Source organism: Ranitomeya variabilis, chromosome 5, assembly GCF_051348905.1.
Source record: "Ranitomeya variabilis isolate aRanVar5 chromosome 5, aRanVar5.hap1, whole genome shotgun sequence".
Classification (NCBI taxonomy): Eukaryota; Metazoa; Chordata; class Amphibia; order Anura; family Dendrobatidae; genus Ranitomeya; species Ranitomeya variabilis.
The window spans coordinates 487537606-487609694 of NC_135236.1; the positions used below are offsets into that span (position 1 = coordinate 487537606).

The 72089-nt window shown below is 43.6% G+C and overlaps 1 protein-coding gene across 4 annotated transcripts; it reads left to right on the forward strand.

The window, feature by feature from the left end:
- Window positions 1–8448: 8448 nt before the first annotated feature.
- Window positions 8449–49585, forward strand: FAM53C (family with sequence similarity 53 member C). Of its 4 annotated transcripts, none has more exons than XM_077265552.1 (5): window positions 8449–8586; window positions 9458–9649; window positions 26551–26608; window positions 46243–47000; window positions 47097–49585. In XM_077265552.1, the coding sequence occupies exons 2-5, from the start codon at window positions 9572–9574 to the stop codon at window positions 47322–47324; spliced, it is 1122 nt and encodes a 373-aa protein (XP_077121667.1). In that variant the 5' UTR covers window positions 8449–8586; window positions 9458–9571; the 3' UTR covers window positions 47325–49585. The 4 variants fall into 4 exon arrangements, with proteins under 4 accessions (XP_077121667.1, XP_077121669.1, XP_077121666.1 ...); XM_077265554.1 differs by lacking the exon at window positions 8449–8586 and adding an exon at window positions 8867–9248; XM_077265551.1 differs by lacking the exon at window positions 8449–8586 and adding an exon at window positions 8867–9185.
- The last annotated feature ends 22504 nt before the right edge of the window (window positions 49586–72089 follow it).

Consider the following 72089-nt stretch of genomic DNA (forward strand, 5'->3'; position numbering starts at 1 on the left):
ACTCAGCAGTTTGCTAATCGCCGTCGCCGCGTGGGTCCCCGACTTCTTGTTGGGGATTTGGTGTGGTTGTCTTCTCGTTTTGTCCCTATGAAGGTCTCTTCTCCTAAGTTCAAGCCTCGGTTCATCGGTCCTTATAGGATCTCGGAGATTCTTAACCCTGTATCTTTTCGTTTGGATCTCCCAGCATCGTTTGCTATTCATAATGTGTTCCATCGGTCATTGTTGCGGAGGTATGAGGTGCCCGTTGTTCCTTCGGTTGAGCCTCCTGCTCCGGTGCTGGTGGAGGGAGAATTGGAGTATGTTGTTGAGAAGATCTTGGATTCTCGTGTTTCCAGACGCAAACTCCAGTATTTGGTTAAGTGGAAGGGTTATGGTCAGGAGGATAATTCCTGGGTGGTCGCCTCCGATGTTCATGCGACTGATTTGGTCCGCGCCTTCCATAGAGCTCACCCTGATCGCCCTGGGGGTTCTCGTGAGGGTTCGGTGACCCCTCCTCAAGGGGGGGGTACTGTTGTGGATTCTGTTTGTGGGCTCCCTCTGGTGGTTACTGCTGGTACTGGGTGACTTTGGTGGATTGCGGCCTTTGGTTTCCACCTGTCCATCAGTGGCTGGGTGTTTCCTATTTTACCTGGCCTTTCTGTCATTTCCCTTGCCGGCTATCAATGTATTCAGATGTGCTCTGTTTGGTTCCTGCCTACCTGCTCCCAGATCTTTCAGGATAAGCTAAGTGCTGATTTTCAGTTGTTTGGTTTTTTGTCCAGCTTGCTTATTATGTCTCTATGCTAGCTGGTAGCTCTAGTGGACTGAGGTTCTCCCCATGTGCCATGAGTTGGCACATGGGTTCTTGTAATCTCAGGATGGTTTTTTTGATTAGGGTTTTTTGCTGACCGCTCAGTCCCCTTTTGTATCGTTCTGCTTTCTAGTTTACAGCGGGCCTCAATTTGCTAAAACTATATATATCATCTCTATGTGTGTGCCTTCCTCTCATTTCACCGTCAATACATGTGGGGGGCAACTATATCTTTTGGGGTTCATTCCGCTGGAGGCAAGTGAGGTCTTTATTTTCTCTGCAGTGCTAGTTAGCTCTTAGGCTGGTGCGTGGCGTCTAGAACCAACGTAGGCACGCTCCCTGGCTATCTCTAGTTGCGTTTGTCAGGCGTAGGGCAGCGGTCAGCCCAGGTTCCATCACCCTAGAGCTCGTCCGTAATATATTTGTACTTTACTTGTCCTGTGCTATCCCTAGCCATTGGGATTCATGACAGTAGTATACAGCACAGAGCCACGTAGTATATTGCCCAGTGACGTAGTATATTGCCCAGTGACGTAGTATATTGCCCAGTGACGTAGTATATTGCCCAGTTACGTAGTATACAGCACAGAGCCACGTAGTATATTGCCCAGTGACGTAGTATATTGCCCAGTGACGTAGTATATTGCCCAGTGACGTAGTACATTGCCCAGCGACGTAGTATATTGCCCAGCGACGTAGTATATTGCCCAGCGACGTAGTATATTGCCCAGCGACGTAGTATATTGCCCAGCGACGTAGTATATTGCCCAGCGACGTAGTATATTGCTCAGTTACGTAGTATATTGCACAGCCACGTAGTATATTGGCCAGTTACGTAGTATATTGCCCAGCCACGTAGTATATTGCCCAGTTACGTAGTATACAGCACAGAGCCACGTAGTATATTGCCCAGCGACGTAGTATATTGCCCAGTGACGTAGTATATTGCCCAGTGACGTAGTATATTGCCCAGTTACGTAGTATATTGCCCAGCCACGTAGTATATTGCCCAGCCACGTAGTATATTGCCCAGTGACGTAGTATATTGCCCAGCCACGTAGTATATTGCCCAGCCACGTAGTATATTGCCCAGCCACGTAGTATATTGCCCAGTTACGTAGTATATTGCACAGCCACGTAGTATATTGCCCAGCCACGTATGTCACAGGTTAAAAAATAAAAAATAAACATATACTCACCTTCCGAGGGGCCCCTTGTAGTTCTGTCGCCTGTGTTCGGTTCAGGCGGCAGCTTCCGGTCCGAGGGTGTGATGACGTTGCGGTCACATGACCGTGACGTCACGGCAGGTCCTTCTCGCGCAGGCGCGCAGGGTGTTGTGAACTCTGTTTTCGGGCTCCCTCTTGTGGTCACTGGTGGTATTGTGTGACTTTTGCTTTGGGCTCCCCCTGGTGGCTTTGTTTGTTATCCTGCTGGTCTCTGGCTATCAGCTGGTTCGTTATCCTCTGGGAGGTTCCTATATAGCTCTGTTTTACTTCCACTTGTGGCCGGCTGTCGATGTAATCAGTGCTACTCAGATTCCTTCTGACTACCTTGCTCCCAGTCCATCCAGGATAAGCTAAGTTTTGTTTGCTAATTTTTTGATCAGCAGTGTTTATCATGTTTTCTGTTCCAGCTTGCTAATATGTAATTCCCTCGCTTGCTGGTTGCTCTAGTGGGCTGAGTTTCTCCCCACACACCGTTAGTTGGTGTGTGGGTTCTTGAAATCTCAGGATGGATATTTTGTAAGGGTTTTTTATTGATCGCATAGACCCCTGCTCTATTTTCTGCTTTCTAGTACTAGTGGGCCTCCTTTGCTGAATCTGATTTCATCCCTATGTATGTGCCTTCTTCTTACTTCACCGTTAATATTTGTTGGGGGCTTCTATATCTTTGGGGATTATTTCTCTGGAGGCAAGCGAGGTCTTTCTTTCTCTTTAGGGGTAGCTAGTTCCTCAGGCTGGCTCGAGACGTCTAAGAATTTTTTAGGCACGTTCACCGGCTACCTCTAGTTGTTTTGGATAGGTTCAGATTTGCGATCAGTCCAGTTACCATCTCCCTAGAGCTCGTCCTTAGTTTAATCACTTGCTGATCTATTTGTGATCCTCCGCCACTAGGGATCATAACAGCAGGGCCTGTGATGACGTTGCGGTCATATGACCGTGACGTCATGGCAGGTCCTTGTCGCACACCAACCTTAGCACCGGAACCTGCTGCTTGCATGGACCGGTCACCGGAGCGTCGGAAAGGCGGCGGAAGGTGAGTATATAATGATTTTTTTTTTTTTATTATTTTTAACATTAGATGTTTTTACTATTGAGGCTGCATAGGCAGCCTCAATAGTAAAAACTTGGTCACACAGGGTTAATAGCGGCGGTAACTGAGTGAGTTACCCACGGCATAACGCGGTCCGTTACCGCTGGCATTAACCCTGTGTGAGCCGTGACTGCGGGGAGTATGGAGCGGGCGCCGGGCAGTGACTGCAGGGGAGTAGGGAGGGACTAATCGGACTGTGCCCGTCGCTGATTGGTCGCGGCAGCCATGACAGGCAGCTGGCGAGACCAATCAGCGAATGAATATCCGTGACGGAAGTTGCCGACAGAAAGACGGAAGTACCCCTTAGACAATTTTATATATATATATAGATTATTACTGTTTGTATTTACTGTGGGGGGTGTTACTGTGTGTGTTTGGTGAGTGGTATTACTGTGTGTGTATTTACTGTGTGGGGGTATTACTGTATTTACTGTGTGGGGGGTATTACTATGTGTGTGTTTACTGTGTGGGGGGTATTACTGTATTTACTATGTGGGGGGTATTACTGTGTGTGTTTGTGGGGGGTATTACTGTATTTACTGTGTGGAGGGTATTACTGTGTGTGTTTGTGGGGTGGTATTACTGTGTGTGTATTTACTGTGTGGGGGGTATTACTGTATTTACTATGTGGGGGGTATTACTGTGTGTGTTTGTGGGGGGTATTACTGTATTTACTGTGTGGAGGGTATTACTGTGTGTGTTTGTGGGGTGGTATTACTGTGTGTGTATTTACTGTGTGGGGGGTATTACTGTATTTACTATGTGGGGGGTATTACTGTGTGTGTTTGTGGGGGGTATTACTGTATTTACTGTGTGGAGGGTATTACTGTGTGTGTTTGTGGGGGGTATTTACTGCCGTGGGGGAGACTTAAGGCCCCGTCTCACATAGTGAGATCGCTAGCGAGATCGCTGCTGAGTCACAAGTTTTGTGACGCAACAGCGACCTCAGTAGCGATCTCGCTATGTGTGACACGTACCAGCGATCAGGCCCCTGCTGCGAGATCGCTGGTCGTGTCGGAATGGCCTGGACCTTTTTTTGGTCGTTGAGGTCCCGCTGACATCGCTGAATCGGTGTGTGTGACACCGATCCAGCGATGTCTTCACTGGTAACCAGGGTAAACATCGGGTTACTAAGCGCAGGGCCGCGCTTAGTAACCCGATGTTTACCCTGGTTACCAAAAAAAACAAACACTACATACTCACCATCTGTTGCCCGTCAGGTCCCTTGGCGTCTGCTTCCTGCTCTGACTGCCGCCGTAAAGTGAGAGCAGATCACAGCAGTGACGTCACCGCTGCGCTCTGCTCTCACTGTACGGCGGCACTCAGAGCAGGAAGCAGACGGCAAGGGACCTGACGGGCAACAGATGGTGAGTATGTAGTGTTTGTTTTTTTTGGTAACGAGGGTAAACATCGGGTTACTAAGCGCAGCCCTGCGCTTAGTAACCCGATGTTTACCCTGGTTACCCGGGTGCTGCAGGGGGACTTCGGCATCGTTGAAGACAGTTTCAACGATGCCGAAGTCGTTCCCCTGATCGTTGGTTGCTGGAGAGAGCTGTCTGTGTGACAGCTCCCCAGCGACCACACAGCGACAAAACAGCGACGCTGCAGCGATCAGCATCGTTGTCTGTATCGCTGCAGCGTCGCTGTGTGAGACGGGGCCTTTACTGTAATGGGCCTCGGGAAGATTTACTTTGATGGGGGCATTTAGTGTAACAGGCTTGTGGGAGACTTATTGTGATTGGGTTATTTATTGTAAAGTACCTGGGGGACATTTACTGTGATGGGGGTATTTAGTGTAACAGGCCTGTGGGAGACTTATTGTGATTGGGGTATTTATTGTAAGGTACCTGGGGGACATTTACTGTGATGGGGGTATTTAGAGTAACAGGGCTGGAGGACATTTAGTGTGGGGATAATTTGAGGGCACAAGTTTGGGTAGCAAAAAAGAGACATGTGCAGAAACAATATGGGGAGCCAGTGAAATTTGAAGACACAATATGAGGAATGGGGGTATGTATGCGAACACAGTGTGAGGAGTGAGGGAAAAATGTATTCGGACACAGTATGGGGAGCGAGGGTGATGGGATGGGTGCAGACACAGTATGGGGAGTCAGAGGGATGTGAGGAGGCAGTATGGAACTTGAGAGGGTAAATGTATGAGGGAGGGGAAATGTGTGAGGAGACTAGAGAAATAGTGCAAGGAGACAGTATGGGGGAAAAAAGTGAGTGGGCACAGAATATGGACTGAGTAGTGTTTGGGGTGGCATGGGGGATAGTGTTAGGGCACAGCATAACAAGGAGGGGGGAGTGTGGTTAGGGGGCATATTATAGAGACTGAGCTCTATAGGGGGGCCCAGTGTGAAGGAGGCCCAGTATGGAAAGGAGAGGGCAGTGTGGAGGGCATACACCATAAGAGGGACAGTGTGGGGTCATATTTTGTGCAGGGAATATACTGAGGAGCAATTATTGATTCAATGGCTCAGTGTAGGGCAGATATTTTTATTTGGGAGCAATATAATGACACTGCTATCTTTAAGGGCATCATGTGAGGATGTGCTGCAGAAGACCAGAGAAGATGGAAGTCTGCAAAGACGGCTGTTGATGAGAAAACTCATCATGGGGTCTGGACAAGATAAAGAAACCAAGCGACTCCAGAGGCAACATGATCTATCAGGTACCTGGATGTAAATGTCTTTTGTTATACTAATTTTCATATTTTTATTTATGTTAGGCTGCTTTCACACTAGCGTCGTACGACGCACGTCGCAATGCGTCGTTTTGGAGAAAAAACGCATCCTGCAAAGTTGCCCGCAGGATGCGTTTTTTCTCCATAGACTTGCATTAGCGACGCAGTGCGACGGATGCGTCGTGTTTTGGCGGACCGTCGGCACAAAAAACGTTCCATGTAACATTTTTTTTGTGCGTCGTGTCTGCCATTTCCGACCGCGCATGCGCAGCCGGAACTCCGCCCCCTCCTCCCCGGACATTACAATGGGGCAGCGGATGCATTGTAAAACTGCATCCGCTGCCCCCGTTGTGCTTTTTTTTCACAGCATGCGTCGGTACGTCGGCACGACGCTAGTGTGAAAGTAGCCTTAGGAGCATTAAAGGGGTTGTCCAGGTTTGTAATTAGTCTGTAGTCATTCTTTGTGACTGCAGACTTCTGAATTCACACAGTGCGCACTGCCAGGATTATCTTGTGCTGGCGATTTGCATACAGACAGTCAAGTGCCGACTAGACATGTGTGGTCTCACTCAATGAAAATGAATTGAGCAAGGCTGGACACGTCTAGTTGGAATGTTGCCAGAAGTATACAAGTCTCATACTTGTGTAAGGCTACTTTCACACTAGCGTCGGGCCGAGGTTACCGACGCTAGCGTTCTCTGCGCCGCACAACGGGGGCAGCGGATGCATTTTTCCAGCGCATCCGCTGCCCCATTGTGAGGTGCGGGGAAGTGCGGGGAGGTGGGGGCAAAGTTCCGGCCGTGCATGCGCGGTCGGAAAAAGCGGACCGTCGGCAGCAAAAAACGTTACATATAGCGTTTTTTGCAGCCGACGGTCCGCCCCAACACGGCGCAACCGTCGCACGACGGTTGCGACGTGTGTCAATGCGTCGCAAATGCGTCGCTAATGTTAGTCAATGGGAAAAAACCGCATCCTGCAAGCACTTTTGCAGGATGCGTTTTTTTGCCAAAACGACGCATTGCGACGTATTGAAAAAAAACGCTAGTGTGAAAGTAGCCTAAGGGAGAATCTTAAAAGTGTGCAGTGCATGTGCTGTGAGAGATCAGAAGCTGCAGTCACTTATAATGACTGCAGACTTTCATCTCCAACCTGGAGGCACCCTTTAATTATAAAATTAAGCCCTATAGCATGCCAATACTAACAGCATGTAATATCCTCACTGTCAGGATCCAGCTGTGCAAGTTCCAACAGTCATCACATAGCCACGTCACTCATGCAATTTTCATACTTAACGTTCACATGACAACTAACTTGTCTTCCTGCTTCTATTTTTCACTGAATTAGGAAGAGCAGCTCATCAGCATGTGTACACATCCCATATGTGCTGGGGGGGGGTCACCAAAATTAGTTCTTGCCCCGGGTGCCAGAGAACCTAGATCCACCTCTGGTCCCAGGATGGGACATCAGTGTATAGTGACAGATTGCTGATGTGATACTCTCCAATGTTTCTGCAGTGCATTGGATCAGCGTCTGACAGGCAGGGGACGAGGCATGTCAGCTCGTGCTCTTAGCAGGCACTGACAAGCTCTCTCACCTGAAGGACCCGCGGCCATCTTGCAGCCGTGTTCACCATGGAGACCATCGGCACAACTTAATCGCATCACGTTGTCCTGATGGAAATACACAGGGAGCTCACTCCATGTGCAATCTCCTGGATGTCACTATCACTATTGACAGCGGCATCAGAGGGATTGAACGCCAGGACCGATCGTGAGCATTGCTTCAGGGTGTCAGCTATCACACAGAGCAGACACCCGCATCCGATCGCTCAGCGTGAGCCCCTCCCATCGTGGCGCCGTGCATGTACTGAGCTGTGGGAATTCAGTGCCATATATGTACGGCGCATGTCAGGAACAGGTTAAAAATGGGATTCATACAAATCGCTGAGCGCCATAGACTGCAATGATGGCTTCCAGTAAAGAGAGCCTGTCAGTAGGATCGACCCTCCTAAGCCGTCTATATGGCATAGGTCATAGGAAGCTGAATAACCTGATACCTGCGGTAACTCCCCCTATTATAGGAGGCTGATTCTCAGGAAGATCTATGTCCGGCCCATAGATCTTAACAGCTCATTTACATATAAGACAATCAGGATTCTCTGGAATAAAACATCCAGGTCTCATGTTATTCAGCGTCCTGTCACCTACATGCCATATAGACGGCTTAGGGGGGCTGATCCTACTGACAGGTTCCCTTTAAGTGAACCTTTTTTTTGTGAAAGTGTCCGGTCTGTTCAGGTGGGCACACAAATATGGCACACCACACTTCTCTGCCCACCTGAGAAAATAGACTTTCAGAAAATAAAAACCGAGTTCCCTTGAGCTGTGTGTGACTGGGGGCTGCTGCAGGCAGAGCCTCAGTGTGAGCAGCAGGACCTTAGCACATCACTATAGACGCTGCCGGCGGTCACCTCACACCGTGCACCCGGCAGCGGCTCCGGCCTGCAGCAGCGGCTCCGGCCTGCAGCAGCAGCAGCACACACAGTTACTGGCATAACACGGCAGAAGACTACACTTCCCAGCACGTCCTGCTCTCACACGGAGCCAGACGGCCGGTGGGGGAGTGTTCCTGGCCTGTGATGTGAGCGGCCAATCCCAGCATGCCGCACAGCCCGCGCTCCCCGCTACCGATCCCGGGGCCGCTGCGCTGAGCTGTGGTGACATCACCCGCCCGCTAAACGCGGCAGCAGCCAGAGGTGCAGGCTGACCGGAGCCCCGCCGCCCGCCCCGTCTATAGTGTAAGATGGTTTGTTCCGCACTGGGGACCAGGGCAGCCGACTCGTCTGTGGGGGACACGGAGACGGTCACGGCGCGTCTCTCCTGCCGCAGGATCGCCTTTACGCCTCAGACACCTGCCCGGGGCTGAGCAGCCATTAAGCCGAGCCCGCCCGGTACAAGATACTGAGGTTTCTGTTCCCTTTGTACCTTGCTTTGTCGCTCCTTGACCCGGCCGTTCTCCCTATAAAAGTGGTTCGGTCCAGACGGTATTTAAGGGCGCTGCAGGGCCGCGGGTGGCTCAGAGCTGCTCTGGGTCGTAGGGAGGGTCGTTGTCGGGGCAGGTAACGGTAGAGCAGGTGGGGGCGGCGGAGACAAGGTGAAGAGGAGGCGGCCTGAGGTGGGAGGCCTCGGCGGTGGGAGCGCTGTAGGATGCGGCCCGGGGAAGGCGCCGAGCAGGCCATCTCCTGAGGAGGGAGATAAACAAGCCTTTAACTCTTCATGCTCCAGCGCTGCAGTCACTGGGGGCCTGTCACCGCTGCCCTCGGCGCAGCATCCTCTTCATGCGCGGGCAGAAGATGTCGCTGGGCACACAGGCCCGCCCCGCCGGCGCTCGGAGGTGGTGAGAGATGCTCTACCCCTGTCAGCCATCTGGGTGCAATAACCCGAGCCTGGGGCCCATAAGGTCAGCATGCCAGGCTGCCCCATGGTGGTCATTGGTGGGCCCCAATCAGTGAGGTGGTGATTAGGATGCTCTGCAGGCCTTCTCCCACCAAGCGTGTGGGGTGGCGGGTGCGGGGTAGCCACTAGTTGAGCCATCATTGCCATCCAGATCTAATGTGTAGCTGCCATGTCTGATGCCGGGTGCAATGACTGTATGTTTATTTCATGCAGGATGGGGTCCTACTGATACCACCCTTGTTGGGCCCAGTGAAGGCTGGCACCGAGGTTGCCATCATGTCCCATGCTTGTTACTGAGAAGACAAGTGCGACGCTGACCTAAGCATCATGATCTCCATGATTACGGAACAATTACAAAAACAAAGTCTGGAGGACCTGAAATGCAAATCGTTCAGTATAAGTCTGGTAAGGGCTTCCGAGCGTGGCGAGTTGGGTGGTTTTGTTGTGCGGAGTCTGTATGTTGTGGTCCTACCAGCTAGATGTCGTTCCCGTCCGTGCATTGGGAGGACTGAAAAGGGAACGTTCACTGACCTGGTGGTAAGGTGCCATAAACTTGGAATTCTTAGGGTATGTGCACACGCTGCGGATTTGACGCTGCGGATCCGCAGCAGTTTTCCCAAAGTTTACAGTACCATGTAAACCTATGGGGAAAAAAAAACCGCTGTGCACATGCTGCGGGAAAATCCGCGCGGAAACGCAGCGGATTATTTTCCGCAGCATGTCAATTCTTTGTGTGGATTCCGCAGCGGTTTACAACCTGCACCAATAGGAAAGTGCAGTTGAAAACCCGCAGAAGAAACCGCGATAAAATCCGCAGTGAAAACCGCAGTGGTTTTGCACTGCAGATTTTCCAAATCCGCTGCGGAAAAATCCGCAGCAGAATCCGCAACGTGTGCACATACCCTTAAGGAAGCAGTGATCTTCTATGTGAAGGTTATTGATCCATCACGTCTACCCTACTATTTAGTAAGGCCTTTTACATAAACATATTAAAAACTGATGTGGTCTGTCATCCACGTGTCAATAAATAACAAAAAAAACAAAATGTAATCGTTAAGGTAGGCATCCTTCACTGTGCACCATTTAAAGTCTGAAATGATGAGATGAAGGCCTCCTTCGGTGGCTTTTCAAAACTTGCAAAGAAACTTTACAAATGGTTATGGGAACACTAATTTTTTTTCTAATAAAATTATACATTTTTTTCCCTATGCCCTCTGTAAATATTTTTGGGTGCCTCTGTAATTATGGCATATTTTTAGGCTCTCTGTGTCTGGGCATTTCACTATCGGCATCCTGACCGTTCGCTGTTTAAAAGGGCCCCAGCACTTAGCCAAGCGGCATCACTGCTTTTACCTGCGTGCCACACTTGGTAGCCACTGGGCTGGGTATTGTCGGCTCCTTATTCAAATAAAAGGCCTTAAATATATATTGAGCCAGAAAACCAATGTAATAAAAAATAAGAGCCCAAAACATAGAAAATGTAAAAGGGGTGTGTATATCTAATTTATTTATTTTATTTTTTTTTGTAAACGCTCCTGTTTTGTCGTAAATGCAGACTGCTGAGCCATTTGGTGTGCAACACTTGCCGTAGACTCCATTTTGGTTCTTAAATTCCAATGTAACAATCTTTTTATGAACACGTGTGCTGCACATGACCGGGTGTAGGACAGCACATTTTGTGAAACCTTTACTATTGGGTGAAAATGAGGCCCCCAAATCTCACAATGTAAGGCTCCTTCTCTTTCTTTAAAATTTCATTTTCGGCTTTGTTCTTATCTATTCTAATAGCATCCTTTATAAACTGAATCGAAATGCTAATTTACATTAAAAAGAATATAGCAGCACAGCTAGTTCTGATTCTCTCCAGTTATTTTTCAACCCTATTCATTTTTTTTTTTTTTACAAATGTCTGGCAATAGTATAAAAAAAGGAGGAAACATATATTGAAATAATGTGACTTGTCCAAAACACAACCCAGACAGCTTCTCCCCGTCCCACTCCTCTAGATCGATGCGTCGCTCCTTGTGTATGTGTCATACATACATACATACGTACATACAGTGCCTTGTGAAAGTATTCGGCCCCCTGGAACTTTTCAATCTTTTCCCACATATCATGCTTCAAACATAAAAATACCAAATGTAAATTTTTGGTGAGGTGGGGCGTGCAATATTTTTCGTCACCTTTTACTTTCAGTGCAGCAAACTCACTCCAGAAGTTCATTGCGGATCTCTGAATGATCCAATGTTGTCCTAAATGCCTAATGATGATAAATATAATCCACCTGTGTGTCATCAAGTCTCTGTATAAATGCACTCAGTTTCAGGGTTCTGTTTGAAGCACACAGAGCATCATGAAGACCAAGGAACACAACAGGCAGGTCCGTGATACTGTTGTGGAGAAGTTTAAAGCCGGATTTGGATACAAAATGATTTCCAAAACTTTAAACATCCCAATGAGCACTGTGCAAGCGATCATATTGAAATGGAAGGAGTATCATACCACTGCAAATCTACCAAGACCCGGCCGGCCCTCTAAACTTTCATCTCAAACAAGGAGAAGACTGATCAGAGATGCAGCCAAGAGGCCAATGATCACTCTGGATGAACTGCAGAGATCTACAGCTGAGGTGGGACAGTCTGTCCATAGGACAACAATCAGTTGTACACTGCACATATCTGGCCTTTATGGAAGAGTGGCAAGAAGAAAGCCATTTCTCAAAGATGTCCATAAAAAGTGTTGTTTAAAGTTTGCAACAAGCCTCCTGGGAGACACACCAAACATGTGGAAGAAGGTGCTCTGGTCAGATGAAACCAAAATCGAACCTTTTAGCAACAATGCCAAACGATATGTTTCGCGTAAAGGCAACACAGCTCATCACCCTGAACACACCATCCCCACTGCCAATCATGGTGGTGGCAGCAGCATCATGGTTTTGGGCCTGCTTTTCTTCAGCAGGGACAGGGAAGATGGTTAAAATTCATGGGAAGATGGATGGAGCCAAATACAGGACCATTCTTGAAGAAAACCTGTTGGAGTCTGCAAAAGACCTGAGACTGGGACGTAGATTTGTCTTCCAACAGGACAATGATCCCAAACATAAAGCAAAATCTACAATGGAATGGTTCACAAATAAACGTATCCAGGTGTTAGAATGGCCAAGTCAAAGTCCAGACCTCAATCCAGTCGAGAATCTGTGGAAAGAGCTGAAAACTGCTGTTCACAAACGATCTCCATCAAACCTCACTGAGCTCGCGCTGTTAAGGAAGAATGGGCAAGAATTTCAGTCTCTCGATGTACAAAACTGATAGAGACATACCACAAGCGACTTGCAGCTGTAATCGCAGCAAAAGGTGGCGCAACAAAGCATTAAGTGAAAGGGGCCGAATAATATTGCACGTCCCACTTTTTAGTTTTTGAATTTCCACAAAAATGTAAAATAACCAATACATTTTGTTCAACTTCACAATTGTGTTGCTCTTGTTTAATTCTTCACCAAAAATTTACATTTGGTATCTTTATGTTTGAAGCATATGTGGGGAAAAGTTCCAGGGGGCCGAATACTTTCGCAAGGCAATACATACCGTATAAGCCGAAAAAACCCCCCCCCCCCCTCTCCTAATATTGCCACAAAAAACTGGGAAAACTTAATGACTCGAGTATAAGCCTAGGGTGGAAAATGCAGCAGCTACTGGTAAATTTCAAACATAAAAATAGATACCAATAAAAGTAAAATTAATTGAGATATCAGTAGGTTAAGTGTTTTTGAATATCCATATTGAATCAGGAGCCCCATATAATGCTCCATACAGTTCATGATGGGCCCCGTAAGATGCTCCCTATTAAAATATGCCCCATATAATGCTGCACAAAGGTTAATAATGGCCCCATAAGATGCTCCATAGAGATATTTGCCCTATATAATGCTGCACATGGCCCATACAGATATTTGCCCCGTATAATGCTGCACATGGCCCCATACAAATATTTGCCCCGTATAATGCTGCACATGGCCCCATACAGATATTTACCCCAAATAATGCTGCACATGGCCCCATACAGATATTTGCCCCGTATACCCACTGTATTTTCCCGCTTATGGCAGACCGTGGCTTTGTTAGTGTAAATTTGCAGAGCCACGTTGGACTCATACAGGACTGTGGCCCACACCCTTGTCAGACATTGCAGCATATAGACTAGGGGTAGCGGAAGGTACCGGAGACCAACCGCTGCCGCCAGAAGACGAGGCATCGTTGTTTACAGGATACCACTGGAAAAGACACCGTGCCTGCTATTGTTGGCACTATTGTCTTCATAGTCTGAGGAGCTACTGACTTTCTAGCCAGAATTCAACAGAACTGCCATTATCTGAACCGTTGTTCTTCAACTCACAATATCCTTTGCCATTTGAACTGTTTAATATATAAAAAAAAAAAAAAAAACATAATCAGGTTCCTTGCATCGTGTTCTCATACACTTTATGCAGTTAATAGCCCTCTGTGTCTGTACTGCTACATACTTAGGCAGTTAACTGGTTCATGCAGCTTTACATGAACACTCGAGCCTTACACTATGGCTGGTCCAAATAACTAAAGCAATTGTTACCATCCACCTCTCGTGTCTCCCCTTTTCCTCACAGTTTGTAAGCTTGCGAGCAGGGCCCTCATTCCTCCTGGTATCTATTTTGAACTGTGATTTCTTTTATGCTGTAATGTCTATTGTCTGTACAAGTCCCCTCTATAATTTGTAAAGCGCTGCGGAATATGTTGGCGCTATATAAATAAAATTATTATTATTATTATTATTATTATTATTATAATGCTGCACATGGCCCCATACAGATATTTGCCCCGTATAATGCTGCACATGGCCCCATACAGATATTTACCCCAAGTAATGCTGCACATGGCCCCATACAGATATTTGCCCCTTACAATGCTGCACATGGCCCCATACAGACATTTGCCCCATATGCTGTTGCTGCGATTAAAAAAAAAAAATCACATACTCCCCTCTCAGGCCCCGGGCACTTGCTATATTCACCGGTCCGCGTTCCACCGACGGCCGCCGCTGTGTCTTCTGCACTGACGTACAGGCAGGGCGGCGCACACACTAATCGCGTCATCGCGCCCTCTGACCTAAGCATCAATGCAGAGGACGGGGAAGACGCAGCGGCGGCCGTTGGTGGAACAGGGAGCAGATGAATATTGCGCACTGCGTTATATTCACCTGCTCCTGGTGCAGTCCCTGGTTCTCCGGCGCAAGCAGCTTCCTGTATTGAGCGGTCACTGGTACCGTTCATTACAGTAATGAATATGCGGCTCCACCCCTGTGGGAGTCCATATTCATTACTGTAATGAGCGGTACCATGTGACCGCTCATTACAGGAAGAACCTGACGGCACCCGGAGAACCAGGGACCGTGCCAGGAGCAGGTGAGTATTATTAGACAGCTGCTGCTCCCCCTCCCCTGCCGACCCCTGGGTATGACTCGAGTATAAGCCGAGAGGGGCAATTTCAGCCTAAAAAAAATGGGCTGAAATTCTCGGCTTATACTCGAGTGTATATACGGTACATATTTTTCAATATGGGGGGTAGCCGCCTTTTCTCTCTGAAATGATGCAGTGCTTTAAGAGTAAAGCATACATAGCTGCAAAATACTAATGCTATATTAATACAATCGTCAGTAAATATATACACAAACGGCGACTCAAAATCATGTTATTATTACTTGGAGAATATAGAGTCAAAAATAGCCCAAAGAGAATACTATTAATTCATGTTTATTAGAAATTCTATTTAGCATATAAGCACATACATAATACATGTGGAAAAACTTCATATCAAAAAGCAATAATTGTGACTAAATCCTTAAGTGCAACCAGTACATCAGGTATACAGATCAGGGCACAATAGTAATAATAATATAGTTTATATGTTACAGCAAGTAATAGTAGTAACCTCCATCTAGGTATAAAGATGCATGGTAGTCAAAACAAGTGTTGACAGCTAACAATAGCCCCCTGAGGAAGCGGTTATACATACACGCGAAACGCGCGTTGGGGTACACATCCAGGATCCAGACGGGCTCACCAGAACTTTCATGGGTAATTAATCTCTACTTTTTTATATTCTATATGTTGCAAAGCATGCATGGTTAGGCTGTTAGCACTATTGTTAGCTGTCAACACTTGTTTTGACTACCATGCATCTTTATACCTAGATGGAGGTTACTACTATTACTTGCTGTAACATATAAACTATATTATTATTACTATTGTGCCCTGATCTGTATACCTGATGTACTGGTTGCACTTAAGGATTTAGTCACAATTATTGCTTTTTGATATGAAGTTTTTCCACATGTATTATGTATGTGCTTATATGCTAAATAGAATTTCTAATAAACATGAATTAATAGTATTCTCTTTGGGCTATTTTTGACTCTATATTCTCCAAGTAATAATAAAATACTAATGCTGTCATTATTTGGGCACCACTAATTGCATGTCCAGTTCTCTTTAAAAGGAATCTGTCAGCAGGTTTTTGGTGTGTAATCTGAGGGATAAAACCAGATCAGTGAAAAACATGCCAGACACAAATATAAATAAATATATATCCTTTATTTTAGAGATATTTGCCCTATATAATGCTGCACATGGCCCATACAGATATTTGCCCCGTATAATGCTGCACATGGCCCCATACAAATATTTGCCCCGTATAATGCTGCACATGGCCCCATACAGATATTTACCCCAAATAATGCTGCACATGGCCCCATACAGATATTTGCCCCGTATACCCACTGTATTTTCCCGCTTATGGCAGACCGTGGCTTTGTTAGTGTAAATTTGCAGAGCCACGTTGGACTCATACAGGACTGTGGCCCACACCCTTGTCAGACATTGCAGCATATAGACTAGGGGTAGCGGAAGGTACCGGAGACCAACCGCTGCCGCCAGAAGACGAGGCATCGTTGTTTACAGGATACCACTGGAAAAGACACCGTGCCTGCTATTGTTGGCACTATTGTCTTCATAGTCTGAGGAGCTACTGACTTTCTAGCCAGAATTCAACAGAACTGCCATTATCTGAACCGTTGTTCTTCAACTCACAATATCCTTTGCCATTTGAACTGTTTAATATATAAAAAAAAAAAAAAAAACATAATCAGGTTCCTTGCATCGTGTTCTCATACACTTTATGTATGTGCTTATATGCTAAATAGAATTTCTAATAAACATGAATTAATAGTATTCTCTTTGGGCTATTTTTGACTCTATATTCTCCAAGTAATAATAAAATACTAATGCTGTCATTATTTGGGCACCACTAATTGCATGTCCAGTTCTCTTTAAAAGGAATCTGTCAGCAGGTTTTTGGTGTGTAATCTGAGGGATAAAACCAGATCAGTGAAAAACATGCCAGACACAAATATAAATAAATATATATCCTTTATTTTAGAGATATTTGCCCTATATAATGCTGCACATGGCCCATACAGATATTTGCCCCGTATAATGCTGCACATGGCCCCATACAAATATTTGCCCCGTATAATGCTGCACATGGCCCCATACAGATATTTACCCCAAATAATGCTGCACATGGCCCCATACAGATATAAATAAATATATATCCTTTATTGGTGACATTAGGAAAAATTGAAATGGTTAAAAACGGGGGGGGGAACAAACATAGCTGACTTGATAAAAAATACATAAAGTGCATATCTGTATGGAGAGTGTCCATCACGTTGCAAAAATGATACATGGACTGTAACCGCAAACAAACCATAGGGTGAAATCTAAATGGCTAAGTAAACAAAAGTAAAAACTCCCAGTCAGAAAATGTAAATATCAAAGATTAAGCAATTGAACCATGAGGCTATGTGCACACCATGCGGATTTTGCTGCGGATCCGCAGCAGTTTCCCATGAGTTTACAGTACAATGTAAACCTATGGGAAACCAAAAACGCTGTGCCCATGCTGCGGAAAAAAACGCGCGGAAACGCAGCGGTTTACATTCCGCAGCATGTCAATTCTTAGTGCGGAATCCGCAGCGGTTTTACACCTGCTCCACAATAGAAAACTGCAGGTGTAAAACCACAGTGGAATCCGCACAAAAACCGTGGTAAATCCGCAGGAAAAACACTGTTTTTGCCCTGCGGATTTATTAAATCCGCTGCAGAAAAATCCGCAGTGGACCATTCTACGTATGCACATACCCTAAATGTATACATGCTTTTTACTAAGGCTTCGTTTTGGCTCCAGACAAAGCCTTAGCGAAACAGGCTTTGGGCGTGTTTCCCTACAGATGGGTGCACGCATTTATAGCTGAATGGCTTAATCTTTGAGATTTACATTTTCTGACTATGTGTTTTTACTTTGGTTTACTTAGCCATTTAGATTTCACCCTATGATTTGTTTGCAAAAATGATACATGGACTGTAACCACAAAGTAGTGGCCACTCTCCATGAAGATATACACTTTATGTATTTTTTTCCCATGTCAGTTAACCCCTTAACCCCCAAGGGTGGTTTGCATGTTAATGACCGGGCCAATTTTTACAATTCTGACCACTGTCCCTTTATGAGGTAATAACTCTGGAACGCTTGCATGGATCCCGGCGATTCTGACATTGTTTTCTTGTGATATACAGTTATATGAAAAAGTTTGGGCAACCCTATTAATCTTAACCCCTTCACCCCCGGAGCTTTTTCCGTTTTCGTTTTTCGCTCCCCTCCTTCCCAGAGCCATAACTTTTTTATTTTTCCGTCAATTTGGCCATGTGAGGGCTTATTTTTTGCGGGACGAGTTGTACTTTTGAACGACATCATTGGTTTTACCATGTCGTGTACTAGAAAACGGGAAAAAAATTCCAAGTGCAGTGAAATTGCAAAAAAAGTGCAATCCCACACTTGTTTTTTGCTTGCCTATTTTGCTAGGTTCACTAAATGCTAAAACTGACCTGCCATTATGATTCTCCAGGTCAGTACGAGTTCATAGACACCTAACATGACTAGGTTATTTTTCACCTAAAACAAAACAAAATTGCACCATTTTCCGATACTCGTAGCGTCTCCATTTTTCTTGATCTGGGGTCAGGTGAGGGCTTATTTTTTGCGTGCCGAGCTGGCATTTTTAATGATAGCATTTTGGTGCAGATACGTTCTTTTGATCGCCCGTTATTGCATTTTAATGCAATGTCGTGGCGACCAAAAAAACGTAAATCTGGCGTTTCGATTTTTTTTCTCATTACGCCGTTTAGCGATCAGGTTAATGCTTTTTTTTTATTGATAGATCGGGCGATTCTGAACGCGGCGATACCAAATATGTGTAGGTTGGGTTTTTTTTTTATTGATTTATTTTGATTGGGGCGAAAGGGGGGTGATTTAAACTTTTATATTTTTTTTATTTTTTTCACATTTTTAAAAACTTTTTTTTTTTACTTTTGCCATGCTTCTATAGCCTCCATGGGAGGCTAGAAGCAGGCACAGAGCGATCGGCTCTGCTACATAAAAGCGATCATCAGATCGCTGTTATGTAGCTAAAATGCAGGTGTGCTGTGAGCGCCGACCACAGGGGGGCGCTCACAGCCACCGGCAATCAGTAACCATAGAGGTCTCAAGGACCTCTATGGTTACAATGGAGGAGCATCGCCGACCCCCGATCATGTGACGGGGGTCGGCGATGCGCTCATATCCGGCCGCACGGCCGGATGCGGTAGTTAAATGCCGCTGTCTGCGTTTGACAGCGGCATTTAACTAGTTAATAGCGGCGGGTGATCGCGATTTCACCCGCCGCTATTGCGCGCACATGTCAGCTGTAAAAAACAGCTGACATGTCGCGACTTTGATGTGCGCTCACCGCCGGAGCGCACATCAAAGCGGGGGTCCCGACATGTGACGTACTATTCCGTCACATGTCGGGAAGGGGTTAAGCTTAATATTTTACAAAATTTTTTGGTTTTTTTTGCAACAGCTATTTCAGTTTCATATATCTAATAACTGTTGGACACAGTAATGTTTCTGCCTTGAAATTAGGTTTATTGTACTAACAGAAAATGTGCAATCTGCATTCAAACAAAATTTGACAGGTGCATAAGTATGGGCACCTCACCAGAAAAGTGACATTAATATTTAGTAGATCCTCCTTTTGCAAAAAATAACAGCCTCTAGTCGCTTCCTGTAGCTTTTAATGAGTTCCTGGATGAAGGTATTTTTGACCATTCCTCTTTACAAAACAATTCCAGTTCAGTTAAGTTTGATGGTCGCCGAGCATGGACAGCACTCTTCAAATGATCCCACCGATATTCAATGATATTCAGGTCTGGGGACTGGGATGGCCATTCCAGAACAGTGTAATTGTTCCTCTGCATGAATGCCTGAGTAGATTTGGAGCGGTGTTTTGGATCATTGTCTTGCTGAAAGATCCATCCCCTGCGTAACTTCAACTTTGTCACTGATTCATGAACATTATTGTCAAGAATCTGCTGATACTGAGAGGAATCCATGCGTCCCTCAACTTTAACAAGATTCCCGGTGCCGACATTGGCCACACAGCCCCAAAGCATGATGGAACCTCCACCAAATTTTACTGTGGGTAGCAAGTGTTTTTCTTGGAATGCTGTGGTTTTTTTGCCGCCATGCATAACGCCTTTTTGTATGACCAAACAACTCAATCATGGTTTCATCAGTCCACAGGACCTTCTTCCAAAAAGAAATTGGCTTCTCCAAATGTGCTTTTGCATGCCTCAGCCGACTGTTTGTGGCGTGCTTGCAGAAACGGCTTCTTTTCACATCACTCTCCCATACAGCTTCTCCTTGTGCAAAGTGCGTTGTATAGTTGACCGATGCACAGTGACACCATCTGCAGCAAGTTAAATGCTGCAGCTCTCTGGAGGTGGTCTGAGGATTGTCCTTGACTGATCTCACCATTCTTCTTCTCTGCCTTTCTGATGGTTTTTCTTGGCCTGACACTTCTGGCCTTAACAAGAACTATACCTGTGTTCTTCCATTTCCTTACTATGTTCCTCACAGTGGAAATTGACAGGTTAAATCTCTGAGACAGCTTTTTGTATCCTTCCCCTGAACAACTGTGTTGAATAATCTTTGTTTTCAGATCATTTGACAGTTGTTTTGAGGAGCCAATGATGCCACTCTTCAGAGGAGATTCAAACAGGAGAACAACTTGCAAGTGGCCACTTTAAGTAGCTTTTCTCATGATTGCATACACCTGGCTATGAAGTTCAAAGCTCAATGAGGTTACAAAACCAAAAAGTGCTTTAGTAAGTCAGTAAAAAGTAGGTAGGAGTATTTAAAACAAGAAAATAAGGGTGCCCATACTTATGCACCTGTCAAATTTTGTTTGAATGCAGATTGCACATTTTCTGTTAGTACAATAAACCTCATTTCAAGACAGAAACATTACTGTGTCCAACAGTTATTAGATATATGAAACTGAAATAGCTGTTGCAAAAAAAACAATTTTTATAAAACATTAAGCTTAAGATTAATAGGGGTGCCCAAACTTTTTCATATAACTGTATTGTACTTCATGTTGGTGGTAAAATTTCCTTGACATTATTTGCGTTTATTTGTGGAAAAAAAAAAAATGAAAATTTCGCAATTTTCTAACTTTGAATTTTCATGTCCTTAAATCACAGAGATATGTCACACAAAATACTTACCGTATATACTCGAGTATAAGCCGAGATTTTCAGCCCACTTTTTTGGGCTGAAAGTGACCCTCTCGGCTTATACTCGAGTCAGTGTTGGCGTGGGGTCGGCAGGGTGAGGGGGAGCGGCGGCTGTCACATACTCACCTGCTCCTGGCGCGGTCCCTGCATGTCCGATGGTCTCCTGGCAGCTCTTCCTGTGTTCAGCGGTCACGTGGTACCGCTCATTAAAGTAATGAATATGTGACCGCTGAACACAGGAAGATGCCGCCGGCTCCCGGAGACCATCTGACAGTGAGACGTTGCCAGGGACCACGCCGGGAGCAGGTGATTATATCGGGGGAGGTGAGAATTGCGCGATATTCACCTTCCTCGTTCCAACGCTGCGCGCTGCTCTGTCTTCCGTCCTCTGGCTGTGACCGTTCAGGTCAGAGGGCGCGATGACGCGATTAGTGTGCGCGCCGCCCTCTGCCTGAACAGTCAGTGCGGAGGATGGAAGACAGAGCGCGTGGAAGGTGACTATCGCTGGTGCCGGGGGCCTGAGCGAAGAGAGGTGAGTATGTGATTTTTTTTTTTAATTTTAATCGCAGCAACAGCAAATGGGGCAAATGTATGGAGCATCGTATGGGGCCACAATGTGTGGAGCATCTTATGGGGAATAATGTTTTGAGCATCTTTTGGAGCCATAATGTATGGAGCATCTTATTGGGCCATCAACCTTTAAGCAGCATTGTATGGGGCAAATGTTTCTATGGAGCATCTTATGGGACCATTATTAACCTTTGTGCAGCATCATATGGGGCATATTTTAATATGGAGCATTATATGGGCCGGGGCTTATTTTGTATGGAGCATCTTATAGGTCCCATCATGAGCTGTATTGAGCATTATATGGGGCTCCTGATTCAATATGAATATTCAAAAACACTTAACCTACAGATGTCTCAATTAATTTTATTTTTATTGGTATCTATTTTTATTTTGACATTTACCGGTAGCTGCTGCTTTTTCCACCCTAGGCTTATACTGGAGTCAATAAGTTTTCCCAGTTATTTGTAGCAAAATTAGGGGGGTCGGCTTATACTCGGGTCGGCTTATACTCGAGTATATACGGTAACAAGTAACATTTACCACATGTCTACTTTACACCAGCACAATTTTGGAACTAAATTTTTTTTGTTTGTTAGGGAGTTGTAAGGTTTAAAGTCTGACCAGCAATTTCTCATTTTTACAACACTTTTTTTTTTTTTTTCGGTGTGGGGGGGGGGAGGTGTTTAGGGACCACATCACATTTGATGTCACTCCGGGGGGTCTATATGATAGAAAATACCCAAGTGTGACACCATTCTAAAAACTGCACCCCTCAAGGTGCTCAAAATCACATTCAAGAAGTTTATTAACCCTTCAGGTGTTTCACAGGAATTTTTGGAATGGTTTAAAAAAAAAAAATGAACATTTAACTTTTTTTAACAAATTTACTTCAGATCCAATTTGTTATATTTTACCAAGGGTAACAGGTGAAATTGGACCCCAAAAGTTGTTGTCCAATTTGTCCTGAGTACACTGATACCCCATATGTGGGGGGGAACCACCGTTTGGGCGCATGGCAGAGCTCAGAAAGGAAGGAGCACCTTTTTGTAATGCAGACTTTGATGGAATAGGTCTGCGGTGTGTCGCGTTTCGTTTGCAGAGCCCCTGATGTGCCTAAACAGTAGAAATCCCCCACAAGTGACCCCATATTGGAAACTAGACGCCCCAAGGAACTTAACTAGATGTGTTGTGAGAACTTTGAACCCCCAAGTGTTTCACTACCGTTTATAACGCAGAGCCGTGAAAATAAATCATTTTTTCCCACAAAAATTATTTTTTTTTTTAGCCCCCAAATTTTTATTTTCGCAAGGGTAACAAGAGAAATTGGACCCCAAAAGTTGTTGTCCAATTTGTCCTGAGTACGCCGATACCCCATATGTTGGGGTAAACCCCTGTTTGGGTGTATGGCAGAGCTCGTAAGGGAAGGAGCACCGTTTTACTTTTTCAACGCAGAATTGGCTGGAATTGAGATCGGACGCCATGTCGCGTTTGGAGACCCCCTGATGTGCCTAAACAGTGGAAACCCCCAAATCTAACTGCAACCCTAACCCAAACACACCCCCTAACCCTAATCCCAACCACACCCCTAACTCGAACACAACCCTAGTCCCAACCACACTCCTAACCTGAACATGCCACTAACCCTAATCCCAACCATAAATGTAATCCTAACCCTAACTTTAGCCCTAACGGGAAAATAGAAATAAATTTTTTATATTTTTTTATTATTTTTCCATAACTAAGGCTACTTTCACACTAGCGTTAACTGCATTCCGTCACAATGCGTCGTTTTGCCGAAAAAACGCATCCTGCAAAAGTGTTTGCAGGATGCGTTTTTTCACCATTGATTAACATGAAGCGACGCATTGTGACGGATTGCCACACGTCGCACCCGTCGTGCGACGGATGCGTCGTGCAGTGGCGGACCGTCGGGAGCAAAACCCGGCTACATGTAACGTTTTTTGCTCACGACGGTCCGCTCCGCCCCCACCTCCCCGCACTTCCCCGCACCTCACAATGGGGCAGCGGATGCGCTGGAAAAATGCATCCGCTGCCCCTGTTGTGCGGCGGAGAAAACGCTAGCGTTGGGAACGTCGGCCCGACGCACCGCGACGGGCCGAGCCCGACGCTAGTGTGAAAGTAGCCTAAGGCGGTGTTAAAGGGGGGTTTGATTTACTATTTATAGTGGGGGTTTTTTAGCAAATTTTTATGATTGGCAGCTGTCACACACTGAAAGACGCTTTTTATTGCAAAAAATAGTTTTTGCGTTACCACATTTTGAGAGCTATAATTTTTCCATATTTTGGTCCAGAGTCATGTGAGGTCTTGTTTTTTGCGGGACGAGTTGACGTTTTTATTGGTAACATTTTTGGGCACATGACGTTTTTTGATCGCTTTTTATTCCAATTTTTGATAGGCAGAATGAACAAAAACCAGCAATTCATTAATTTCTTTTGGGGGGAGGTGTTTTATACCGTTCCGCGTTTGGTAAAATTGATAAAGCCGTTTTATTCTTCGGGTCAGTACGATTACAGCGATACCTCATTTAAGTCATATATATATTTTTTTTTAATGTTTTGGCGCTTTTATACAATTAAAACTATTTTATAGAAATAATAATAATTTTTGTATCGCTTTATTCTGAGGGCTATAGCTTTTTTTATTTTTTTACTGATGATGCTGTATGGTGGTTTGTTTTTTGCGGGACAAGATGACGTTTTCAGCGGTACCATGGTTATTTATATCCGTCTTTTTGATCGCGTGTTATTCCACTTTTTGGTCGTTGGTATGATGATAAAGCATTGTTTTTTTTTGTTTTTTTTTCTTTTTACGGTGTTCATTGAAGAGGTTAACTAGTGGGTCAGTTATAGGTCGGGTCGTTACGGATACGGCGATACTAAATGTGTACTTTTATTGTTGGTTATTTTGTTTTTTTTATAGAGAAATGAATTTATTGGAACAATATTTTATTTATTTGCACGTTTAATAAAAAAAAAAATAGATATATAGATTTGCATCAGATGTGTTTTATTCTGCTGCTTTTTTTTTTTTTTTTAATTTGGCCTTATTGTGGATGCCTTGAGATAATACCTGGCTGGCTGTCTACTGCCTCTTAGGACTATGTACTAATATAGAATTTTGCATCAAATTATGAAGTGTAGCAAGGAAAACAGCTTACAAATGGAGGGCTGACACTAGCCGGTCATAACAGCTCAGGATCCAGGGGTAGAGGACGCGGCATCCACCGTCTTAAGGTCTGGGCACCTATTTTCATGCACCTCCACCTTGGGCTGTGCTGATCATTTACGCTACTGCACCATTTTGAAGTAGACACGATCTAGTGATCGCCCGTTATAACATTTTATTGCAGTGTAGCAGCGACCAAAAAAAGTAATTCTGCCGTTTTGACATTTTTTCTTATTTTTATTGTTTTATTTTGAATGGTGCAAAAGGGGCGTGATTTGAACTTTTATATTTTTTTAATTGTTTTATATTTTTAAAACTTTTTTTTTACCTTTTGCATGCTTCAATAGTCTCTGATTTCAATAGAAGTGGCAAAATAATGTAGGGACTGCTCCTAATAAGTGACACATCGCTGAAATCCGTGTCTGTGTGCTGTTGTTTCAATACAATGAGTGTGTTTTATCAGCATCAGGAGATTATTACTGACAGATTAGCTCCTGTGTGCCAAGTGGTCCATCTCCACCACCACCACTGATTAGCAGCTTACTGTCTCTATACAATTTACCCAAAAGCTATGTTGTGTACGGGATTAGCTTTCTCCACTCTGTTTCATGCTACATCTAAAAACTCCTATTGTTGAATAGCTGCATCACTTGTGCTGTATTGTTGGAATCAGGGTCTCTTTCCCTACATTATGCTGCTCTCGGATGAGTTCGCAAAACCCTAGTGACAGATTCCCTTTATCCAGTTTATAATGTAGTGGTATTTGTGATCTGACATCACAGTACTGTATTTTGCCTAGTGCAGAAGCTACACTTTCAGGATTGCCAATCATTTGAGCATGCTTTTTGCAGATGTTGTGACTGTAAGGAATGCTGGGTGATCTCCGCTCTGAGGTCTGAAGAATTGTTAATGCAGTTCTGGGCTGTAAGACGGGCTGTAAGCCATGCGGTTCTTCCAAAGTGGAGGGGTTCTTGGAACCTGTCAGGTGAACGTGTGTTTGAGACCGTTTACCTTTTAAATGAGAAGCCATGTGCCCCAGAAAAGGGCCCTCTATATAGAGGTTTCCATTTAGGAGCATTTCCGATTTAGGAGTTCATGAGTTGGTAATGCCCGTGTGTACGATTATTGTCAAATCTTGGTGTCCTATAACAGGGGCTGATTAGTAATTTTCAATTTGTAGACTAGCTGGGCACCAAGCCAAAGGATTTCAAACACTACAGTGGTGGCTTTAGTAAAAGAAATACATATGGTGGAAGGAAAGTGACCTAATCTTACACACCTCTGCTCTTGATGTCATTTCTTTAACTCTTTTATAAAGTGCCATTAATTCCACAGCACTTTGCTGACATCATCACTGTCCCCATTGGGGCTCACAATCTTAATTCCCTATCAGTATGTCTTTGGAGAATGGGAAGAAACCAAAGTACCTGGAGAGAACCCCCACAGTGATAGAGAGAACATACAAACTTCTTGCAGATGGTGTCCTTGGGGGGGATTTGAACTCTGGACCCAAGCGCTGTAAGCCACCGTGCTGCCCACTAAATGGTTCATGTGTAAATAAATACCGTACATATAACTGCTAGGAATATGTCAAACTTGCACATGTCTGCAGGCCTAGAGGGGGAAAGCCTGTTAACACTGTGGATAGTAGTACGTGTCTGATAATGATGTGCCAGCCACGTCATGACCAGATCTTTGCTTTAGAACTGGATGTGATATAGGATGGGGCATGAAAACGATCCTATACCGATCAGTTGTAGGAGAGTCCCTTTTAATACATTGTGGAGACGCGTTTGGATTGTGAAAACTTTGCAACAGCTCTCACTTGTGTTTGTGTCTCTCGTAGCCACTGCCTGATCATCCAGACCCTGAGGGGTGCAGCAGTCCGTACCATTTTGTGACAGGTAAATGAATGTTTGTGACTGTGCAGTGGGCATTCCTTGCATTTGCCACTTTCCATGAATGATTGTACTATCACAGTGGGCAGATGTTTGCATGTGCTCCCCTGAAAAAATGGCTGATCTAATTACTGGGCCTCTAAATGGAAAGATTATTTTGGACTGTATGTAAATATCCCACAAGGTGCAGGCTGCACTCCCCTCACACTGCGTAATATTGGAGATGGGGGGCAAATCCCACTGGAGCTGATCTCCACTGTCCAGGCACTGTATACCGTATGTTTCCAGCACCTTTTTATTTAAACTTTCTTAGTTTTCTTTATCCACGGTTCTCACATTTAGATAGCATACACTTGAGAGCAGTGATATTTTGGGTACTTGACCCTTCATTAGGTAACTTAACGTTATGAGGAATCCAAGGTTAAGGGTTGGGTTTCCCAACTGCAGACCATCCGGTTGGTGTTACCGTTCTGTCAGCCGACACAACGCCAAACTTTTTTTTTTTTTTTTCCCGACTGTCCAATGACTGGTAAAGGGTCAGTTTCCTAAAACGTCACAGTAGTCAAGTGTATGTCATCTAAATGTGGAGGGAACCTGAGGTATGAAAAATCATTGAGAAAACTGAGTGTTTGAAGCACATTAGTGCTAATTAGTGTGCAGTTCCTTTTTGAAAAGTATTGAGTTTTGAATGTCAAGTATGACTTCTAGTCTTTTTTTACATTAGTAAATAGAATCCAAAAATAATAGGGCAAAAATCCTATTAATTGCCATTCCAGGTTATATCAGTCTGCATGTATGTATCCTGATGCACAACGCACCCTTCAGTGTTCCTGTTGATTTTGTGTGTGCCATTTTGCAGCTTTTACTTTAGTGTATGTATGGACATATAATCATATAGATGTGAATTTATGCTATGTGTGACAGAAGGTAGTTACTGTCTGATATGTGGCCATTTCTGAAGCGTTTCATATTAAGTTAGTTATAAATATCAGTGATGCTTTAAACGGAATCTGCCGTGTAATCTGAGGGCAGTATTGCTGCAGTTTTGTTAAAATAACTGTCTCCTATGCTGCAGATCTAGCAGTTCTCTGAATGTTGAGCTCCGTATTGCATGTCCACCCAACTGATTGACAACTTTCTGTGTACACCGTGCATAGGCAGAAAGCCGCAAATCAGTGATGGGAGTGGAGTTATACAGAGTCCATGAATATGGAGAACTGTCTGGCACCAGGTTTACTAGTCCTCTAGTGATGGTCTCCTGCTTGATAACATATGCAAATTGCCTCTTCTGAGAAAGAGGACTTGACTCTATAGCGCCACCTGTTGGAAGTAGCGATCCTACAAGTCACAATCAACCCTTTAACGAGTCGTGCAATATGACTTAGGATAAAAGCCAAATCAGTATCTCAATTGCTGATAACATAGGGATTTTTAGCAAAACTGCAACAGGCAGCTAAGTAAGGCTAGGTTCACATTGCGTTAATGTGTGCACGCTAACGGACAGCGTTGCACGGCGAAAATGTCGCAATTAACGCCGTGCAACGGGTCCGTTAGCACACCCATTGACAGCAATGTGAAGTTTCCCTCTAGCACATCGCAAGCGCGTGCCTTTTTCGGCTCGCGCTAGCGATGTGCCGTTCTTCTGTGGCGCGCCTCGGACGCTGCTTGCAGCGTCCGCGGCGCGCCTGAGGTCCGTTCCCCGCTCTCGCAGATCGGGGATCTGCGAGAGCGGGGACGTTAACGCGACCCCTAGCGCGGCCCCTAAATAAACATTGCGTTAGCGCAATCCGCTAGCGCTAAACGGATTTCCCTAACGCAATGTGAACCTAGCCTAAGTGCTAGAATCTGGGTCTCTGCCTCTACACAATATTCTGCTCTCAGATAAGGTGTCAAAAAACCTGGCAACAGATTTTGCCCTTTAAAAGCTGATTCGATCATGACCGTACACTTGCATACATTTTCCATATACTGCAGTGTTATAAAAACAGACCTGTTTTTAATTCTCCTCTTTTTTTTTTTTCTCAAAAAATAAATAAAAATAAATAAATAAAACCTCGGTTTTCCTGTGTGGAGGAATGAGCATTAATCAAACTGTTACCTTTTGCAGGGAATGAGGGTTTGCTTGTCTCTTTTCCCCACATGTTGTGATGATATTTGCATTTATTTAACTTTTTGCTACATTTCTACAGAACTATGCAGTTTAGCAAAAAATAAGCTGCACCCCCCCCTTCAAAGTGTATAATTAGTATTGCATATATCTGCTATACGAGAGACTTCCTCTCCGTACTAAAGACTGGGAAGAGGATGGGCCAATAAAGATTGGTTGCCAAGATGTAGGAAGTTAAAAAAAAAAAAAAAGTTAAAAGTACTTAAAGGTGGTTGTCAAGGACTTGGCTATTGATGACCCATCTCAAGAATAGGTCATCAATTTCAGATCGCTGGAGTCTAGCCCCTCAGCAGTTTGAAGCTCCCACGAAAGCTGGATGTACACATTTAAAACCTACAGAAAAAGGCAATAATAAATGCTAGAAATAAATTTCATGGCACCAAAGCAGAGATGATTTAGTGAATCCTACATTGAGCAGGGGGTTGGACACGATGACCCTGGAGGTCCCTTCCAATTCTAACATTCTGTGATTCAAACCGATACCATTTAACCTGTACTCGGTAATAAACACAACAGGTAACATATATACACGACTCCTATTTGATGTGATGTCATGTGTCGTGCCACAACATTGACGTTGCACCAATAAAAAGGAATGTTGTGGATGCCAGAAGGTAGGAGTCTCTCCTCAGGACTACTATCCAGCAACCAGTCAGTAGTGACCTGGCCACTGGACTGGATACTGCAAATCCGTTTGCACCAACTCGATCAGTAGTACATTATACCAACCCAGCTTATAGTTTAAACCTCAGAAATGGCATGGGATAAATATATATTGATGATATGTATGAACCAAATCCATCCAATGGATAAAAAATATATGTATCTGGTAGCATATGTCGAATGCAACCAACAGTGTGTGCTGTTAGTATAGAAAAAGCATGGTGCTTGGTAACTAAGGACAGGACTTGGGGACAAGCTGTAAGGCTGGATAGTCAAGAGGCCCAAGGTCAAAAACCAAGATGATGCTTCATAGAGGGGGTGAGATAAAGGTGTAGTCGGGAAACAGTCCGAGGTCAGAATTCCAAGAAGGTCGCAGATCACGACAAAAGGGCCAAGCAATGGTCAAGACAAATTCAAGGTCAAGCAGCAAAGATCAGAATACCAGACAGCTCGCAGAGCAAACACACACCTCTTCAGCAAAGCCACAATTGACAATGACCTAACATTACAAGCCAGATAAATAGCCTTGGAATTTTCTACAAAGGAAAACACCTGGAGGAAACCCGAACACTGCACTGACAGCCTGACATGACCCTGCTAGTCATAGGGTGCCTGAGATGTCGCTCACAGCATCCCTAGGACACCACAAGTGGCGGAATCATGACATCCAGAACATTACTGACCTAGGTTAGTTGTGTCATTAGGAAGTACTCCTGCCGCCCATACTTAGATGCAGATTAGAGCCCATATTGGAAGGGCTTTGTTCGATATACAAATCTCTTATCCCTTATTGGATGAGTTTGATATTATTATTATTATTCATAAATCTTCTGACAACATGTACGAACTAATTTGCTGTAGGATAGATGGAGATCTATATATGTATATATTTTTCCCATTGATGGTCATACATTTTCATATCACATTTCCATTGTTTTGTTTTTTTTTCACTTCGCGTCTTTTGTATGTCTTTAAATGTCTTTGTAACCATTCATATAGATAGAACAATTTATCTATTTTACCAGTGTAATTACTTAGTAAGGATATGTGCACAAGCTATGTATTTGCTGCAGACATTGTGTGCAGACACCCAGCTTCCCTGCGTAACCGGACATGTGGTGCGTCTTTCCAGACTGCTGCATGTCTAATTATCTTGCGAAAAATCTTCGTCTCTGCAAGATAAATAACCCAGTCTATGAATACGATGTGGTGATTCCGGATGTGTTCAATGAACACCTCCGCAAACGGGGCGGAGCGGGGTATCTGCTGTGTCCAAAGTGCAGGGAATCCTGACCGTGGAAACATACCCTTAGGATGGGTGAAAACCGCTGCTAGAACTGACATGCTTCAGGTTTTCAATAAGTCCGGGTTCACATTGCTTTAACAGCAGCCCGTTCAACACATGCGTTAACAGCAGCCCGTTAACGTAAGTGCCAACATTCCATCGCACTAGCGCAGATAGAGCATCTGCTAGCTCTATCTGCGCTAGCAGTGACGGACCCGGAAGCACTGCAGCCCGCATCTCAGGGTCCGTCACTCAATGACGACACATCGCTAGCACACGCCCGTTGTGGGCGTGCGCTAGTGATGCGTCCGACATAGCAATTAATGGCGGCGTTAACACTACGTTACGCCGCGCTATGCCGCGGTGTAATGTAGTCGGTCTAACGGACGCCAGCAACGCAATGTGAACCCGGCCTAATGGGCAACATGTGCGTGAGGTTTCAGAAATCTCATTCACTTTGCTGAGACAGTAAAATGCTGCATCTTTCGCAGCAAAAAAACTGACGTGTGAACATGCCCTAATTGCAGTGTTCCTCAACTCCAGTCCTCAAGAGCCATCAACAGGTCATGTTTTCAGGTTTTCCCTAGTATGGCCCAGGTGATGGAATTATTGCCTGTGCAGATGATGCAATTATCTCACCTATGCAATTATCACCTAAGGAAATCCTGAAAACGTGACCTGTTGGTGGCTCTTGAGGACTGGCGTTGGGGAACACTGCCCAAATGGTAAATTGTGCTCATGCAAATGGATGCCCATGTTCAGGGCTGGAACTGCACAGCTCCATACACTGTAAGGGCTGGTTTTTTGAGAGCTTCCATTCATCTGTCATTGAACTTGGTCAGCTGAGTTCAAGTACCTGAGAATAGCCACTAGTCAGGAGAGCGGTGCACAGATGCTGTACCTGAGAAGGCTATGACAGTGTACACAGCTGTCCTGTCCCAGACCTCCACAATATAAACATCCCTATTCCTTAACAGCTGATGGATGAGACTACCAGGTGTCAGATCCCCATTGATCTGGTATTGATGACCTGGACAACTGTTATAATCTAATGCTTTCCTGCACCTTGTTGGAGGTACTGTAACAGGGTGCTGGTTCATTTCAAATATACTAGGTTATTCTTGTCTGTACTTTAAAAGTTGACTAGCCATAGCAAAATAAAACTTTTCATGAGCTTAAGTGTCTACTGATAGAAAAAATATTCACGTTGGCTGTCACTGCTTTCTTTTTAATTGGAAATGTCAGGTGTTTAACTAGAAAGGGTGCAAAGGTATCATTATCACCTGGACCTGGTGCCTTTTGCATTGGGGATGAGGAGCTTGAAGTTTCCGTTTTATAGTACGTTATTAGCCATAAGGCCCAGACTTGCTCTTTGGTCTCCTGACGTGAACTTACTCTTAAGGTCAGGAGACCCTTCATGAGTTCAAGCATTGCAGTTGGATTGTAAAATGCGTCTGTCTGAACTCCGCCTTATTCCTCTGGTCTTTGTGCTCTTGTTCTTGATTGACAGCTCCAGTGGTCTTCTGTTTCATATCTCATCCTATCCAGCAGGAGTCTCCTGGAGCTGTAAGGGTATGTGCACATGTTCAGGATTTTTCATGATAGGATGCATATGTATGTATTTTTATCATTTAGAATGCATTCTGCAATTTTTGTGCACAGGGTGCGTTTTTTTTCCGCAAAAAAAAGCAGCATATTCATTAATTTTGCGTTTTTTTCGCGTTTTTCCTGCTATTTTAATGCATTGTGAAAAAAACGCAAAAAAAAAGCTTAAACGCATCAAAACCGCGAAAAAAACGCATGCGGATTTCTGGCAGAAATGTCCGGTTTTTGTCAGGAAATGTCTGCAAGAACTCCTGAACACGTGCACATACCCTAAATCAAGAGCAGGTGGATGGGCTGTGAAAGATACGCACCCAAGAATAAAATGGGCGGACTTTAACTTCCAAGGGTATGTTTCCACGTTAAGGATTTGGCCAGGATTTTATGCAGGTAACCAATGGAACTGTGTGACCATGTACAATAAAGCATCAAAGATAGATAATACAAGTGTATAGAAAAAAGTAAGTAAAGGTATAGTTACCAAAAGAATGCTCCTGGGGACCCACCACACCCGACGCGCATTTCGCAATGAAATGCTTCGTCCAGGGGTGGATATATTTAGGTGTTTAAATTGGGTACACCAGTTAAATGCAGGATGTGCTGTAAAAAAAAATTTCACAATTTGGGAAAGCTATGAAATGTCCTATAAATGTTTGTTCTGTTCCTAATCTAATGATCTTTGCTTTTAATTGAGATGAATCTGTGCTGCACTTTATGTACGTGCTCAGTAGTGACCAGTGTTGTGGAGTCTGAGTCAGGGTGTTATGGAAATTTGGTTTGGATAAATTTATCCCTGTGTGTGCTGCGGCCATTCCCAATAAGACTGAGTATTTTGAGCGCTCAAGGAATGAGACTGCACACCATTGTGTCAATAACATTCCATCAATACTGATGATTTATTGTACATACATAGTTTTATAATTGCATATAGAAAGGAGTGGTTAGGGGTGGTTAGTTAATTACCATATTGTCTAGCTCCTCTGTTATTGGTTATCTAAATATATATGGAATATTGTGATTAATTCACATGAATGCTGATTAAGCAACTAAAATGTAGCTCTGCATCTAGGACAAAGTTGAGACATCTGATCAGCACTTAATACATCTGGCGTTGTTCCACTTTTGCCTGGAAAACCCCCATACAGTCTGTCTGGCTTATATCAGTTTATGTCAGCCATTTTAAGCCATTGATTATAATGTATATATTAGCTGTGAGTATAGAGGAGTATACATGCAAGTGAGATCTACATGATATATATATTTCTATCACAAGCCCCCCTTAGATATCACTTGCCCTAATACTAGCCTCCTGTTCCAAAGCGCTGCAACTTTTGTGCTGCCGGTGAACTGACGCAAGCCTAGCGCCTACGCCCCACTCCGTACAGACTTTTCGCAAATGGGCGGTTAGTCTCTTAGTCAACAGCATGTGTAGTGAGCGGTGTGTATTCTTTATCAGGTAGGTCATCTATTCGGTCAGGCAGGGCATCCACAACATCATTCTGGCTTGGGTGTCATCCTCTGGTAGGGGAGCTTTCTTGCAATGCGATGAGTGGATCCAAGTGGGTCTTTCCTCCAGTTTCACAGAGGTTGGTGTCATCAGCAGCACTTGGAAAGGACCATCAAATTTGGGAACGAGTGGTGTTCTCCTTACAAACTATTTTCATCAACACCCAGTCTCCTGGCTTCAAGGAGTGCGTACCGGACACAATCTGGATCTGGCAATGAAGAAAAAAAACTCGAGAATGGATGTTAGCACGTTTCTTGGTGAGTTCAATTACATAAGCAGACAAAGTATCATATTGCATAGTCAGCTGCTGAGGGAAAGGATACCCCTAACCAGGGACTAGACCCAAACAAAATTTCCTATGGTGACAGCTCTTCTGGGCCTCTGGAAGTGTGCCTTACACTAAGTAGTGTGATTGGGAGTGTCTCCTGCCAAGGTTTGCGTGTCTCTTGGGCAACTTTCGACATCCTGTTAAGTGTCCCATTCAGACCTTCTACTTTCTCGCTACTCTGGGGATTGTAAGGAGTGTGTAAGCCTAAGTCTGACCCTACTGCTGACTAGATCTCTCGTGTGAGATTTGCTGTGAATGTGGGTCCCTGGTCACTCTCGATCACTTCTGGGACCCCATAGCTGCATATCTTGTCTCTGAGAGTAGCTTCTTTGCAGTAGTCTTTGCTGGCTGGTTCCTCACTGGGAAAGCTTCTGGCCATCCTGAGAAAACGTCCACGACCACAAGGGCATATTCGAATCCTCCACTTGGCGGCATTTGGATGTGGTCTATCTGGATCCTCTGGAAGGGGTACAGTGGTCTGGCAAGATGTGTGGGAACTTTCTCCATTCTTCCGGGGTTGCATTTGCCGCAGGTCAAACAGCTGCTAGTGAACTTGGTTGTTAGGGTGGAGATCCCTGGAGCGAAACAGTAAGCACCAATCAGATCATTCATCTGTGTCTTTGATCTGTGTGTGGGCCCATGTGCCCACTGGACCACCATAGGGTACATGCTTCGGGGTAAACAGGGTTTGTAGTCCATTGAGTATACCCTTCCTTCTTCATGTGTTGCTCCCTTCCGCATCCAGCATTCCTTCTTGTCCTTTGGGGCTTGCTCTTGCAGCTTTTTGAGCAGATCCCAGGATGTCATCTTGTCAGGTTTCCTGTCTTCAGCCGTCCTGTAGTAGCCGTCCGGCTCTACGACCTCTCCCACTTCTCCATATTGTCTTCCTTTGACTGCTTCTTTGGCTGCCATATCCGCCACGTTGTTGCCTCGTGCCTCTACTGTGTTTAGTTTTCCATGCGCTTTGACTTTTAGTACTGCCACCACTTTTGGAAGTTGAAGTGCGTTTAGCAGGTCCTTAATGGCTCCATGATGCTTCACGGTTGTTCCGCTTGCTGTGATGAAGTCCCTTGCAGCCCAGATGGGTCCAAAGTCGTGTGCTATGCCATGCGAGTACCTCGAATCGGTATACATGTTCGCAGTCTTGTCTTCTGCCATCTGGTAGGCCTTCGTCAGCGCTATCAGTTCTGCTTCCTGGGCTGACAGACTAGGCAGCAGACTTCTGGACCCTGGATTTCTTGATTGCTGGTCACTGCACATCCCGTGTGGAATCTTCCTTCATCATCTGCAAATCTGGAGCCATCCACAGAGAGGATCAACTCTGGGTTTGTCAATGGTTCTTCTGCCACCTTGGGTCGTCCTGCTGTTGCCTCAGCATCATGCAACAGGAAATCATGGTCACCTGTCCGGAGCAAATCCAGATCCCTACGGAAGGTATCATGCAGATTTTGATCAGAATTTTCATCTGAGGGTCCATATCTGTATCCCCCTTGGGAGTGGGAGTAGAGTGGACAGGTTGAGGACTGTGCATCTGGAGATGGTGACATTGTCGGGCAAGAGTAGAGAATCACTGGAGGCGAAGATGCCTGGCGGTGGAGAGATGTTTTGGCTGGGTTTGGTTTAGAGTTGCTGAGATGTCATGCGGAGCCAGGATTTCCAATGATTTTTCCAATGATATCAGCAGTCCTGTCCAGGAGGGCGTGTGCTGCAACTGCTGCTCTCATGCAGGAGGAAGAGGCTCCCCTTGCAACTGGATCCAGGCGAGCTGAAAAGTAGCCTAAAGGTCTCTGCTTTCCCCCTGAAGCTGCGTCAGGACTCCAGTAGCAAGGCCTTCTTTTTCCATCAGGTAGAGACGGAATGGCTTCGTGTAGTCGGGTAGGCCTATTGCTGGCATCAGGTATCCAGGCTCTGCAATACGAAACTAGACCAAGGAAGGCCTGTAGCAACTTTGGAGTTGTTGGAGGAACCATCTTCTCCACTGTGGTCTTCCGGTCATCTGTCAGGTGTTTCGTCTGGTGAGCAATACAGTGTCCCTGGAATGTAACTCGCTTCAGACACCACTGGACTTTGTTCTTTGAGACTTTGCAGTGCTGCTCCGCCAGGTAGAGTAGGAGAGACAAGGAATGGGCTTTACACGTGCACAAAGGAGTAGATTGTCCACGTATTGTAGCAGGGTTGCTTCTGCATGTTCCGTGACCCTGTTGGCGAGGACTGTGGATATTGCTTTAGTGAACTGTGAAGGGCTGTTCAGGGCCCGCTGTGGCATCACTGTCCATATGTGCTTTGCCCCCTGGTGCGTTAAGGCAAACAGGAACTGGTCTTCCGGATGAAGGGGAACACTGGAGAAAGCATTAGCCAGGCCGGTCACTGTGAACACTTTTGCTGTAGAAGGCACATTTGAGAGCAGAGTGTGCGGATTCGGCACAATTGGAGTTTCAAACACCGTGGCGTCATTCACAGCTCTCAGGTCATGTACCATTCTGAACTTGGCTGGCTCTCCTTTTACAGTCTTTTTCTTGACCGGGAAAAGCGGGCTATTGCAGGGCGATGTGCAAGGAACAATGATTCCTATTTCCAGGTAGACCTTCAGTTGGTCAAAGGCAGCTTGACTCTAGGCCTGGCCTGGGCCTTAAGAGGGTACGGGGTACCTGGCTTGAGTGACACCCGTACTGGGGCAACTTGAGGTTTTCTCACGCCCTGGGGTCCCTTAGACCATAGACTTAGGTAGGCGTCATCGGTTGTTTGAGGTTCTTGTAGGGCCGCCAGCACGATTCTTCTTGGGTCAGGGATGAAGAAAGTGTCACGGTCCCATCTTCCTGGAACACTGGTTGCCTTCAGCTTCTGCAGTAGGTTCGCTCCCAGCAGGTTGAGTGGCAGGTCCCTGACACCACAAACTGGGACAGGATAGAGTGTCCTGGCTGAGTGCACACACTCAGAGGCTTTGTAAGCTGAGAATGTCTGACTTGACCATCAATGCCCATGCGAGGCACAGAGGATTCTGATAGGCAGGTGGGATCAGCGAGTTCCACAAGTGTCATCACACTTCTGGCTGCACCAGTGTGCAGAAGAAAAGATCTGACAACGCCATCCACTTTCAGGGTAATTTGAGGTATCGGTCCTGCAGATGGGGTTTTACATGTCAGGAGCGTAGTGTCTTGCGGACCTGGCTTGCTTGCCCTTGTCCTTTGGACGGGGTACTTCACTGCTTTCTGCACTTCTTCCTTGACCTGTTTCTCTGGACCAACTCTTGGGTTGTATGGGTGCTCTGCACTGGTTCCAGAAATGGCCAAACTTGCCACAGATGTAACACTTGACACTTCTTCTGTCTTTGTAGGGTGGTTGCCTCTTCCAGGTCAGTGGTCACCATGAGGGGCTGTCTTCTGCACCCCCTGGTTGGGACTCAGTCCCTTTGGCTACTGTGGACAACGGTATGATGGGCACTGTAGCGGCGGCGGGGTCCGGCCTGCTGATTGAAGCTGCGGTGGTAAGATGGGGCCTGCAGGTGCGTCCGTGGCGAGGCCCGGGGGTGCCATGAGACCGGCGGCTGCATCCAACCCAAGGTCTTGGAGCATTACAGGGGCTGCGGCTGCATCTGCCATCACTTCTTCCCCCTTTGCTAACCTTATTGAGGTCGGTGTCTCCTTTCTGGAGTCTGCAGCGGTTCTTCTGGTGTGTTGCTCGGCACTTTGCAGCGTCTTCACCTCTGGCTCCCCTTCTGGCTTTCTCAGCAGCATGGCACCCATTTCCTTCTTCGCGCTCTTTGTGGCGCTATAATGGCAGTTTTGGCGACAATCGGCAATAAACAGTCTCCTAGGCGCACATAACCCGTTTTGCTTTGTCAGTCCACTGCTATTGACCTGTTCTCAGGCCTAGCCACTAAGTGGTTTCCTGATTGGCTGTCTCAGTCCATGCACAAAGGCCTGTGCCAACATTTGCCTGTGTATCTGGTTATGAATGGTGAAGCCCAAGTCTTGGAATACTTGCATTACTCTGCCATGAAACTTCTTTACAGACTCTGTCTTGTCTTGGCTCGTGTCATGTAAGCTGAGGGCTTGTCCTGCCAATCTGCCTTTGGCCCACTCTCTGAGCTGTTCAATTAGCTGTGGCCCTGACTCCCAAGCGTGTACATCTAATTCTGCTGGAAGTTTGAATTGTTCCTTCATGATTGGCCAGAGTGCATCACCTGCTTTTATTTCCATTTATGGCCCAGAGATCATTCCAGGTGGCTGCATATGTTCGCTGGTTCTGCTACATTCTTCGGTAAAATGGCATGGGATGCATCCCTGGGTCTGGAAGATTCTTGAGAATGCTGGTCACCTGACTTGGGGTGAAGTGCACATAGTGTAATGGTGGTGCCTCTATCTGCCCCTGCATTCTTGGTGCCTGTGGGTTTCCTTTCCTAGTACTGGGCAGCATGTATGATGTTCCCTCTTCATCTTCATCAGAGGAATAGTTGTGATAGCATGTACAGGGGTCATACACAGGCTGATATTGGACTTAGAAGTTGCCTTTTTATGTGAGGATGTCTCCCCCCTTGCTGAAGCTGTGATGGATTAGGCTTCTAGTTCTATGTTGTTGTGAATGTAGGCAGCTCTGACCGGTGCTGAAGTTGTACATTATCTGCAGATGTCAGTCCAGTCCTCCCCCCTCTGCACCCGGGGCTGAGCTGTCTGCTGCCTGATGTGTCTGGAGGTTGCCTACTGCATTGTGTGTAGGGGGATTTTTACCTTCTTTCCCCGATATCACAACTGGCAATGGCTGGACTGTGCCAGTGACATAGAAGGGGTGCCTTGTGCTGTAAGCACCACATTGTTTGAAGAAGAAGTTGATGAAAGGTGTATAGGAGGAGGAGGTGAAGAGTGAGAAAAAGGAACAGAAGGAGGAGAGAAGGAGAGAAAAAGGGTGAGTGAAGAAGGAGGAAAGGGGTGTGGAGAAGGAGAATGAGGAGAGGGAGAGATAGAAAGGTGTGGTGAAGAGAAAGGAGGAGAATCGGGGTGTGCAGAAGGCGGTGGAGAGAGAGCGAAGAAGCAGGAGGATTGGTTGAAGGGAGTGGAGAAGAAACGGGGAGAAGATAGGTGTGGTGGGGGAGTGGAGAAGGAGGAGAGAGAGGGTGAGTGAAAAAGGAGGGGAGAGAGGAGGAGTAGAGAGGTGTGGAGGAGATAGGGAGAGAGAAGAAAAGTGTGGAGAAAGAGGAGAGGGAAGGAGAGTGAGAGAGAAGAAGAGAAAAAGGAGGATGGAGAAGAGAATTCCTCCCCCCTCTGCAGTCCATGAGGGGGAGGAATTCTCATCAGGAAGTAAAAGACCCTCCTGTTGCTTGGCCACCTTATACCCCATGGCAAAAACCAAAATGAAAAACAAACAAAAAAGGAAAAAAAAACAGCAAAAAAACTTCAGAAAGATTGATTATATAAAAACACAAAAAGAAAACCTTTTAAAAAGTTGGTACAAGAAGTTAAAACCAAAAGAAAAGAAAACCATCAAAACCTTGGTACACAACCAAAACCTTAAAATTTTGATACAAAATGAAAAACTTTAAAAAAAGTAGAGACAGAAAGGAAAACTTTGGAAAACTCAATAAAAAAAGGTTAAAATGAAAAAAGACAGAAGGAAAACCTTCAAGAGTAAAAAGTTAAAACGGCTTTTTTTTTTGTATTTTTTCCCCTCTCTGCGCAGACACACACTTCCCCTTTTCTTATGCTGCTGTATCCAATGTCTAAAATCACGTATCTGAAAACATGTATGTCACATCAAAAATGATAGATATCATTTAGTTTCACTTCTTCAAAAATTGCTACACCATAGCCAGCATTGCAGAAACAGGAAACTTAGCAAAAAAATAAAAAAAACAGATGTGACAGTGTGATTTACAATGGATATATCTTTGCCAGCGGCAGAAAGGGAAGTTCAGAAAAAGAGGAAAAAAAAAAACTTTCTTTTACAATTGTATGCACTTAAAGCAGCAATACGTGATACAAACAGAAACAGATACAGACATTCCGGGAGAACCGACGCCCTTTTATTCTGTGGCAGGTGCTAACTGCTCTGGGAAACATTGCCAATCGCACTGGGCACACATATGCCCGGGCCGCCTGAGTGAGGAGCACAACAAGCGGGAATTCTACCACCCTCCAGTCCGGTCGCCCTGACTGGCTCGCCGGCTACGGGAATCTGTGGCAGCCCTCTAAGCTATCACCATCCGAGCCTGGAACATGGGACTACCTGTCCCTCCTGCTGCACGGGAATCTGTGATAGCTTATCGAGCTATTTGACCTCCTGCCGTCTGCTACCCAGCCACCACAAACAATCCAACTGTCTCCCAGATCTACACAAACACAGAACACATACACGGCACACAGCAGACACCTTGACTTATATCCCAGGGTTTGGATACGGGCTCAGACTTTTTACACTACCTGGGAATGCGGTGGTGACCACACCTCACCGGCAAGAGGTATAGACCCGGACTGGGCACAGGGGACTTTCAGGTAAGATGATAACTTTCTTACCTTACTTATGGAACTGCAGTCTCCGTCCCGTGAACCAAGGCCGTGGCCAACACCTCCGTCTCTCCAGTCAGCAGGGTCCCCTGTGTTTCGTCCACGCCCCACGTTGGGCGCCAGTTGTTATGGAAATTTGGTTTGGATAAATTTATCCCTGTGTGTGCTGCGGCCGTTCCCAATAAGACTGAGTATTTTGAGCGCTCAAGGAATGAGACTGCACACCATTGTCTCAATAACATTCCATCAATACTGATGATTTATTGTACATACATAGTTTTTTAATTGCATATAGAAAGGAGTGGTTAGTTAATTACCATATTGTCTAGCTCCTCTGTTATTGGTTATCTAAATATATATGGAATATTGTGATTAATTCACATGAATGCTGATTAAGCAACTAAAATGTAGCTCTGCATCTAGGACAAAGTTGAGACATCTGATCAGCACTTAGTACATCTGGCGTTGTTCCACTTTTGCCTGGAAAACCCCCATACAGTCTGTCTGGCTTATATCCGTTTGTCAGCCACTTTAAGCCATTGATTATAATGTATATATTAGCTGTGAGTATATGAGTATAGAGGAGTATACATGCAAGTGAGATCTACATGATATATATATATATATATATATATTTCTATCACAAGGGAAATTGATGAGTCGGAGGTTTGGCTTACACAGCCCTGGTTACCAACACCTTTGTGCTATCAGTAAGCTTGAGTCTCCCTAGATTTCTATTAACATATGATAGACTTGAGTAGGGACTTGTTTTTGGTGAGTTGAAGCTTTTATTGGTAGCATTTTGGGGTACATAATATTTTGGATGACTTTTAAGATCCTGTTGACATTTATTTTGTTCTCTACGTTGAGCACTTACATTGGGATTACCATATAAAGCTCCAAAACACGTGATTCAGACAGAACTATTCACTATAATGTGGCAGACAGAGTTACTCAGCCTCTGTTCAGCGGTGTCTGTCTTTTCAGTGGCGCATAAGACTGTGATTGACCCCGATTTTTGTGCATGGCTTAAAAGATGGATACCACCAGATAGATTGCGACACTTTTGGCTCTATCTCCTTACAATGAATCTTCCATCGGGGGTTTACTCTCCCCAGCATTCAGAATTGCCAGTGTTAGTTTTATACTGCCTGGTGTGGAATAATGGAATTAGAGGTGTTTGTTGGGAGTGTTGTTCTAAAGCAGGGATTGGGGACCTCAGGACCATTTCCGGCCCTTGATGGCCTTTGCAGGCCCCAAACAGATTCTTAAGGACCGCATTCTTGGGCAGGGAGCTTTATTTTGATTACAACCAGCTCATTAATTTCTTCTTGCTCTGTTAGCACACACAGTGTCTTCTACTGAACACTGAAGGGCATGCAATGAAAGATTACATCCTGAAACCAGTGCCAGAGTCAGGATGTACTTTGTGGGCGGAGTTTGTACGGCCCCCGAAGGATGGAATAAATATCCAAATGGCCCTTGGCAGAAAATGATTCTCCACCCCTGTTCTAAAGACTGTTGCTTGGTGACTCTGTGTGCATATCCTCATCTATTTGTGTGTTCCTTCCTTTTTAGTTCCTGGTGTTCCACTCTGCTGTTTGTGAGTGTATGTTTGTGTGATTGGTATTTTCATTTATCCCTGTATGTCTTCCCTTGTTAGTCTGTCTGCTTGTGTATTCTTAAATACAGTAACTCTCCACTTCCCGGGGTGAGGGAGGTTACAGATGAGGGATGATTCAGGAGCTCAACAAGGTACTGAGCCCAGGCATCTTCATCATTAGAAGTATTTCAGGGAGCAGGGATAGCTAGAGTGCCTCTAGATTTAAGGATCGAGAAGGAGCTCTTTGCATGATGAGATGATGTTTTCAAGGATGGGACTTTTTTCCAGGGAACTAGTCTAATTGCTGTATTTGATGTCATCAATGAATTTTCCCCCTAGTATATGGCAATAGGCATTTGCCTCATGGGGTTTTTGCCTTCCTTTTGGCTCAACATGTTAGGGTATAGGTTCAACTCGATTGACTTATGTTCACTTTTAACGTTAAAAACTATCACTATGTGTTTTAGAGTGTTGCCCCCCTTTTTTTTTTTTTTCCCCCTCAAGTCTTTAGAAATCTGCCCAAGCATGCTGGTTTCTGTTAACAATTCTACATGTTAGTAACCAATTCTGGCCTGGTTGTTTGTCCACAAGCAGGGGTGTAACTACAACAGGTGCAGGGGTTGCAATCGCACCTGGGGCCTAGGGGGCCCTAAAAGTCCCTTTGGCCTATAGAAAAAGACTGTTGCTATTAAAGATTTAAAATATTTTGGGGCCCCGTTGGAGCTTTCGCATGGGGGCCCATGACTTTCAAGTTACGCCACTGTCCACCAGCGTTCTGAGACGTGAACGTAGGTTTTTACTGACATTCAGGTCTGTGGAGTGTCTTGTCCATGGATCGAAAATGTCAGTTTTGTTCACTGAGCCACTTAGCTATCGCTTTTGCCTTGCCATGGTCTCCATCATGGTGGGGAAACCTTTGTTCATCATCAAAATGTTCCTGGATTGTTGGGAGAAGTTTCTCTTGAAGTATGCTTGGATACCATTCTTTGGTTTTAGCCAAAACGATGAGTGAGCCCACTCACCTGGCTGAAAAGCCTCTCCCACACATGAATGGTCTCGGGATGCTTCACTGTTAGAATAATACAGAACTCATGGTAGCGCTCACATTTTCTAAATCTGGTATCTAAGCATCTTTTAAGAGCAACTTCTCCCAATGACCAGGAGCAGTTTGGTAATGGACTATGGTTTTCCAGCCCTATGGAGAACCATGTCACAAGACAAAAGTGATAAATAAGTGACTCGGAGAACAAAACATTGAACTTTTGGGTCCATTACAAGGAAATTCCACAGATCTCTATCCCATTGAGGACCTGTAGCCAATCTTCAAAAAGCAGGTAGACAAACAAACACAAATAGTGATAAACTCCAAGAACTGTCGAGACAAGATTGGGTTGTCAACAGTTAGGATTTGTCCCAGAGCCCATTAGCCACAATGCCAGGGTGAATTGCAGAAGTTTTGAAAATAAAGGTCAACACTTTAAATATTGTGTCTTTTGCATAAACGTAATGTATGTGTTAACGAAAGTTTAAGAAATGCTGATAATTTTACTTCAGTGACCATAGAAACGCTAACTAAAATATCTAACACTGAAGCTGCAAACTTTGAGAACTAAAATGTCAGTCTCAAAACTTTTGACCACAACTGTATACTTTCAATCCATGCTCAAACTTCATTCTTCACATGCATAATGTCACAACCAAAATAGAAATGTTGCAACTTTTCTATATTTCTTTATACTCTCTGAAGAGGGACGGGTGATGAAGAATATGAAGGACAGTAAAGAATTGGACAGAGGGAGACACCGTTTATGTAGAACTTTTTAACAAGTCTTTTACCTCAATCCAGCTCAGTATTGCAGTATAATGTCCCCCAGATTGTTACTGCCTCTTACTGTTTAAAAAAACAAAACAGGAATCCACTGATTCGTGTATGTGAAAGATCACTCTGCAGTCATCTCTCAACTCGAGTAGAATTTGAAGAGGAGGTGGCAACTGGTGAAAGTGGAGCATAGGAGTCCTATAATGGCTAGCTATAGGGTTATCCCTGTTGTACTTTCAAGAAATTTTTCAGAATAATCCTTCCTGTGTGTACAAGTCCCCCACCTTAACGTCCACATGTGTTCCTCTGTTCTGGATCCACTCTGGGCGTCATGTCGTGTTTTTTGTTTTTTTATCTGTGGTCACACATGCACACTACTGATCCGTTGAGAGAATATAGTCCTAAAATCCTCTTAATTGTTTGGGTCCCAGTGGTCAAACACCCCGTCCTGCTGATGGATGATTAGTGTATTATTAGGACACGTTCTTTTAGCTAAGTTAATGATGCCATATGAAGTTTTAAACCTGGTCTAAATGTTTTCTAAACATACTGTACATGCTCAACTTTCGAGAGATCGGTCTTGCCCTTTTAGGTTACCTTGTCACAGACCAGATAATATGGTTAGAAAGTAATACTGTGGATTCTGGTACCTGTATTTAGGTATACATCGCATACTACACTGGCATAATTCCTCTAAGCACTCTAATGGGCCTTTTTTTCTGTTGCCCTCACTTATATAATCTTTCCAAGGGGTTGCAGCTAATGGTGTAATACAGAGCTTCCTTTTGTAAAGACATGACTCCAGAGAATCTTGTGGGTAACGCCCCCTTGGTAAAGATCATCAAAATTTACCCTAAAAAGGCCCATGTGTCTGGAAGTATGTAGCAGATTTTATAAAACCAAAACGCAGAATATATAGTTGAGTAGCAGAAATAAAATAAAGGCAACATCTGACCACTTTTGACCTGGCAAGAGAGTCCCTTCTAAGGCTTATAATTGGGAATGAGGGTTCTTCAGAACATTTGTTCGCTGACTTGCAGTCAGGTATGTTTTATTTCTCTGAAACAATTTGGAAAGCTGGCCAGGGGGTCTATAATGAGACACTTTACTAGTCCAACATGGCTCCCTGGCCGGCTTCCTCCCATCTGTTATTGATTGACAGTTCTCTCCTGTCAAGAGACTTGTCAGTCAGCCATGTGTCCTCTGAAATGCCACAAGCAGACCTGGTTTCATGCTGCCCGTGGTTCCCTTTAGTTAGCAGGCAATTCAGAGCCCTATCTGTGCCTTTGGATGTTATATGCTGCTTCTGTCAAAGCAAGTATTTTGCCGTAGAAAAATATAGAATAACTATATCTCTAGAATGTCTGAGTGTTATAGGGGATATTTAGCAAAGGAATTTATTTATTTATTTCTTTTGCAAAAATCTTTTTTTTTTTTTATAGCTTTATAAAAAAAATAAATTAAATTTAGAAGTGACGCTTTCTTGCTCTCCACTAGTGTTTTCTTCCTTGTCCTGTCTTGACATGCCCAAATTGCTCAAAAATGCCCTCTTAGCTGCAGATAAAAGGTGTTATTTGCTGGATAACCATTTTAATTTACTGTCCACAAATCTAGAGGGAAGATCTGTAGCATATAGTGTGTGTGTGTGTGTTGTAAAAGACCTAGAACTTTAGCTCTAAGGCTACTTTCACACTAGCGTCGTGCACTGCACGTCGCTATGCGTCGTTTTGTTGAAAAAACGCATCCTGCAAAAGTGCTTGCAGGATGCGTTTTTTCTCCATTGACTTGCATTAGCGACGCAGTGCAACGCATTGCAACCGTCGTGCGTCGGACCGTCGCCACTAAAAAACGTTGCTTGTAACGTTTTTTGGTGCGTCGTGCCCATCTTTTCCGACCGCGCATGCGCGGCCGGAACTCCGCCCCCGCCACACCTCACAATGGGGCAGCGGATGCGTTGAGAAACCGCATCCGCTGCCCCCGTTGTGCGGCACTTCCACAATATGCGTTGGTGCGCCGCAACGTCGCATACCATAAGGCTATGTGTGTTTTTGATCTTTGCCTCGTGTCCATGAAGACAGTCTTCTTTAAACCATGTAATGTACTACAATGTGTGTAGGTCTCCTGTTGTGGCTGTGGCATCTAACCTAACACTGTATTCCTTTTCTACAGAAGACCGCTCCTGGGGGCTTGTCAGTCATTGTCCGCAAATTGAACTTGAAGAAGGAATCCGACCTGGTTGCCATCATCTTTCCAGTCTGAGTCTCCATTTTCCTGTTCTTAGTAGAGAGAACTCCCCAAACAGCAGGAGCCCTTCACAAGCACCTGAGGAAGGGAATTCTGCAACACCTCCAGCCCCACCTACAAAAAGACACTGCCGCTCCTTATCAGTGCCAGAGGACCTATCGCGCTGGAGGCCTATTTGGAGGCCTAGTGGTTCTAAAGTGTGGACTCCTGTTAAGAGGAGATGTAATAGTGGTGGGGTTGGAGCAGTACTGGGAGTGCAGACTCAAAGTCCATCCCAAGGGGTCTCCAGTCTCAGGTTCCAAAATGACCCCAGTGCCTCTTTTCGCTGCATCCAAGCCAACAGCCCTCCCTTCTTTAGCCTGGCTCTGTGCCGGGAATCGCCGTGTCCCTACACCCTTTCTCCAACCACTATATTCTGGGAGAACACAGAAGGGCCAAGCTGCTTTCCATTGCAGCGCCGGTTTTCCCTCTCTCCTGTACACATCAAGGATGCAGGACGGTTCCTTCCTTCAGCCAGCAGCTCCCCACCTTCCACACCAGAGCTGGTCCGGCGACAGCAATGTTTGCCCCGCAGCCAATCGCAGCCTTGTGACCTTGACACAAGGAAATGTGGAATCAAGCGAAGGCACGAGGAAGATGCACGGTGGCATCGTCCTTCTCTGGACTTCTACAAGATGAACCAGGTAACGTGGGTTTTTTTTGTTTTTTTTAACAGTCATGACTTTTCTTAGTCAGTCTATCCAACTTTTTCATCAACTAATGCTTTTTTTTATTTGCAGAATGCTGGTGCTATGTGTTTCTTGGATAACTTTGATGAAGGCAGCTCTTCTCCTTTTATGGCTTGTCATGGGGAATCTCCTTGCACTTCTGGAAGTCCTGTTACAACTTGCACATTGGCACTTAGTGAAGAAGATATGACTAGGAGGGATCACTCGTCCTGCTCCCAGGCAATGCTCTTCCAGCACGATTTTGCGGACCTGGATTTAAATCTAATTGAAGAGAATTAGCACTCTCAGGAAACATCATACTACAAACGGAGTTCTGTTCGTGAGGTGGACGTATGAATGAGAGTGTCTGGGTGCCTGTTTCAGGCCACCATCAACAGACTTGCACCAAGAGCATTCCACAAACCTTCTAACCTTCATGACCAATAGGAATTGTTTGGGGGAGTAGGGTATAAGGGGGAGAGCCAAAAGTTCCAATCTATTGCTGAAGGATTAGCCTGAGGCAGGATCATCAGTACTCCCAATCTCTCATTTCCCAGTGATTCTGCTGGAGTTGGGATCTCATTACCGTGTTACAAACCTTTACATAAAGGGTGCTGTGGGATTGCTTTATTTTTATATTGATGGCTTTTGGAAGAATGTGTTCTGCACTGCCCCAAGGGGATCACATGTAAATAGAGGCATGTGATTAATTCTTGTCTAAGGTGACTATTGGGGGGGGGGGATATTAGTTAAACTAACCAAGGTGGCAAATCTGGTCATGCACAAAGGCTGAGACCTTGTTTTGCAACGAATGCCCCAAGACATGAGCCTAGAGCGTCACAACAAGGGAACCCAATCCTGTGTGTTCCATAATGGACACCTTTTTAGTTCTCCAATGTATCCTGAGGAAGGCTGACAACAGAACAAAAAAAATGTTGTTTCAACTGTTGTAGGTGTTTGTATAGTTTTATTTTTTTTTTGTTTCGTATGAATGTTTGCCTGTGGCTAATATTCTAGAAGCAGTATTATTGAATTTTTTTTTTTAAATTGCTGGCCAGTTAAAAGGGAGCTTCCAGGTCATCCTGAGCATATTTGTTGTCTGCACTGCCATCCAAGTCTTGCATAAAGGATCACCCCAATACCTCAGACAGGTGTAAAACCTTTGTCCTGCACATCCCAAATCCTCCTGTACCTCCCATCTAAATGCTTTTCACTCTTCAGGAATGCGTTTTGTTTTTTGTTTTTTTGTTTTTTTTATTTACGTGTAACGAAATGTGGGTGGTTGTTTCAGCCTTCATGATGCCTTTTCTCCCCATGACACTGAGCAGTGTGCTGCAGATCCCTTCAGAGAAAATAGTCAGGTTATGATAAATTATTTTGAATGTTGTATGAGAGCCATATGAGTATTTCAGTGTACAGCATGGTTTGTTGTACCTTACGAACAGAAAACTGCCTACTTGAGTCTGCAGAAACTTGTCAAGTATGTAAAACCACTACTTTTTATTTATTGTTTTTGTCAATGTGCAGTTCCAAAATTTATGGTAAAAATCCTGTTGCATCTAGAATATCTGTAACTGAAAGCTTTGCAAAGCAGTGCCACCGTCTATATTGCAATATTCCACCCTACATGGAGAACTAGTTATACACCCCTTTAACAGTCTGGTACCTCTAGAGCACTAAGAGATAAAACCTGGTAAAAATAGATATAGGAAATGTTCATAGAACAAGTTTCTATTTAAGAATGTTAAAGAAAAAAAAATACAAAACTTTTATTTCAGCTTTTTATTTTATTTTTTTTTATTTTTTTCCTGCTTTACTTTCCGTAGAATTCAAACTAGGGAAGAAATCCTAAACATTCGCTGGAAACCTTGTGCAATAATAAATGATTAAGAGAACCTGTCATGCTGTACTTGAGTCCGATCTACGGACAGCATGGTAAAGAGTAGGAGAAGCTGAGCAGAATGATATGTAGGTTAGTGGGAAAAGATGTGGTATAACATGTGATTTTTGCATTGAAATCTCTGGTGGTTGTATGTATGAGTCCAGTGGGTGGTCCTACTCAGTGATTGATAGTCTTTCCTGTGTGTCAATCATTAAATAAGACCGCCCACTGGACTGTTTTGCATAGAAACACCAGTTTCCATGAATAAAATGGTAGTTTTAATGAAACTTTTCCAATAAAAAAAAAAGTATACCAATCTGATCAGCTCCTCCTGCTCTCTAACATCCTGCCTGCAAATCAGATGCCGTTTTCAACACGACAGGTTCCCTTTTTTATGTCTGTTCACAGGTGACAGCTGGCTTCCACTGAGAGGTGTGGACATAGCCCATACCCCTTTTGCCTCAGACTTATCAAGGTTGTGTGACATTGGGTTAAAGTAGTGAAGTGGTAGAATCATTTGTTCTTCTCAACTTCACCTTTTTCATCCTGATTCGGATGACACAGCTTAGGGACAGTGTAAAACCTAACCTATGGCCTGGAATCCCAAACCATTTTTCAGTAGTGTATTAAATGTATGAGTGACTCTTTGAGCATTTTTCATAAATGACCCATCCTGGATAAAAAAAAAAAATATTCCCCAAAATCAAATTTGACTGGTTTGATGCATTGCACATTAGGGAAATGAAGTTTGCTTTTTATTGTTTTCTACCCTTTAGAAGCAGGGAATAGCAGTCTTAAATGCACTTTTTGTTTAAAAAACTGTTCCCTTGTATGCAACATAATTTGTACAGCATGTATGGATGGTGTTACCATAATTTGCCCTTCACTGGGAAAAAAAAGTTAACTTTAAAGGCGCCTTATGCTAATCTCTATAAATGATGATGAACCCACTTAGCTCTCGGTACCGTGCAGTTGTTAGTGGGTGCTGCAACTCCGTTGCCCTTTTAGTAAGTTGGAGAAAAGTAAGGGAACACATAGCTGCAACCTCCTTCATTCTCTGGATTGTTGGGGGTCAGAACCTGCCCATCCCCCAGAAAACCTGATGCCATTGCTTACTGAGATGGGAAGGACTTTGTGTACACTCCCTGACAGAAGTTATGTCGCTTTTCCATGTTATGTAAATAAAACCTTATAACCTGATGTTAAATTCATCCATTGGTTGTATAAATTATTCTTTTGAAATCTGAAACCCTCCTAAATGTGGTTTAGGTTAAGAAAATTGGCATAAATGCAGAAATATTGATCAGTTAATGGACACAGAATGGTCAGATTTTGGCAAGACAAAAGTTTTGTCGCCCACAGAAAGTAATGTGATATTCAAACAAAGAATTAACTTAAAATACAAATATATGTTGCATAACATTGGTGAATGAAGTTGTGGTGCTATTAGAGTCATATTTAATATTTTGTGTGACTTCCATGAGCTTGAAGGACTGCATCCATGCGGTTCAACAATGATACAATTTATTAATGAAGTCCTCAGGAATAGCAAAGAATGCAGTCTTACATGCCTCCCAGAGTTCATCTAGATTCTTTGGTTTTGTCTTCCAAGCTTCCTCTTTCATCCTACCCCAAACATGCTCAATGATGTTCATGTTTGGAGACTGGGCTGGCCAGTCCTTGAGCACCTTGATCTTTTTTGCCTGGAGGAACTTTGTTGTAGAGATGGGTGTATGAGATGGAGCACCATCCTGCTGCAGAATTTGACCCTTTTTATGATTTGGAATATGAGGTAGCTAATACTTCTTGATATTTTAGGCTATTGATATTGCCTTCCACCTTGCAAATGTTTCTCACACCCCCATACTGAATGTAACCCCAGACCATGACCTTTCCACCACCAAGTTTAACTGTTTTCTGGGTGTATTTTGGATCTATACGGGCTCCAGTAGGTCTCTTGCAGGTTTGTGGTGGCTGTGGTGTAAATCTACTGAAGATTCATCAGAGAAATCCACCTTCTGCCACTTTTCCAGCGTCCATCTGTTTAGCAGGCTGTGAGACTTTGCAAATGTCACACGGTTTTTTATTTGCCTTTTGTTTAGTGCTGGCTTCTGGGCACTGATTCGACCATGGAGGACCTTTCGAGCCAGAATCCTACAAACTGTTCTAGTTGACACAGGGACTTGAGGTGACCAGGCCTGTTGGAGCTCTGCTGCAGTGGAAGAGGGGCTTGCTTTGGATTTTCTAACCAACAAACGTTCCGCCTGATTAGTTGTCTTGCGGGGTCTGCCGGACCTGAGCTTGTCAAACACATCTCCAGTCTGTTCAAATCTTTTTTTTTTTTTTTTAAATTCTTTGTACTTGACGCTGAGACACATTAAAGGTGCCAGCCACCTCTGCAGTGGATCTGGTATTCAGCCTCTTGATAATCCAGGCTTTGGTCGCAGGGTGGATTTTTGGCATGTTGTCAGAGCTCAAGTTGCAGTTCAAGTGAAGGTCTGGGGTGCTGGGTTTCTTTTTATGCATACAATAATTAACCGATCATTTACTGAGCACAGGTGAGGATGTAAACTAGGATTTGGTGCATTACATGACCAGGCGACACAACTTTTGTCTTGCCAAAATCTGACCATTCTGTGTCCATTAACTGATCAATATTTCTGCATTGATGCCAATTTATTTTCTTAACCTAAACCACATTTTGGAGGGTTTCAGCTTTCAAAAGAATAATTTATACAACCAATGGATGAATTTAACGTCAGGTTATAAGCTTTTATTTACATAACATGGATAAGCGACATAACTTCTGTCAGGGAGTGTAGTCTGATTCTGTTATTTTTTTTTGGTTCTTGCTAACCTAACCTGTGCACCTCGGTTTTTTTTTTTTTTTTTTTGTCTTCTGTAGTTATCCATATAAGAGTTCTGAGTATTATGTTTTCAAACTGACTGCACATACACAATGCGACATGTACCATTTCCTCCATTTAGCTTGTCGGAAGAATCTGCAGCCATTCCATTATGAAGGAGGGGGGCGGTGTTCCGTGTTTTTAGTTTATTTTTTGTGTTTGTTTTTTACCCCCAAAAAACATATTTGATAGGTTAGTATAATAAACTCGGGTGTTATACTCCCTCCCTAAGTCTAGTGCTGCATCTCTGCTGCATGGATCTTTACTGATGTGCTGCAGTGGTGACATAACCATGGCAACTAACATAAACTCTGCAGCCAATCACTGGACTCAGCAGCTCTGTTGATTATAGATGGTGTAGTCCACTCAGCCTAGTGATTTAGCTGTTGACTAAAGCAGTGCCAGATCTGAGGAAGGTGAGGAACACCAGAGTTATTATTTTTACCTAGCAGAAGCTATTGGGGATAAAAATAAAAAAATAAAAAATTGTGCACCAAAAAATTAAGGATGAAAATGTACATCATGGCCAGCTGTCGGTTCCACCTGCAAGATCAGCAGTCTCTTCTCCTTCTAATCCTTTAGCGGCTTAGATTGTGGGGTGTCTATGGGTCATCATGGCAGCGAGTAGCCCCTTTGATTAGACATGGGTGAAATAATCAATTCGTAATGCAATGGAATGCCCACGAATTATAGCAGCAATGAAACAGAAAATCAAACAAGTGCAATAAAACAAATCCCAAGATATTTTTTTTTTTAATTAATATTATTAAAACACTGATTTAGCAAAGCTATTAAAAAATGAACTTAAAAAGTATCCATGTCTTGAGAGCCTAAAATAGGCTTCCTTGACACTATTACGCTATGGTTACTTTTCTGACCAGTCTTAATTGCCATTTAGTACATCAACCATAAGAAAATACTCCCTCTTATGCTAGTCTACACATGCAGGATAGATGTGTACCTACAACATGGGAGCACCTCTACTGCTATGTTTCTCTTACAGATTTTGAATTAATCTAACATTGAATTCATAATCCATTCCATTTAATTAAAGAGTAACCATTTTAATTTCCATTTCAAAAATCCATAGTACGCTTGAAAATAAGCAACTTTGTAATATATCCTATTTGCACATAATTTGAAAAAATAACTGGAAAAGGGGGATTTCTTGAAGATGATGCATGGACTTCTGTTAGGGTTGGCTTTAGTTTTGCACAGTAGTGCTAGTTTTCTGTCATTTTTCTCCCACCAATTCATTTGAAGCACCAAGCTGAAGTGATGAAAATAAGAATGGAAAACTTCTTGTGATGTGTACGGCTTCAGTGACCCGTAAAGCATTGCAAAGCCCAAAGGGGAGTAGTTGTGTATTTTGCACTTTGTGCATTTGGGTACTTGGAGACCAAAGTGGCAGGAAACTCTGTGCTCTACTAAAAAGGTAGTTATCTAGTCCCAAACGTACATGATGAAGCTTCATCAAGGATGATCGTGGTCTCTTTAGCATTTCATGATATTGTCCCTTTTTTTATCTTATTTATTTTAAACTTGGGTAAAAACTGCCCAGGTTCTCCTTTTTACCCAGAAGTCAAAGGGAAAAGGTTATTCTTAGGCTTATTTATATTTGAATGATTTTTGGAATCTGTTTTGGGTAACCCCATTACAGGATCATTTATGAATTCTTGCCTGAATGAATGCTAGTAACATTTAAGGTGTGTGTTGCTGTTGTTGTTGTGTTCTGTTTTTTTTTTAATTGTTTGTTTTATTCATTCAAGAGAAATAGGTCTCTTTTGTTTTAGTGTGCCCAATATAATTTTTTTATAGTCCTTCGTAAAGGGGTGTTTTCAACAGGGTAATTGTGCAGTACAGCTTAAAGAGAATCTATCAGCTTGTTTTTGCTGCTTCATCTGAGGGCAGCATAATGTAGGTAAAGAAAAGCTGAATCCAACGATATATCCCTTAAATTACTGAGTTCAGCCGTTCTCGCACAATCAGAGCCTTTAGATTTAGAATGAAGCAGAGCTGAGAAAGCTAGCCCCGCCCACACCAGGCTCTGCATGTACAATGTCCATAGACAGTGAGGTGCTTATCACAGGAGGGGGAGGAGTTGGACTAGTCCTGCAATGTTTCTCGTAGAGATAAATCCTTCAGTAAGTGAACAATAGCACACACTTTGACAAGTGACAGATGTTTCAGGCTCTATCTCCTGCTGTCTTCAGATTACATAGCAAAAACCTGCTGACAGATTCCCTTTTTGAAGACCTGGCCACAGAAGATCCTGTGAACAACGCCTCAGAAAAAAAAATCAGCTGTACTTGCCAATATTGAGTCAAAATACTAATGCACTACAGGATGCAGCAGGCCGCTATGATAAACGGAGGCAGCACAGGTGGAAAATACTGATAAAACAACCACTTGCACACCTACCATTCATGAGAAGGGTTTGTTGCCTAGTATTTTAAATGCTCCAGGGAAAGGCTTGTATAGAGCGCCAGTCACACCAATACACGTAGTGTACCATGCCAGCTTCCTGCCCATTAGTGCCACCTATACTGTAAGATCAGGCGGGCTGCCCAGCACTCTATAGAAGTACTCCCCACCTACATTATAGTACCTGGCTGCATTCTGCAGAAAATGGGGGGGAAAAATGCATGAGGCATTTGATATTTAATCCAAAATATGCAAGCTTGCTACCAGTGTCCAGCCCTCATTGTCTTGCAAGTCCTTATACTGAAATTTAAAGCAATTTACTGAAAAGGATAAAAATCATGAGAGGGGAAAAAAGCAGCCAAACCGGGCCTCAATACTGATGCACTTGAGGGTGCAGCAGACCCCCATGATATAAGGCTGAGGTAATACAGGTGCAAAATACCGATGGATCGACCACTCGCGCCTACCAATCATGGGGGGGATTGCCTAGGATTATTGATGCACACGGATAAGAGTAAAAATTAACATATTGAAAAAACTTGCTAAAAAGGACTATATGGCAGGTTTTAACATCCCAAGGGAGCATTAGTAATGGCAAGAAGTGTTCCCTGGTGACAGGTCCTCTTTTTATAGACTGGCATTTGCAGTTACTTTTTTTTTATGCTTGAGAAAGGCTCTCCATGGGCCGAAACGTTGCCGTAACGGGCTATTAAATTCTGAGCATCTGATTCTTTTTGGAATAATATTATATATATATATATATACATATATATATATATATATATATATATATATATATATATATATATATATATATATATATATAATATATATTGCATGCCAGCAGCAGAACAGAAAAAGCTGTACCCACTACTTGAATTAGAATTTTCAGAATTTTTTTTTTTTTTCTAATGTTAAGTCTGCCTCCTTCAGCCATACTCGTACTTGGGTAGGAAAGATAATCATGTCTGGACCGTCAGATACTTTATCTTCTAGGGCTGGGCTGAACGTCTTTCTGTTTATAAATCCATTGGCCCGAGCGGACTGCCATATGTAAATGCTATGACGCCACTGTGACCAGTACTGACCTCTGCTCTGACCTGAAGGGAACCCATGATATCCTTTTGCGTGTACATATCATTGCCATCACTTTATTTTATTTTTTCTGTTCTAATTTGTTTGGGGTCTGAATTTAAGTCTTTACTTTTGGTATTTCTATGTTTTATTTAATACCACTTGATGTGGTGATGAAGTGCAGCATTATAATGTGATTTCTACCGACTTCTTGCTTGATATACTTTTCTTGAAGCCATTTAACAAAACTGTGATCTGGGATTCTTGGACATCATGGCAGCATTACTGACAAAGCTTTCAACGCCTAAGTACTCAGTATATTTTATTTCAATTTAAAAAGGTCTAAAATTGTTGTTGTTTTCTGTTAAGCTCTGATGCTATAAAGATGAATTTTGATACAGACCCAAAGGTCCTGGTTCAGTGAAGAAATTATTCCAGAATTCTGAAGATAATTGCTTAGAAAAGTTGCAAAATTTTTCACAACACTGAACTTCGCAAAAATGTTGTTTCCAGTTGTCATGCCAGTTTTGCCAAGATAGGTGGGATGCCACAGCTTGTCTAATTCATGATGACCTGTAGTGTACCTTACTCCAGTACCTGACTAGAGTAAGATTTATCTTAATCATAAGCGTCTGACTCCAACACGCTCCCTTCTCAAGTCCGGTGTTGTTCTGTTCTGATGAATCTAGAGCTAAAAAATGTTCTGCATACACAGAGATAAAAAATACCTGTATTAACCACAAGGGAAAACCATGCAAAACTAATTAATTATGGTCAATCTATGCGTAGTATGCAGTAAGCTCCCCCTAGTGGTGGTTAGAAGCAGCCAGAATGTGATCTGTTAACTCTTATTTGCATAGGTGATATAAAGACGTTTGGCCAGGAAGGCATGGCAGCACATCTGGTATGGAGAGACTCCTTTGCATCTTGGGCTGCAAGTATTCAGCAATTACTGTGCAAGGGGTCTATAAATCAGAATAGGACCCGTGCACAATATTTGCTGGCTTTTTTGAAGCCTTTGCAAATGTACCTTGTAGCGTGCAGCCGCCTCTTTATTTCTCAACATCAGATCAGATGAGGGTATGACTGCATTCCATTGTACGGTAACTTAATTTTTATTTATTTTTTTTTTAATAAAACTGGTTTCTACTATTGTGAAGACATAAAAATACACTGCACAGATTATTTGACCTAAAAAAAGACTTCTATAAAAGGTGGCCATTAACTAGTTAAACATGCAGACATGGATGGCGCTATGCCTTTATAGTGATAGATCTGTCATTTAGTGCCAACTGACGCAATGGCATAGGACAGATCCAATAAAAACATAATTTTTTGACTTGTGGCAGAAAAGCAACTTTCTGAAGAAGCCCATTATGTATCTTGCAAATGTCAATTTTTTCTGTTCTTTATTTTTAGAATATGGAAATTAATTTTTCTTAATTTCATGTTTTGGATTTAATGACTTTTCAGATTAACATTTTAAAAAGTAACTGAATTTTGTTACTCACATATATACAGGGGTTGGACAAAATAGAAACACCTGGAAACATCAACAAAAGTTAGTTTAATATGGTGTAGGTCCACCTTTTGCGGCGATTACAGCCTCAATGCTCCTTAGTATGGATTCATACAAGGTGTGAATTGTTTCCAAAGGTATTTTAGCCCATTTTGCAGTTAAAACACCCTCCAGTAGTTCTTTGAGTGACGATGGCGGTGGAAATCGACGTCTAACTTGAATCTCTAAAATCGACCATAAATGCTCAATAATGTTGAGGTCTGGGGATTGTGGAGGCCAGATGAGATGCTCAACTTCATTAGAATGTTCCTCGTGCCATGCTTTAACGATTCTAGCTGTATGAATTGGTGCATTATCATCCTGAAAGATGGCGTTACCTTCCGAGAACAGTGCTTAAACCATTGGATGCACTTGGTCACCCAAAATGCCTAAATAATCTCGGCTGTTAATTCTTCCATGATATCATTGGCCCGGCGGATCTCCATGAAATAGCACCCCAGATCATCACAGAACCTCCACCATGTTTTACGGTTGGGAGAAGGCAGTCTGGATGGAATGCTTCTTTCGGCTGTCTCCAAACGTACACTCGGTCGGAAATAGGGTAAATGATGATTCGTCTGAGAATATCACATGTTTCCACTGCTCGAGGGACCAATTCTGGAGGTTTCTACACCACTAAACGCTTGGAAATATTTGTCATTGAGAGCAGCAGTTTTTTTAATTGCAGCTCTTCCGTGGAGATCAGATTTGTGCAGCTCCCGACGAACAGTTTTCGTGGAAACTGGGTTCTGTAGGTGTTCATTGAGCTCCGCAGTGATTTTCGGAGCCGTGGTCTTGCGATCCTCTCACAATTCGCTTTAGAGTCCGACGGTCTCTCTCAGTCAACTTTGACTTTCGTCCTGACCTGTGCTTTGCTGCGGACTTTTTTCCTTCTCTTTCAAACGCAGTCATTACTTTGGAGACAGTACCTCTTGACACGCCAAACATTCGGGCACTTTGTGTTACACTAGCGCCTGCCATACGAGCACCAACAATTTGGCCTCTTTGATGAGAATCTGATACCAATGGCAGACCTCTCAGATTTTCAATGTTCTTACAATTATGCAAAACAAACAGTTAATTTACACACACATAACACAACACAAATATTCAACTACAAAAGATTACCATATGTCACGGTTTGCATGTTTATCACATGTTCAAAGATTATGATGCCAAAACGTTAGGTGTTTCCATTTTTTTGTCCAACCCCTGTATATTGAATTGGCTGCTGATCATTGGGGCTCTGGGACCCCTCTGGGCTGTTTGCAAAATCAGGCAGGTCTAGTGCAATGAGTTTGGTTTCAATAGCCTAGGCTCCTGTCTGCTGAGGTGCATAGTTCTTGAGGGTCTATTGTGGGATTGGTAGGGGTCCGGGTTCTGCAGGCAATTTAGGTGCCGGCTAAATATGAAAAATCAATAAGCAACAACCCTATGCTTTCTGTTGAGTCCATACTTCGGGCTGCATGCTACACTGAGACAGGAGCTATGCCCACTTCTCACTTGGAAGGCCTGGACCCTCACAGATCTGCAGACAATTGATGTGCCTGCTAACTCTGAAAAATCAATGACACTGGTTAGTGTTGTGTGTGTTTTTTTTTTTTTTGTTTGTTTTTTCTGCTTTCATCTCTATCCAGCAGTAGGAAGTAATAGCTCTTAAGTTTGTTACAATAGGCAACACCTTCTTGTACTGATAAATCATCCAAAGTGTGTCCATTATTGCTGTTGACCTGTCTTTTTTTTTTTTTTTTAAATGGTTACTGAAGAAAGTTACCATTTCAACACCTTTTACTTGGAGTAAGTGTTACTCCTGAAGCAGTACTGTTAAAGTTTATCGATTTATCTAAACAAGTGGAGGCTTCGAGTCACTATGAAATATGAGTTTGCAATGAATTGATAAGCTGTATGCTGGCATTGCCTGTGTTATGAACTCTCACGGGTGTTTGGTCATCTTAATGGTGCGATGGAAGAGGGCATCCTCTCTGAATCAAAAGCCTAACCTGGGCTGAAGGTGCTGCTGAGTCACTGAGGTGGAATTGTTTCACTTTTTTGACCAAGAACTAGATTTTTGGCTGTGCTAAGCTTGGTATGATATTTTGCTTTAAAATTGTTCTCTGGGACCATCAGATGCAGCTAAGGGCAACTTGACTCTGGGGTTTTCCCAATATAAACTATGGCCACTACCTTTACTGCCACTTTTAACAGCAGTCTAGCAAGCTGTAAAGAAGTTCCACAGGCCTTGTGCATTGCCTCCAAAAATATCTTTTATTACCCTTCCATACGGCCCAGTCTCATCTGAGGGATGTCACCGATCTTGCTTCGGTGCCTCCTCTCTCCTCGCAATTGCCGTCCTCCTGCCTTGCTTCATGTGGCTGGCGTGAACAAAGTCATCCATACCGTGTCCTCCAATCACACCCCTGCGCAGGTGTACTTTGCCCTGTTGAGGGAATGGAAAAGTACTGTAGTGCGCATGTGTTTACTTCCGGGTACTCGGTGCTCTTTGGCCTCTTCTGGTACTTTGCTCTGCCTTCGGCAGGGCAGAGAAAAGTGTGTGATGGAGGACACTGTGGATGGCGTAGGATGTGCCATCCACACAAAGCCGAGAAGAACGGCAATTGTGAGGAGAGAGCAGGTGCTGAAGGAAGACCAGAGATACCCAACCAACCGGACCGTGTCGAAAGGGGGGGTTAAGAGGGAAAAAAATAAATAAATATATATATATATATATATATATATATATATATATATATATATATATATTTCACAAAAGCAGGCAGCACTCCATGTTCTTTAAGACAATATGCAGGTGTTTATTGAGCCCACATCTCCATGCAAGCTTGAGAAGGGCTCAGTTAGAGCCGAAACGTTTCATGGAGATGTGGGCTCAATAAACACCTGCATATTGTCTTAAAGAACATGGAGTGCTGCCTGCTTTTGTGAAATATATGGATTGAAAGCAACCAAGGGACGGGTTGTCTGGGCTCTGCACCCGAAGATAAGTAGAGGATTTGTGCTGTGTATATATGTGTATATATATATATGTATATATATATATGTGTATATATATATATATATATATATATATATATAATATATATATTTTTTTTTTTTTTTAAGTAATTCTAAGGGTCTGTGGGACTTCTATTCAGCTTGCTAGACTGATGTTGTAGAGCGGTGGATGGAGTTCATATTGGGGAAAAACTGGCAGACCGGTTCCCTTTAATTGAACTGCGCACATATATATACTGATTCCCAGAGAACCATTCCCTGACGCCATGTATTTAGGTGCTCTGTATGTGTTTACATGGGACATGTCCTAGGAATTGCATACCTAGAATCTGGGGATCCGTTGAATAAATTGCTTTTGTTATTCCTGGAGAGTCTCTTCACGTTCTTGTTTTCATCCGGAGAAGCCCATTTATAGCCTTTCGCAGTCGACGTCTATTCAGAATGCCTAGTGTCAAACCAGGTATAAGCTTCAAAATATTATACTTTATGTAGCTTTGGTGTTACCATGATAGTATTGTAAATGTAACTTCCTATTTTTATATTTCAAATGTCAACTTTATTTATATGTAACTTGACTTTTTCTTTTTGTTTTTAAGAGAATGTCAAAATATATTAAATCGGTGGCAGACAACCTATGTGTCTAATCAAGGTACAGGTTTCTGCTAATGATATAATGTTGTGACAAGAAATTATTATTGGGAAAAATATACCATAGTATTTTGACCCTACAAATCGGACAGACAGAAAGAAGCCGTTAATATTGCATTTATGAAAATGTATTTTATTTTATTACTAAAAGTTTAAGGTGGTGATTGCTAAAAACTGTCCAACCTACACTGGTCAACCATTTGAACTGATGAATGACTTTTCAGCTGTTCCTACATAGCAGCAAGTCGTTAACTTATAATATTTTATTTTTATTTTTTTTCAGAGTGCATTACAGATTCATTTTATGTGTATATTGAGAGCTCTCTATAAATGTCCCTAATGTGTTTCCCTCCAAATTATTGGCCTAGATATAATAAGGAATAAAACCAAGATGAACTGAGAAACTGGAGAGTATTTGCTTTAATGAAAATGTTCATTGTAAAATTGGGGCATTTACGGCCCTCACTGTTTAATGAAATAAATTGTTCACTTTATTTGCTAGATTCTTTTTACACTCCTAGGTGACCAAAAGTCAGTCTTTTGTTACTCAATCTGTATTTTTGTTTGGGGTGTCTTTACATATGGCTGATTGTGTTGTAAAAATCGCTGCAAGCGGGAATGTACATGGGCCGTTTCTTTAGAAAGCACATCATTTTGTAGAATATTGTCTTTATAGAAAAACTGCATGAAATGGACCTTGCCCTCAGCTCCTTGCTAAAAACCTTAGTAACTGGAGACTGGTGGCTAGGGGCAATATGGCGTGGCATCCACATATAAAAGGCGGTATTGGTTTGTATCACTGTGCAAATACTTTAGGTCCTGATAATGAACTGTTTGCTTATTTTTTTATTTTTTTTTTATACTTTAGACTCGTGCACACTATCACAATGGATATGAAACAAAGCCATTATTAAGTTGTGATTTATGTATATTCACAAACCAAACTAACAAGGGAGGATGTACAGGGATAAGTAAAACTGCCAAACATGCAAATATTCACTCACTGACAACAGAGAGGAACACCAGGGAGAAAAAGGCAAACCCAAACAGGAGAGGATTAGGATTTGCACACAGCTGAAACACCAACAAACAGTCACAGATCAACACTCTAAACTCCTCTACCACAAACCGAACCGACTCCTCCACACCAGGCAGTACCAGACTAAAGGTACCTTCACACGAAGCGACGCTGCAGCGATAGCGACAACGATGCCGATCGCTGCAGCGTCGCTGTTTGATCGCTGGGGAGCTGTCACACAGACCGCTCTCCAGCGACCAACGATGCCGAGGTCCCCGGGTAACCAGGGTAAACATCGGGTTGCTAAGTGCAGGGCCGCGCTTAGTAACCCGATGTTTACCCTGGTTACCAGCGTAAAAGTAAAAAAAACAAACAGTACATACTCACCTGCGCGTCCCCCAGCGTCTGCTTCCTGACACTGACTGAGCTCCGGCCCTAACAGCAGAGCGGTGGCGTCACCGCTGTGCTTTCACTTTCACTTTAGGGCCGGCGCTCAGTAAGTGTCAGGAAGCAGACGCTGGGGGACGCGCAGGTGAGTATGTACTGTTTGTTTTTTTTACTTTTACGCTGGTAACCAGGGTAAACATCGGGTTACTAAGCGCGGCCCTGCGCTTGGTAACCCGATGTTTACCCTGGTTACCAGTGTAAAACATCGCTGGTATCGTTGCTTTTGCTTTCAAACACAACGATACACGGCGATCGGACGACCAAATAAAGTTCTGGACTTTATTCAGCGACCAGCGACATCACAGCAGGATCCTGATCGCTGCTGCGTGTCAAACTAAACGATATCGCTAGTGAGGACGCTGCAACGTCACGGATCGCTAGCGATATCGTTACAAAGTCGTTTCGTGTGAAGGTACCTTAACACTGGCAAACTGGATTACCAGAGGTTAGTATATACAGGTCCTTCTCAAAAAATTAGCATATAGTGTTAAATTTCATTATTTACCATAATGTAATGATTACAATTAAACTTTCATATATTATAGATTCATTATCCACCAACTGAAATTTGTCAATTCTTTTATTGTTTTAATACTGATGATTTTGGCCTACAACTCCTGATAACCCAAAAAACCTGTCTCAATAAATTGGCATATTTCACCCGTCCAATCAAATAAAAGTGTTTTTTAATAACAAACAAAAAAACCATCAAATAATAATGTTCAGTTATGCACTCAATACTTTGTCGGAAATCGTTTGGTAGAAATGACTGCTTCAATGCGGCGTGGCATGGAGGCAATCAGCCTGTGACACTGCTGAGATGTTATGGAGGCCCAGGATGCTTCAATAGCGGCCTTAAGCTCATCCAGAGTGTTGGGTCTTGCGTCTCTCAACTTTCTCTTCACAATATCCCACAGATTCTCTATGGGGTTCAGGTCAGGAGAGTTGGCAGGCCAATTGAGCACAGTAATACCATGGTCAGTAAACCATTTACCAGTGGTTTTGGCACTGTGAGCAGGTGCCAGGTCGTGCTGAAAAATGAAATCTTCATCTCCATAAAGCATTTCAGCCGATGGAAGCATGAAGTGCTCCAAAATCTCCTGATAGCTGCATTGACCCTGCCCTTGATGAAACACAGTGGACCAACACCAGCAGCTGACATGGCACCCCACACCATCACTGACTGTGGGTACTTGACACTGGACTTCAGGCATTTTGGCATTTCCTTCTCCCCAGTCTTCCTCCAGACTCTGGCACCTTGATTTCCGAATGACATGCAAAATTTGCTTTCATCAGAAAAAAGTACTTGGGACCACTTAGCAACAGTCCAGTGCTGCTTCTCTGTAGCCCAGGTCAGGCGCTTCTGCCGCTGTTTATGGTTCAAAAGTGGCTTTACCTGGGGAATGCGGCACCTGTAGCCCATTTCCTGCACACGCCTGTGCACGGTGGCTCTGGATGTTTCCACACCAGACTCAGTCCACTGCTTCCTCAGGTTCCCCAAGGTCTGGAATCGGTCCTTCTCCACAATCTTCCTCAGGGTCCGGTCACCTCTTCTCGTTGTACAGCGTTTTCTGCCACATTGTTTCCTTCCAACAGACTTACCATTGAGGTGCCTTGATACAGCACTCTGGGAACAGCCTATTTGTTGAGAAATTTCTTTCTGGGTCTTACCCTCTTGCTTGAGGGTGTCAATGATGGCCTTCTTGACATCTGTCAGGTCGCTAGTCTTACCCATGATGGGGGTTTTGAGTAATGAACCAGGCAGGGAGTTTTTAAAAGCCTCAGGTATCTTTTGCATGTGTTTAGAGTTAATTAGTTGATTCAGAAGATTAGGGTAATAGGTCGTTTAGAGAACCTTTTCTTGATATGCTAATTTATTGAGACAGGTTTTTTGGGTTATCAGGAGTTGTAGGCCAAAATCATCAGTATTAAAACAATAAAAGACCTGACAAATTTCAGTTGGTGGATAATGAATCTATAATATATGAAAGTTTAATTGTAATCATTACATTATGGTAAATAATGAAATTTAACACTATATGCTAATTTTTTGAGAAGGACCTGTATAGGAGAGGAGTGATCATTACTAAACGGCTGAAATCATCCACGCAGGAAGGCTTCAGAGACTCTAAGCTGAACAGTTTAACCCCTGCACTGCTTACAGAAACTTGCACCGTTTAATATGAAGGAGACGTGCTTCTCATCAGTGCAGGAGTACGTGAATTCTGACGCTGCTGTCTTCTGGCCCCTTTCTGTTGCGGTAAACGTGCCAACGGCTCTAAAGAGATGTGATAAGCCAGCAGGCGTGCGTTTCGCATTAGTGCCAGTTGAAAAGGAGAGAACATTGCGAGCAGAGACCAGACCAACCCCAAAACAGACGGAGTTGCATCACAGGTTGGTAGGGGTGGGGTATATGGACACCTGAACTAACTGCTTGGCTGGATCATAGCACATAAATGCCTCTGTCAGTAATTGACAGTGGCATTTAATAAGTTAATGGTGATCTGAGATATTCCCTACTGAATAAATCTAGCTGTCTTGAAAATTTAGTTTCCATTTTGCATCACTTGCATATCATTAATATCAATCCTGTAATTTTCATAGTTCCATGACTTTTACTTCTTGGTGTTTATAATTTCAATATAGAGGAGCATATCTTAATTATTCCCATTTTTTTTTTTTTTAATTCGTTTAATAAACACAAAATAAAATATACAATATACACATTTGTATTCATTATTATTAAGCATGATATAGAGCACATATACTTATATACATTATTAAACATAGAATGCGTACTCTTATTTATATGTAAGATGATACTTTTGTAATCTACAGAGCATTTTCAAAAGGATTTTTGTCAGGCAAATTTCTGCCAGAAATCCTGACGTGTGCACATAGCCTTAAAGGTAGAGATGAGATAGCACGGCCCACACCCATACATCTTATATGCGACTGAAAGGCTGATCTTAGCTGTAGGTAATGAAAAAATTAGGATCTCGGGATACCACATTTAGCCTGTAGTTGTTCATTCAAAAGACATTAACCCCTTCCCGACATCTGACGGCATAGTATGTCACATGTCGGGACCCCCGCTTTGATGTGCGCTCCGGCGGTGAGCGCACATCAAAGCCGGGACATGTCAGCTGTTTTGAACAGCTGACATGTGCCCGCAATAGGCGCGAGCAGAATCGCGATCTGCGCGCGCCTATTAACTAGTTAAATGCCGCTGTCAAACGCAGACAGCGGCATTTAACTACCGCATCCGGCCGTGCGGCCGGATATGAGCGCATCGCCGACCCCCGTCACATGATCGGGGGTCGGCGATGCTCCTCCATTGTAACCATAGAGGTCCTTGAGACCTCTATGGTTACTGATTGCCGGTGGCTGTGAGCGCCCCCCTGTGGTCGGCGCTCACAGCACACCTGCAAATCTGCTGTGTAGCAGCGATCTTATGATCACTGCTGCATAGCAGAGCCAATCGGGCTGTGCCTGCTTCTAGCCTCCCATGGAGGCTATAGAAGCATGGCAAAAGTAAAAAAAAAAAGTTTTTAAAAATGTGAAAAAAATAAAAAAAATATAAAAGTTTAAATTACCCCCCTTTCGCCCCAATCAAAATAAATCAATTAAAAAAAAACCCAACCTACACATATTTGGTATCGCTGCGTTCAGAATCGCCCGATCTATCAATAAAAAAAAAGCATTAACCTGATCGCTAAATGGCGTAATGAGAAAAAAATTCGAAACGCCAGATTTACGTTTTTTTGGTCGCCACGACATTGCATTAAAATGCAATAACGGGCGATCAAAAGAACGTATCTGCACCAAAATGCTATCATTAAAAATGCCAGCTCGGCACGCAAAAAATAAGCCCTCACCTGACCCCAGATCACGAAAAATGGAGACGCTACGAGTATCGGAAAATGGCGCAATTTTGTTTTGTCTTGTTTTTTGCAAAGTTTGGAATTTTTTTTCACCACTTAGGTGAAAAATAACCTAGTCATGTTAGGTGTCTATGAACTCGTAGTGACCTGGAGAATCATAATGGCAGGTCAGTTTTAGCATTTAGTGAACCTAGCAAAATAGGCAAGCAAAAAACAAGTGTGGGATTGCACTTTTTTTGCAATTTCACTGCACTTGGAATTTTTTTCCCGTTTTCTAGTACACGACATGCTAAAACCAATGATGTCGTTCAAAAGTACAACTCGTCTCACAAAAAATAAGCCCTCACATGGCCAAATTGACGGAAAAATAAAAAAGTTATGGCTCTGGGAAGGAGGGGAGCGAAAAACAAAAACGGAAAAAGCTCCAGGGGTGAAGGGGTTAAGGTCCCGTGGTCATACACGTCCCCTACCAAGGAGACATTATATAAAATCCAAAAGTCAGTGGATGGGTGGTTCAACAGCACTGGAAAATAATTGTTCCACAAGGGCATTTCAGCTATGATGTCTTCAAATCTAACTTTTTTAATTTGCCTCCAAACTGATCATGCTAGTTGAAGCAGGGTCAACAGACGAGGGACATTAATTTTTTCCAACTCCAGGAAACCCAGTGGGCAGTCAATCCGTGCAGAATGAAGCAAATGACAGAATTGGGAAGATAATTATCAGGCATCCGTTTACTTAGGGCTTTAGCCTGTCCGGCTAAATAATATAGAAAAAAATCCGGTAGCGCCGCCCCACCCCACCTGTTTAGGTCTCTGTAGGGCAGATAGCCTGAGTTTGGGTCTAGTTTTCCCCCATATAAAAGACGTGATTTGGGAATTTAAATTTGCAAAGAGAGATTTAGGTATCAGCACAGCACTGTGTTGAAGAGAATAGCTGAGTTTAGGGAGCAATATCATTTTGATTAGATTAATTCGACCGGCTACGGATAGCGCGAGTTTACTCCAAGTTGCAAATTTAGATTTGACTAGCTCTAGCAGTGGATAAACATTAAGTTGTAAGTCAAATTTACTGTACTGAGGTATGTGGATACCTGAATATTTGAAATTAGATACGATAGGTAGCGAGGCAATGGGAGAGAGGCAATATAGCAGACTTTTCCCAGATATGTATATATAAACCGATGGTATCCACACGACCTGCTATATCTATACCCCTAATATCGGGAAGACCTTATGTGTTTTGCCAACGCCTCGATCACAAGGGCAAAGAGTGCCGGGGAAAGGGGGCACCCTTGACGGGTCTCCCTATATAATGAGAAGGACTCAGAAATAGAATTATTTACAGTTATACAGGCTTTGGGTTTCATATATAGTATACCAACCCATTTTAAGAATTTATCACCAAAACCATATCTTTGCAAACATGCAGACAGGTAAGGCCACTCAAGAGAGTCAAAGGCCTTGGCCGTGTCCAGCGACGCCAATGCCCAATTATTGTCTGGTATCAAAGAACTATATTGGACTACCGACTGGACTCGCCTGATGTTAATAGAAGTGTGTTATCCTAACAAATGGGAATTATGCATGTCCAAAGAAAACAAAGATATTCTCACATTTATTGGGAGACTAAATGAAAACTAAATTTACCTTAGTGAACCGTATAAACCGGCACTTTTCATACGAGATATACTACTTCTATTTATCATGGAATTCTTGAAAATGGGCTATATACCTGTAGTGCAAAAATGTGATGTGATAGAGAAATTAATAGATCAGATTTGAATTCAGTACCCTCAAATTAGTCTAAAACTGTTCTTAAAGTCCATGCCAGAAATTTTTTTTTTGTAGACCAGTGGATGAATGACAAGTATATCCTTTCATCTCAGGGTGACGCACCCTCCACAAATCCAACTATCCACTACCCTCCATGAATAATGCTAGCTGGGATGGAACTAGAGAAGGGGTTCCCGAGACACCTCATCACCCAATCTCAGTCTATCAAGACGGTTGTCCATGACTAAATTAAAGTCTCCCATGCAGATTACATTTGCATCTGGATAATTTAAAGCAATACTCATTCCCATCCGAAGGATTGACGTAGTAGCCAGGAGAGGGTTATAAACACAATATAATGTATTCTGTAGAGTTAATCAGTGCATATACAAAAACAAAGCGACCCCCAGGATCGCAGCGGGCTATATCCCTGGTCAGGCGCATCTCCACCAAAGCCACAATGTGAGGATGATAGCGCCTGATCTGCAAAAATACCTTAATTTTCTTCCTTTGAGATTTAATACCACTCACATTCCAGGTCATACTTACTATTTCAGACCCCATACTTACTCATCTGAATGTGGTATATACTATTACTCAGGTAAAGTTCAGAGACATCACACAGAAAATGAAAATGCTGTTGGCCGCCACTTCTACATAAGCAACAAATAAAACCAATGTTAAAGAGAAAACAGAGCAAGAACCAAACAGTATAGGAGCAAGGTCCTGTGCTCCTATAAAGTAGACAAGGGGATATCCTCGCTGAATTCAGCGTCCGGTATTGTTGGTAAACTGGACGCCCATAGAAAGAGCTCCGCTTATATCATTGATAGAAGAATTCTGCTTGACTCTGCACATATTAGGATTCCTTCGCACTAGACACCTTATGGGACCGTAACCATTCAGCTGCTTCCGCTGGATCTGTAAAGTATATGGAAGAACCTTCGTGGACAATTCAGAGTTGAGCTGGATAAATCATTGAATATATAACGTTCTTGTCTCTAAGTTGTTTCTTGATTTCCATGAACTGTGCCTGCTGTTTCTGGAGTTCCATAGAGAAGTCAGGAAAAATCGAGATCGTAGCATTGTTGAACTTAATGGGGCTTTTTTGCCATGCCAAACGTAGAATAGCATCTCTATCCTTACAGTTGAGGAGACGTGCCAGGAAAGGTCTAGGTGGGGCCCCCGGAGGAAGGGTTTTTGTAGGGACTCTATGAGCCTTTTCCACGGAGAATGTTGGAGAGAATTCATCCCCCCAGAGAAGCCTTAAGCCAGCCTTCTAAAAATTGCTCAGGTTGCTGACCCTCTGAGCGCTGTGGCAGACCAATGATTCGGATATTATTCCGACGTAGTCTATTCTCTAGATTGTCTGCTTTTTGCTTCCAGGCATTTATAGAGCCAGCAACTTTTGTCAACTTAGCCTCCATAGGTGTAATGGTATCTTCTATATGGGACACTCTTGTTTCCACTTCTGTAATGCGCCCCCTCATGGCCTGCATATCCTGCCGAAGATGCCCCACCTCAGTATGTATGTCCTCTATTTTTCCAGTCATGAACGTTCTGGTTAAGGATATGGCCTGCATTAATTGTTCAGACACCTGTTTAAGAGTCAACTCTTGTTCACTCCACTCCTCCCTCAGAGGGACGAATTTTACGCTGAACTTGTGAGGGATTATTTCTGAGGGACCGTGCACTATCAGAGTAATCGGTTCTGGCAAACTTTTTTAATTTGTCTTCAGTGTAAAGAAAAAGTAACATGGCACCACTGTCTTCCATCTCTGTCCACGTTCTCCCTGCTGTTCTCTGCACGTCTTAATGAAGCATCGTTTTCAGGACCGGTGAGTGCACTTCCATTTTTTTCTCTCTTATGGACTATCTTTTAATTTGTGAGCGGCTCCTGATCACTTGGAGCGATGCATGGCAAACAGCAATGTGGCACAGCAGGATGACTGAGATTATATTTTTTATAGGGGTTCCTCACTCCCAGTCACAGACACCGCAGGGCTACTGTAAAGTACTTGTGTCTTGAAACAACTCTAAGTAGACAGGATGCTTAGAATTATAGAAGTTATAAATATTATAATAACAGGCTCTGGGTCCCTACTAGAGTTCTGCACAGCAGGAAGGATCCACAGCGCCTGTAGTGACAGCAGCAGGGGAGGTCTAGGGGCCCCCCAAAGTAATGGCACCGACGGGTTAAGCATCTTATTGATAGGGAAGTGTGGGGCCCAATTTTTCAGAGCACACACCGTGCGTCTCCCTAATATCCCCAGGATATGTGCTCACCTCTCGAGCAGCGCTGCAGTGATGAAGATTAGCGTCGCATCTCCTGTCAGAGCGCACGCTTTAGAAAATGGCCGCTGCCCCACACAGGCCCCGCCGTCCGCCCGGGTCCCTTCAGCTCCTGGCGTACCAGAGTCTCACAGCACCCTCCTGCAGGTGCCGAGAACTTTCCGGAGTCCAGGGGGTCCCGATATTGGTAAGCATACCTTGCTGAAAGGGGGTCTTAAGTGCAGGATAAGGTCAGGATTCCAGGAGCTCTCTCAAGACGTATCCTCTCCTCTGCTACATAGCCACGCCCCCCAATTCTTCCCATTTCTTGAGTGGTCTGTACTGGGATTTCAACTCTTCAGTAGCGACAGGCTGCACTGCCACGGATAGAAGAACTTTCTCTGCTTATTGAAGCAGTATTTATAGACATATTGAATTGGTATGTTGGGATACATCTCTATATACCTCCTATTTATTAGAAGTAAAACAAGTCATTGTTGTGCTCTTCCCTGAGAAGACAAAAGGCTCAGCACTGCCAGTTTAATTGGCTCTATATGCTGATGTAAGCGACTAGCTGCAGTGGTTACGTGTACAGACATGACATCACTACTGCAGCCTGTAAACAAAGACTAACAGTGGCACAGAGTTGCCACTGAAGCATGGGAGAATGATTAATGCTGATAAATGTATATTATTTTTAACATGGGCACGCTAATGGTGTACAAAAAAGTTGAAAGGGGTCAAAACTAAAGATCGAACTATGAAAATCACCCTCTTTAAGGTGCTCCTCTTTGCTTTTGGTCCAGGACATATTGTGTTGTTCACATTTGTGATGTTCCTTGGCTTGAGGGCATAGAAAAATGGTAAGGAGATAGTTTTACCATACCTCCTAACTGTTTGAAGAGGAAGAAGACCGGAATATGCGGCACATGTAGCGCAGTGCAACAAATTTAAATCCACAGCCACACCCATTTACCTTTTCATTCTCATCTAGCTTCATTAGCAAATGTTTAGAAAGTGATGGACAACCCTTTGAAGGCTGTGTTTACCCTACCGCTAAACCTTTTGTTGTCCTGTTCATTATAGGAGCAGAACAATGAACTGGCTATAATAAGTTTCGTCAACTTTCTGTCCAGGTGTTCATTACATTCAAAACCTAAGTGTAACATCCCTGCTGGCATCACTGCATGGCTTCCCATCTCCCCTCTTACTAACCACTCCAGGCCATGCTGTGAGTTCTGTCCTCTGCTGGCTCCATGCTCTGGGCCTCATGTCCTTGCATGCTGCATACTTCCTTGCTGTATGCCTAGGGTGGCGGCCCCGGCACTTCCTGTTTCTTATACAGACTGTGTGCACCTTCCTTATTACATATGTTATATTACTATTTTTATTTATATCTTTGAGGGGCTTTTTTTATTAGATAAGTGATAGAACGATTTGTCATGCAAGGGAGACGTACATACGGAGATGTAATAAATAAGATGGTTGATAGATATCTGATGAGAGATAAATAGACACAAAGATTATACCATGGGAGAGAAAGATACATTTTATTTTTGTCTACCAAAAACACATAGCATGATCTCTGAATTAAATATAGATTATTTTTTTTTACTTTTCATATTTCCACTAGCTGAGACATCTCCAGCTACTGGTAGAGCTAATCTGGGTGAACTAGGACCTAGCAGCTCTGTGTCAAGCAGAATCCCAGTGATCATGTGACCACTGGGTCTACTAGAAGCCTGCCCATGCTTCTATTCAGCACATAGAGCTCATTGAGCTGTATGTGTCTACTTTTGTCTTACCAGGGAAAACTGTGGCTCATCTATGCAGCACTACACTGATCAGGGCAGGGTGGGACACATGGCGTACCGGGTGGGACACATGGCTTACCGGGTTGGACACATGGCTTACCGGCTGGAAGAGCTGGACTGAGACCCATATCACTGAGACCCATATCCAGGATCGCCCTGCTGGATCTGGGGTGGTTGGGAGCTGTGCTTTAGGGTCAAATTATAAGAGCAAACTTAGGTTTGAAATATGATGAGAATCTTGAAAGAAAGTTGACAGAGCTGATTATAGTCAGTGTACACATTTGGGCTCTATTCGTGTGCGTCTATTGATGAATCTGTTCCTAGCCTGCCGTCCATTAGTCTTGCCACAGAGGAA

Excerpts from the sequence above, each read along its gene's own strand:
- FAM53C (XM_077265552.1), top strand. The coding sequence starts at position 9,572 with ATGATCTCCATGATTACGGAACAATTACAAAAACAAAGTCTGGAGGAC. Across the intron at positions 9,650-26,550 it reads AATCGTTCAGTATAAGTCTG|CCACTGCCTGATCATCCAGA; the intron begins GTAAGGGCTTCC and ends TGTCTCTCGTAG. Across the intron at positions 26,609-46,242 it reads TCCGTACCATTTTGTGACAG|AAGACCGCTCCTGGGGGCTT; the intron begins GTAAATGAATGT and ends CCTTTTCTACAG.